The 68575-nt window shown below is 49.7% G+C and overlaps 4 protein-coding genes across 16 annotated transcripts in view; 1 reads left to right on the top strand and 3 right to left on the bottom strand.

The window, feature by feature from the left end:
• Nucleotides 1-7391: 7391 nt before the first annotated feature.
• Nucleotides 7392-27831, top strand: COPZ1 (COPI coat complex subunit zeta 1). Its single transcript, XM_032348477.1, has 9 exons — nt 7392-7498; nt 18291-18359; nt 19719-19800; nt 20420-20511; nt 22501-22556; nt 23862-23939; nt 24100-24151; nt 25562-25600; nt 26417-27831. Exons 1-9 carry the CDS (start codon nt 7481-7483, stop codon nt 26462-26464), a joined length of 534 nt encoding a protein of 177 aa, XP_032204368.1. The 5' UTR covers nt 7392-7480; the 3' UTR covers nt 26465-27831.
• A 9176-nt stretch (nt 27832-37007) lies between these two features.
• GPR84 (G protein-coupled receptor 84) lies at nt 37008-39052 on the bottom strand. The gene is made up of 2 exons (XM_032348476.1): nt 38939-39052; nt 37008-38418 (listed from the first exon to the last, which is right to left on the bottom strand). The coding sequence occupies exon 2, from the start codon at nt 38408-38410 to the stop codon at nt 37190-37192; it is 1221 nt and encodes a 406-aa protein (XP_032204367.1). The 5' UTR covers nt 38411-38418; nt 38939-39052; the 3' UTR covers nt 37008-37189.
• A 3343-nt stretch (nt 39053-42395) lies between these two features.
• ZNF385A (zinc finger protein 385A) lies at nt 42396-62595 on the bottom strand. 12 transcript variants are annotated; one of them, XM_032348472.1, is made up of 8 exons: nt 62506-62595; nt 55838-55974; nt 48563-48673; nt 46842-47004; nt 44710-44952; nt 44192-44361; nt 43890-43985; nt 42396-43742 (listed from the first exon to the last, which is right to left on the bottom strand). In XM_032348472.1, the coding sequence occupies exons 1-8, from the start codon at nt 62513-62515 to the stop codon at nt 43512-43514; spliced, it is 1161 nt and encodes a 386-aa protein (XP_032204363.1). In that variant the 5' UTR covers nt 62516-62595; the 3' UTR covers nt 42396-43511. The 12 variants fall into 12 exon arrangements, with proteins under 12 accessions (XP_032204363.1, XP_032204362.1, XP_032204357.1 ...); XM_032348471.1 differs by having other exon boundaries at nt 42396-43745; XM_032348466.1 differs by having other exon boundaries at nt 42396-43745; nt 55838-55970; nt 62506-62581.
• A 3855-nt stretch (nt 62596-66450) lies between these two features.
• ITGA5 (integrin subunit alpha 5) overlaps nt 66451-68575 on the bottom strand; it is a 21192-nt gene continuing 19067 nt past the window's right edge. For both annotated transcript variants that reach the window (XM_032348479.1, XM_032348480.1), the window contains 2 exons: nt 68202-68324; nt 66451-67556 (listed from right to left, as the gene is read on the bottom strand). In XM_032348479.1, coding sequence (XP_032204370.1) covers nt 67473-67556; nt 68202-68324 — 207 coding nt within the window. In that variant the 3' untranslated portion in view covers nt 66451-67472. The remainder of the gene's footprint in view (nt 67557-68201; nt 68325-68575) is intronic.

Genomic DNA, 68575 nt, shown 5'->3' on the forward strand with positions numbered 1-68575 from the left:
CTCCCCCTGCTTGTGCACTCTCTCTCTCATGAATAAAATCTTAAAATAAATAAAATAAAATGGCAAATCTTTTGTGATATGATTTTTGCTCCAGTTAAAAAAATTGCTTCCAGGGAAGACTGGGTGCCTCAGTCAGTTAAGCACCTGCCTTTGGCTCAGGTTATAATTCCAGGGTTCTGGGATGGAGTCCCGCACTTTGCTCAGCAAGAAGCCTGCTTCTCTCTCTGCCTGCTGCTCCCCCTGCTTATGCTCTCTATCTCTCTGACAAATAAATAAATAAAATCTTTTTTAAAAAGATCTAAAGAATTGCTTCCATAATCTCATGCCTTTGCTCAGAAATATCCAGTGGGTTCCAACTATTTATAAGTAATGAATAACAGTGGTAGAGCATTTAACAGCTTATTTATATTTTTATTATCTCATTTAATCCTTACAACTTTGTCCCCATTTTGATATTCACTTTTTTCTTTATTAGTTTTTTTTAAAAATATTTTATTTATTTATTTAACAGAGAGATCACAAGTAGGCAGAGAGGCAGGCAGAGAGAGAGAGGAGGAAGCAGGCTCCCTGCCAAGCAGAGAGCCAGATGTGGGGCTTGATCCCAGGACGCTGGGATCATAACCTAAGCCAAAGGCAGAGGCTTTAGCCCATTGAGCCACCCAGGCGTCCCTTTATTAGTTTTGGGGTTTTTAAAAATATTTTATTTATTTGATGGAGAGAGAGATCACAAGTAGGCAGAGAGGCAGGCAGAGAGAGAGGCAGAAGCAGGCTCCCCGCCGAGCAGAGAGCCTGATGCGGGGCTCAATCCCAGGACCTTGGGATCATGACCTGAGCTGAAGGCAGAGCCGCCCAGGGGCCCCTCTTTATTAGCTTTTAATTATAAACACATGCTTCTAAAAAAGTCAAAAAATACCAACATATATAAAGGAAAACTATTTAATAATCCACTCTTTTGGGGCACCTGGGTGGCTCAGTGGGTTAAGTGCCCAACTCCTGGTTTCAGCTCAGGTCATGATCTCAGGGTTGTGAGATCAAGCCCCGGATCCAGCTCCATGCTGGGTGTGGAGCCTGCTTGGGATTCTCTTTCTCCCTTTCCCTCTACCATTCACAAATAAATAAAATGCAATCATATTATATAAATTTCTCTGCAACTTACATTTTTGAAAAAGATTTCATTTTTTTATTTTGACAGAGAGAGAGAGCGCACATACATGAGCACAAACAGGGGAAGTGGCAGGCCAGGGAAAGGGAGAAACAGGCTCCCCGCTGACCTAGGAGCCCAATGTGGGGTTTGATCTCAGGACCCAGGGATCGTGACCTGATCTGAAGGCAGACACATAATTGACCGAGTCACCCACATGCCCCTGCAACATTTTTCATTTAACATACAGCCAGAACATATTTTTTTCTAGTTGCATATTTTTCCACGGTCTGGATGTACAATAATAATGTATAAATATTCCCTTATTTATACACAGTAATACTATTTGTTGTCTTTGTAAACAACATTGCAATTAGCATTCTTGTATTATCATTATGTACTGGGGTATATTTTTATTTCTGTAGGTGAAGATGTACTTATGTTTAACTTTAGAGAATATCACCATGATACTTTCCAAGAGACTGTAACAGTTCCAGCTCCCACAATCAACTGGTCCCACTACAGCAGCCACCTAGGTTTGTATTCAAGGCATTTCCAAATCGGCCATAAAGTATCTTTCCAGTTTTATCTTCATCTTCTTCTGTATTTCTTTATTTGAATCTTCTGTGCCATCAGGTCAATCTCTCAAACATTTCTGACACAACCATGAAGTCATTATGTTGAATGAAATAAGTCAAACACAAAAGGACAAATATTATATGATTCTACTTATAGAAGGTACTGGAGTAGTCAAATTCATACAGACAGAAAGTAGAACAGTGGTTACCAAAGACTGCTGGGGGGCAGGGGAGAATGTGGAGTTATTATTTAATGGGTAGAGTTTCAGTTTTAGATGATGAAAAAGTTCTGGAGATGCATAGTGGTGATCATTGCACTTCAGTGCAAATGTACTTAATGTCATAAACTGTACACCTAAAAATGGTTAAAATGGTAAGATGTGTGTTATGTATAAAATAAATTAAACTATTTTACAATTAAAAAGTTAAAAAAAAAAAGCTTTCTTACCCATTCCAACCTCCATATCTTTATTCATACCAAACTCTAAACTCTACCTGGCATTTCAGCAATGCATGAATGAATCAAAGCCTAACTCAACACCTCAGCATCTCCTAGACCTTGACAACCCCTGCCCCCATCCTGAGGGATCACTCCCTTTCAATATCTGTGCTCCTTACTAGTCTTTTAATCCTATGCTTCTCTTTGACACCCACCGTTCATTGCACTTTGTATCTTGCATTTTCACAAATGTTCATTCCATTCAGTAAACACTGAGTGTTACCATTTGAGGGTGAGGTGCTGAGGAAATAAAATGAATAGGACATAGATGGCAAGTCTAGTGAGTTAGATCTATGTGTTACAACACGCTAAAAGTAGAGTCGACGATGGCAACGAAGGGGAAACGTTTGACTTCACCTGGGGACATCAGAGAAGGCTTCATGGAAAGAAGTTGATTTTGTCCTATAAAAAATGCTTCTTTTCCTCCTTTTATTATTTTTATTATTTTTTAAAAGATTTTATTTATTTATTTGACAGAGAGAGGTTACAAGTAGACAGAGATGCGGGCAGAGACAGAGGGGGAAGCAGGCTCCCTGCTGAGCAGAGAGCCCGATGCAGGGCTTGATGCAGGGCTTGATCCCAGGACCATGAAATCATGACCTGAGCCGTAGGCAGAGGCTTAACCCACTGAGCCACCCAGGTGCCCCATTTTTCTCCTTTTAAATAGCACTCACACATTCTAGAACACCCAGAAAATATGGAAACGTTGAAAAAAGTCATAGCACTTAAAAAACAAAGCAAAACAAAACACTGGTTACATTTTGGTATATTTCTTTCCAGGCTTTTTCTCCATTTTCCCTCCATATATATTTTTAAGATTTTATTTTGAAGTATGGGGGACCTGCGTAACTCAGTCAGTTGAGCATCTGACTTTGGCTTAGATCATGATCTCAGGGTCCTGGGGCTGAGTCCCACATTGGGCTCTCTGCTCAGCATGGAGTCTGCTTCTCCCTCTCCCTCTGCTCCTCTCCCTTGCTTGTTCCCTCTCCCTCTCAAATAAATACATCAGATCTTTTTTTTTTTTTTTTTTTAAGATTTGATGTATTTATTTGACGGAGAGAGACACAGTGAGAGAGGGAACACAAGGGGGGAGTGGGAGAGGGAAAACCAGGCCCCCTGCCAATCAGGGAGCCCAACGCAGGGCTAGATCCCAGGACCCCGGGATCACGACCTGAGCCCAAGGCAGACGCTTAATTACTGAGCCACCCAGGAGCCCTTAAATAAATCAAATTTAAAAAAAAAAAAAAAAGGAGGGCGCCTGGGTGGCTCAGTGGGTTAAGCCGCTGCCTTCAGCTCAGGTCATGATCTCAGGGTCCTGGGATCGAGTCCCGCATTAGGCTCTCTGCTCAGCAGGGAGCCTGTTTCCCTCTCTCTCTCTCTCTCTGCCTGCCTCTCCGACTACTTGTGATTTGTCTCTGTCAAATAAATAAATAAAATCTTTAAAAAAAAAAAAAAAGGAATCTCTACACTAGACACGAATTTACAATCCCAAGATCAAGAGTCATAGGCTCTACCAACTGAGCCAGCCAGGCACCCCTCCCATGCATTTTTTATTGTTTGTAACTGTATACACACGGTTTTATATTGTATGCATATATATGAGGGGATCAGGCATATATGCATTTCCCATTTGATTGATTCTTCTATTTTATTTCATTTTTTTTTAAAGATGTTATTTTATTTGAGAGAAAGAGTGAGAGAGAGAGCAGGAGCAGGGGGAAGAGGGAGAAGCAGATGCCCCGCTGAACAGGGAGCCTGATATGGGGCTTGATTCCAAGACCCTGAGATCATGACCCAAGCTGAAGGCAGATGCTTAATGAGCTGAGTCACCCAGGTGCCCCTGAGTATTTTTCTTTTCTTTTAAGATTTTATTTATTTATTAGAGAGAGAGAGAGCGTGCATGTGTATGCATGCTTGTGCTCAAGACGAGGGGCAGAGGGAAAGAATCTCAAGCAGACTCCCCACTGAGCAAGAAGCCCAAACAGGGCTCAGTCTCAGGACTCTCATTCTGAGATCATGACCTGAGCTGAAATTAAGAGTCAGACCCTCAACTGACTGAACCACCTAGGCTTCCCTATTTGATTGATTCTTAAAAGTTTTCTAAGTGAAGGGGCGATGGAAGATAAAATTTTAACTCTAGATAGGGCTTTAGATAGCTCTAGTCTGGGGTTTTTGTTTGTTTGTTTTTGTTTTGTTTTGTTTTTTAATTTTTAAATAATCTCTATCCTGAACATGGGGCTCAAACTCACAACCCCAAGGTCAAGAGCTGAAGACTCTATGACTGAGCCAACCAGGTGCTCCAGAAGGTTCCTGCTTATTAAGTCCAAGTCACAAAAAGAATGTCTCCCATCCAGCCACTTGTCTTCCCCCTACAGCACAGTGACCTCATAGGCTGGAGAGCTAACAATGAGCCATCTTCTGGAACAATGTCTGACTGTTAAAATTTGTCACTCTATCAAAGAAAGAGGACCCCCTTCCTTCACACACTTTTACTCCTCATAGTCCTTACAGAACATAGGGAACTTCAGGTAGGACTGGAATACATAAGAGGCTGTACCACAAGTTAGAAGAGTGGATTGTGGATAAAACATGGTTTAGAACCAGACCTGCTATGTCTGAATGTATGGCTGACAATTAATCTTTGTAAGGTTTTAAATAAATCATGTAGTTGCTCTAAGCTCTAGTTTCCTTATCTATAAAATGGGTGTAATAACCACCTACCTCATAAAGATTTTCTAAAAATATTAAATAATGGGCCTCAGGGCGGCAGGCAGCTGGGGGTGAAGGGGTGGTTTTGAAGTAGGGGCTGTGGTGGTGCATGGGGACCCAGCCAGTGGCTGCAGGGTTGGCGAGAAACTACTACAATTCCTATGGAAGTAAAGTAGAATTTAATAAGAACATAATGGATGGAGAAGAGAAAACCTGTGGTGGCTGTGAAGGCCCTGATACCATGTATACCAAATTGATTATCTTTTGCTGTTCATGAATTTATTGTATAAAGGGAACATGCACTAATATCAGGAACAATAAAAGCTATGTTGAGTGACCCAGGTCAGTTTGCAGAGAACAAAACTAATGAGGGATACCTGGCTGGCTCAGTCGGTTAAGCCTCTGACTCTTGATCTCAGCTCAAGTCTTGATCTCAGGGTTGTGAGTTCAAGCCCTGCATTGGTCTCCACTCTGGGCCTAGAGCCCATTTTAAAAAGGAAAGAAGGTGGGGCTCCTGGGTGGCTCAGTGGGTTAAAGCCTCTGCCTTCGGCTCAGGTCATGATCCCGGGGTCCTGGGATCGAGCCCCGCATCAGGCTTTCTGCTTGGCGGGGAGCTTCCTCCTCTCTCTCTCTCTGCTTATTTGTGATCTCTGTCTTTCAAGTAAATAAATATAACCTTAAAAAAAAGAAGGAAGGACGGAAGGGGGAGAGAGAGGGAGGAAGGAAGAAAGAAAAAGAAAATGAAGTCAATTAGAGAAATCCATTCATATATGCTATCAAAAGCACGCATGCATTTTTACCTACCACGTTTGGTACACTAACAGCTCCACAAGAATTCCTGAATTCCCAGTTACACCTGATGACTGCAAACTTCCCAGATCGTTAAATAAAATAAATTAGAATAAACTGGGTTTTTTTTTTTTTTAGTATTTTAAAAATAAAAATGTTAAATAATCTATTTAAAGATTTAGCATGTGCCTGACATATAGTAGATGGTCATTAAATGTTAGTTTTATTATTAAGCTGTCAAGCCAAGGACAACCTTGTGATGCCAGGCACAATGCTAAATGTTTGAATAACTCCCCATTCAGAACAGATAAAGGCTAAGCCCTTACTTCCTCCAGATATGAGGCTTGTCACCTGGGACTTTACCAGAAAAACATATACCTTCCTTCATACCATATGTTAACTCTAGGTTTGTATTGTTCTATACTTTTCTTTTAGGCCCTCTGGCTCTACTCTGAAATTATTAGAAAAACTCTTTGGTAGGTTTGGATGCTCTTGTTGGAGAGCTCCTGAAGATGCAATTATCAGAAATGGGAAAACAAAACAAAACAAAACACCCTCTCTTTAAAGATAATATAAGGTAATAGGTGTCCCCGACTTAAGAGGAGTCAGGACCAACGAACCTAGGGTAGGGGAAAGCTAAACTTCATCAGAAACCTTCCATATTGTGAAATCCCTGCATTCTGTAAACTTCTCTTTTCTCGTTTTGCAACAGCTTGTCCCTACTGGAAAACCGCAGACCCTGGACCATATACCCTTCCTCATCCTGGACCCTTGACTCCTTTGTCCCTCCTACTCTCTCCTCTCTAGTCTCCAAGGCTCTAACATCCCATTTCATGGTCCGGTCAAAGAAAATCTGCTTTAGAAATTCACTGGCTTCTTGTCTTCCCCTGGGCCCTGGGAGTCCATCTTGGGGAGATGGTGTTACTGTAGCAATTAACTCTGGACGCCTTGGGTTTTTTTTGTTTGTTTGTGTTTTTTTTTAAGATTTTATTTATTTTTTTTACAGTCAGAGATCACAAGTAGACAGAGAGGCAGTCAGAGAGAAAGAAGCAAGCTCCCCGCCGAGCAGAAAGCCCTATGAGGGGCTTGATCCCAGGATGCTGGGATCATGACCTGAGCTGAAGGCAGAGGCTTTAACCCACTGAGCTACCCAGGCGCCCCGGAGGCCTTGTTTTATCTAGTTAATACGCTGTGCATCTCTTGGCTTTACGCTATGGTTGTGCAGACTTTGTGAGGATACTGAAGGAATCTCGGCGAGGGAAGAGCTAGCAGTGTTTGCCAAAGCGACCTTGGATACCCAGTGCCTAAGGTGGGCTCTTGGAATGAGGATTAGGGTAGGATTCCAACAAGAACCGCCAGTGCTCAGGGCTAAGGTGACACAGCGCCCCCTAAAGGGAGTGCGGATTAAAGTTGCTAAATCAGGCCAACGATATCACGTGTTCTTCTTTCTGCCAATTGAAAATTAATAATCGCTTCCTCTGTTCCCCATGGAAACAACCCCGCCCCGCTGGCCCTCCCGCCCCATTCAACCGTGAGGTTTTGGCGTTTTATTGAGTGCTTAAACTGACAATCAAGTGCCTGCGCTTTTTGGCTGGACACCTTGCTTCCGCCAGGCAAGTTAGCACACTGATTGGCCAATAGAGAGAGAGCTCTTACGATATAGCCCAATAATCCTACTTCTGGGCGGGGTCTAATGCGGACGCGGGGCCAATCAGCGGCGGTGTTGCTTTTGCGGCTCCACGTCGGCAGCAGCTGCGGGGCAAGATGGAGGCGCTGATTTTGGTAGGAGCCGGAGGGGCAGCTGAGATGCGGCGGTGTCCAGAGGGGCCGGGAGTTGGGGTTCAACCTGACTGGGCGGGGGTAGCAAGGGGGAATTCCGGGTAATCCTCGCGGACCGAAGCTTTTGCCAGTCCCTGGAATAAGTGTGTGGCCTAGTATAGAAACTGTAGGAACTAATGCCTCGGTTTAGAGTAGGAAGCTCTTCCGGGGAGAGGGAGAATCCGTGGAAAGTTGGAGGGAGCACATGGAGTCCTTAGGAAGTGTAGGATCATAGGCGTACTGGAGCGAGGTCCTTTAGGTTCCCCCTCATTCTGAGCGTTATGGATGATAACCTGGTTTGACTTTTCTCCAAACCTTCAAACTAGCCCCAAATTCTAAGAATAGACTGCAGGTGTTTATCATCACAGGGTTCTCCTCCTGGTTGTCACAGCTTGACTCTCCTTTGATAATAACGTTACATTTCTTCCAAAAACGGGTTTCCTTTTACTTTAGTCTTCTGTTAATCCCCCTTGTGTAGTTTTGTCATGGTAAATGTATTCTGTCAGAGTTCTGGAATACCTCATAGAGTTAGCGTGGATTATAGAATATTTTTCCAGACGCCTTATTTTGTTCTTTTTTTCCTCCCCACTAAGACTTTAGGAATTCTTAGTGCAGGATCTGGGATGCTAACTCTTCCTTGGTTATATGAGAATTTTGATGGCCAAAGGGTGTTATAGATTCCTTGCCCATAGGATCCATTTTGCTTGTTGAAACAAATAAAATACTGTTACTCCTTTAGAACTGGACTAGAGGATTTCTCTCTAAAGTTCTCTGTTTTGCAGTTTGGGATGTTAGTATTAGCTCCCAGTCTCCTTTATTGAGTTGAATTCCAGGCTCTTTCCAAAGACAAGTTTTCTTGTATCTTTTCCTTCAGCTCTAATATATGTGCACATTCAGATTTTCATCAGGTAAAAGAGAATAACAGGTTTGATTTCTTTCAAAATGGCAAAGATAGGGATAAGTCCTTCTCATTGTATGGATGGTCAAGTTGAGGCAGCAAGCTTAAAATCTGAGATTTTTTTTAATTTTTAAATTTTTATTTTTGTAAGTAATCTTTACACCGAGTGTGGGGCTTAGACTTGTGACTCAGAGATTAAAAGTCACAGGCTCCACAGCTGAGCCAGCCAGGCACCCCCTAAGTAGGTTTGGTTTTTTTAAAGATTTTATTATTTATTTGTCAGAGAGAGAGAAAGCACAAACAGGGAGAGTGGCAGGTAGAGGGAAAAGCAGGCTCCTGGCTGAGCAAGGAGCCCAGTGTGGGACTCGATTCCAGGACCCTGGGATCATGACCTGAGCCAAAGGTAAATGGCTAACTGACTGAGCCACCCAGGTGTCCCAAGCCCTGAGTAGTTTTTAATAAGATATTTTCTGTATCAGGCAGTTAGCCAGTATTCTTAACCAGTTAAAAGACACAGATAAATTCCAGGGAGTTGGTTTCTTTGGAAGTTTTTAGAAAAAAATTTTTAAATGCTCCCTACATCTGTTTACAAGGTAACTTGCTTAGAGGTATAGGGCTGAGGGACATGAGACCTGGGGAGCCCTCTTAAGGAATCTGTGTATAGTGGTGAGTTGAAGGAGGTATATGTGAAAGTCTCACATTTTCTCTTACCTCATTTTTCAGTCTCTGCTTTCTCAGTGAAGTCTGTTTCAGTCTGCATCTTATATCCATTTTGATCTGTACCTAAGATGCCACTTTCACAGATTCTTGCTAAACTGGTCACATACCCCTGAACTTTGCTTTTAAAACCATACTGATTCTTTGTCATAAGAAATCTATGTAATGGGGTTGGGGGAGCCAAATTACAGGGAAAAGGGATTGCTCAGGGAGGCACATGTCAAAACAAGGATTAAATTTTGATTCCTCATCCTCCCAGACTAAGTCTCTTTCGTATTATTATAGATTTTCTTATCATGGACTTTGTACCTCTTCAGTATGCAGAATTGTACTGTTAAACATCAGTTATATAGGGACACCTGGGTGGCTCAGTGGGTTGAGCCGCTGCCTTCGGCTCGGGTCATGGTCTCAGGGTCCTGGGATCGAGTCCCGCATCGGGCTCTCTGCTCGGCAGGGAGCCTGCTTACTCCTCTCTCTCTGCCTGCCTCTCTGTCCGCTTGTGATCTCTGTCTGTCAAATAAATAAATAAAATCTTAAAAAAAAATCAGTTATATAAAGCTTTTGTTGGGGACAAAGTACTAGTAGGTATCAGTATGTTTGCTGGTCTCCAGAGTTCTTATGATATTAAACTAGTATTTTCCTTCCTCTATGTCAGCTGTTTCCAACATTTTTTTTTTTCTTTTTACAGTTTCATTATATTTGGGTCTCACTTAAGAATTTTATATTTCTTTTTTTTTTTTAAGATTTTATTTATTTATTTGACAGAGATAGAGATCACAAGTAGGCAGAGAAGCAGGCTGAGAGAGAGGAGGAAGCAGGCTCCCCGCTCAGCAGAGAGCCTGATGTGGGTGGGGCTCAATCCCAGGACCCTGAGATCATGACCTGAACCAAAGGCAGAGGCTTAACCCATTGAGCCACCCAGGCACCCCAAGAATTTGATATTTCTCACCATTCCATCCTTTTCTCAACCAGAGTTCTAGGAGAGAATTAAGCCCTAAGGCTTTCATTAATATAATGAGTCAACTTCTCTGTATCCACAATAGTACTAGTTTGTACCATCCTTGGGATAATTTTAAAAAAAAAAAAAAAAAAAAAAAAGCTGTCATTTAAGTAGTTTTCAGTATTCAGTGCTTCAGATGAGGAGCCGTAGTTGAGAATCTAGGTGATACTTGCTAAATTTTTATTTCTCTCTACCCTCACAAACTGGCCCACAAAATTTAGCCCCAGCAGATTCAGAATCACCTTTCAGCTTTGGTCCTTTTTAACCTCATCCCCTCCTCTTGTTTACTCAGCAGCATCTGATTACTTAAATTGCCATCTTTTTTGTGAAAAGTATGAGGAGTACCTGGATTTTTCCTTAGCTTTCTACTGAACTAGGTTTACTGTACCGTGATAATACTAAATAGACTCCTCCTTAAAGAGGGTAGACACCTTGTGAAGTTCTTGTTGGCTTTCTCCTTTCACATTTCTTTTTCCTGGTTTGTCTGGACCTCTGGAGAAATCTGATCAAAGTACATTATCTTTCCATCCTCACCTCTACAAGGCACACAGCCATAGGATACTGAGAAGGGAAGGGTAATCTAGAGGGGGTCATGAAGAAAATCTACTGAAATTTGATCTGATTATGGGAATTTCTAAATACCAGTAGTTTCCCTTCATTTAGGTACTTTACAGTGGGTGTCATTTCTTTCTTGAATTAAGTAATCTGGCTCTAGGTTTTGAGCAGATTTGTCTTACTTTTCTCAGGTCCTCTTGTAGTCTCTAAGGAAAGAGACCCTTTCATCACCTTCTCTTCCCAGTGCTTTATAATGCTTCCAGCCTGTATCTTTGGACTTGGCTTCCTCTCTCCTGCTGTTTTCTGCTGTTCTCCCTTTCTTAGCTGTGAATGGAGAAGGATCTCTGCAGGTCACCATTCTCCATTAATAACCAATGAAATCTTAGAGATAATGACTTATCCTTTTCCTCCCTTCCCCCTATACCTTTTTTCCTCAAAGCTGAATTACTTTAGCAGTCTAGATCCTTAAATATTTCCTCATAGGTTTCATTTTTCCTGATCCTCCATAGATTCACTTTGTTTTTCCAGTGTTCTTCCAACTAAATTCTATCCTTTCTCTCCCCTTAGTAATGTTTTTTATTCTTAAACAATGGCCAAATCCCGAATTCTAAGCCTCGTTCAAAAATCAGGGCATCCAGAGTGCATAAGAGTGTGCACTTGGAGGAGGAAACTATGCAGAATACATCAATGACTTAAAGGTTGATATTGCTCTGTGGCCTTCGCTTCCTGAATCATCTTAATGGGGCTTTTGTTAAATTCCTTTGGCACTAACTGTAGAGGTACTTGGCCTAAATGCCCCCTCCCCCTGCTCTGGGCAAAGGTATCAATTACATTAAGCCCCCAAAGCACTCCCATCTCGATCCTGGCAGTCCCCTGTGCCCCTCTCCCAGCTGCGTCCTTGCTGGTGCCTGGCCCCTCCATTTCGTTAGGAGAAGCAATCTCCTCCTTCCTGCACTGTGGAGATATATTTCTCAGCTAGGGCGCGAGCAGTGCCAGCACTGCCCCCGGTGAGGTCCCTGGCAGCCATAAAAATTTTTATTGTGATTATGTTGGTGTCGGGGTGTCCATCTGGGTTATTGCACACCTAGTTTAATTGATTGAAGTTTAATTTATTGACACTTCAAATTAAATGATCAGAATAAACTGTGCTGTTACTCTGGCCGGCTTGTTTTAATGGTTGATTGCTGGAAGCAGACCTTGGCTTGAACTAAAACCCCCAAAGAGCAATTGACGCTGCTTCTAACTCTCTCCATGTCTTGCCCTCCAAGAAGACCTCGTTATAGATTTCCGACGTATTTATATATATTTTTTCCCTCTCCTTCACAGTGGTGGGAAAGAGTTGGTCCCTGGCAAGGTATAAATTATATCAAAGGTCTAGGGGAGCTGTCACATGGTCAAAAGAGGAGGAGGGGGTCTCCATATGAAGAAGGCCAGATCTTTGAGAAGCCAGGTCTTCCCTGTGAGGCAGAGGATGAATGCAATTATCCAGATATTTGAAGGAGCCTAGTGGCAGATTTAGGGTCTTTTTCATCTAGATATTTGCTACTGTTTTTTACTCCATTGACATGACTTGGTTAGAGTTAGGATACTGACAAGAGGACTAGTTATGGAACAGAAAACTTGAGAAGCAAATAAAGGATAGAACAGGAGTAAAGAATCAGTGCCTACCTATCCACTTATGGTAGAGTAATTAGAAAGACGGAGGGCAGAGTGCCCTCAAGCAGCTGACGAAGATGGATTGGGAGGTCAAGTCCATGCACTTTATAAGATGCTGGTACTGGCAGAGGCCCTCTCCCATTCTGTCTTGCCTTTCTCTCAGATCGGATTATTAGAGGAGTTCTGTTATCCTTAAATTTCCTAGCTTTCGTTTTCTGCTGTTGACCACATCCATCTCTTCAGAAGTTTTTCCTACTGTGTCCTCTAAGTCTCAGGCGGCAGGTGAAGCACATGTCTCCCATGTGGCTCTTTAATTCTCCCACTGTCAAGGCAGATATCTCCACCTACAGCCATGCATTTGGATATCTCTACCAATTTTCTTCAACTCCTTTTCTATTATTTGTGGACTTAGTAGAGGGAGACAAACTGGGGCAGAGGATCGCAGTTATTCCTTGGGGTGTGATTCTGAATTTTGGGTTGATAGACTGAAAGATGAACACAGAGGCTGTCAACTCATTCTCTTAGACTAGCAGATGTTGGGCAGGGTTTGGGGGTGGGCAGAGATAACATGAAACATCATAACCAAGAACTCAGCAGAAAGGGATCTAGTTCCATTTGATATTTCCCTTTACCGAGTGGTATTTAAATGAGAGCTCTTGGATTACCGAACTGGGAAGGCAGGAAGTTCTAATGTTGCTCTCAGGCCTAGGGTGTGGAATACTCTGATTTCTGCTTGTTTAACTCCACTTTCCAGTGCTGCTTGCTTTGTCCTGCATTTCTGTAATTCTTTCACTTTCATAACAGTTGGAGAATTGACTGTGTGGCCCCTGGGGAAAAATTCTACAGATAGCCTTTCTGAAAAAAATTTTTTTTTTTTTTTTTTTTTTTTAAATAAGTTCTAGGCCCATTGTGGGGCTCAGACTCCTAACCCTGAAACCAAGAGTTGCATGCTCAGTCCACTGAGCCAGCCAGGCATCTGGCTTTCTGAATGTTGAGAGGACCTGAGATTTTGCATTCCTGAAGGCTTGGGCTTGGTTACCTTTGCCCTTCCTATCTCACAGCCACCAAATTTAGTCATTGAAAGGTGCTGACCTTTGCTCCCCCTGCTGGCTGCATTAGTTTTCTCAATCATATTCATTAATTTATGAAGACCAAACATATTTATTGAAATCACTATTTGGTATCAGGCAGAGGAGAGGGGGTGATTTACAAAAGTATCATTCATTTCCCCCTTTTTTCCCTCCCCCTCCACACCATCTTATTATCCTCACAACGTATATTTAATTCTGAGCTCCTTGAAACCATAAAAAATTTGTGAATGAGTATTTTTCCGGGAATGGGGTCCCTATATTTCATCAGCTTATCAAAGAGGTCTTCTGTAACTTAAGGTATTAACTTTAACTGATCCAGGTCAGGCCTCTCATTTCTTTGATGAAGAAGCAGAGTCCCACAGAAAGGTAGGATTTGTATTAATGGCTGATCCAGATTATAATAAAGGGGTTTTGGAGTTTATTTATTTATTTATTTATTTATTTGACAGGTGGAGATCACAAGTAGGCAGAGAAGCAGGCAGAGAGAGGAAGCAGGCTCCCCCACCAAGCAGAGAGCCCGATGCGGGGGCTCAATCCCAGGACCCTGGGATCATGACCTGAGCCAAAGGCAGAGGCTTTAACCCACTGAGCCACCCAGGCGCCCCAAGGGGTTTTGGAGTTTAGAGATATTTTCTCCTGTAGCGTATGAGTTCTTTGTAGTGACTGCGCTTTCACATTTTTATCTATGCCAGATAGGAAGATTCTTCCTGCCGGTCACTCCTGACATCACTTCTTTCTTCCTAAGACTTGTGTTCAGTTTGCTCTTTATAGCCAGTATTCGGTCTCATTGCATCTGGGATATGCTCTGCGGTACCTATGGCTTAGTCTTTCCTGAATTGTGCTTGAATCTAAGCAAACCTTGGGTAATGTATAAAAACTATGCTTCCTTGTCAAATCGTTGAGTTAATTCTTTTCATTTGAGGTGGCAAATTGGAGCCCTCAACCCCAGAGGAGCTTTTCATTTTAAAGAAGTTGGCACAGAATCAGGGAGCAAAATACCTGCTTAGCTACGTGGACCTGGGAGTCGTATCTAGGAATTTTTCCTTCTAGTTTATACTGTTTTGGTTTTACTTTATAAATAGGGTTGAGGGAAGGGCATCTTGTTTCTTCTTGTTCAAAACCTATTGCCAAGCAGGGTACTACTTTTGGCATAGCCATAAAGATTTCTTTATAAGTGGAAAATGAAGAACTTTCTAGGAATCTCAACCGTATTCTTAGTTGTGTCCTTTCAGCTCTGTGAGTGGCATCCTCCAACTCCACAAAGCCTTCTTGGCTGTGTTCCCTGCCCCCACCCCCGTGAATTAAATAAAGTAACCAGTCTTAGCCCTCAAATACCCTGTCTGCCTGCTGCAAAGTCTTACCATCCCCACCCCCATCCTCTTCTGGTGACATTCCATGATCTTATCCCAGAGTGCCCTCTTACTGTATACATTGTGAACTGACTTCATTCAGTGCTTTTTTCAGAGCCCATCTCCCCTAGTTTGACTTAGAAGACACAAAAATAGCTTTTATCCAGAGCTGCCTTTTTAATATTTTTGCCGGCTATAATCCTGAGGAAGCCTTGCAGGTCATTCGAAGGCCCACAGGGGGCAGCACTAGGAATGACTTCCCCCTCTAGTCCCCTCCGTGCTGGGGGTGGGGTACTTGATTGAGATCAAAGACTCCTTTGCAGCAGGCTAGTTGCTTGTTCCGCGTTGTTTCAACTCTCCTGAGGAGCCCAGTCTCGTTTTCTTGATAATGAAAACATACAAGAAAATCTGTCTGAGCCACCCAACCTCCCACAAACCAGTCTGCCTACATATCATTTCCAGGCACTATTAGCATTTGAGGTGAAGTTCTGTTATACACTCAGGCTGTGGCTCTCTGAAAGTCAGTGCATCACAGAACTTTGTCTCGAAAGCTTTCTAGCAGCTACACATTCGGGAGCGGGAGGGAAGAATAGACCTTTTAAATCCTTTGAACATGGCCCTAAGCTTGTAGGGTCTTTTTCAGTAATCAGCATTTAATGTGTTACAAGGTCAAGCCTAGTCCATTGTCCAGGAGGCCCATTTCTCAATAGCTGGGAGTTATTTATAAACTTACCCTTTGCAAAAACTTAAGATGAAATTACATTATCAGTAATGGCTTCTGGGGCCTTTAAACTGGCTGGTTTTATGGTAGGAGAGGAATTCTTGGCCTCTGCACTCCGGTGAGGTAAAGGTCCCCGGCTGAAGTGGAACCGGCAATAGTCAGGAGGTGGCAGGAGAAATAAAGGAGAAGCTGCCGGCTCCAGCTATAGCAGAGTGGAGAATTAAAGCAGCATTTAGACTCATGCTGCTTTAATTCTTGGATTTGTTTAGGGTGGTTATCCCTTTGGAAGTTTGAAATGACCAGCCTTTTTCTCTAGTGCCTTCTTACCTCTTTCAGAACTGTAGTAAATCAGATCGTTCTTCTGCCTGCCTGCCTTTGCCTGTCTTTCATCCTTCCCAGTAAGCTCCACTTCCTATTTGGGGGCTTTCCTTGATAGCGTCTCCTAGGAAGCCAGTGAGAAAAGCTAGGAGTGGAACCCAGGGATCTGTTTCTTTGCCAGCAGTTTTTAGGCACTTCTACCCTGTTGGCCACAAAGGACATTGTTTCTCGCCTAATTGGCCGTGGCTATAGGGTTTTGCTTTTCTTTGGGATCCAGCCCATTCTTTCTAGGGATGCTAGACTCAGTGACTGCAAGAACCAGTTACCTATGGCCAGATCAATGCCCAGTTTAAACCATTAGGAATCTCCAAGGTTCCTATGAATGTGGAGAGAAGAACAGAGCCAAAGATTTCCAGGGAAAAGGTTGTGGGAAAAATGATCTCTTCTAAATTTCCTTCCCTGTGGGCTTCTTTTCCTCATTAAGGAAACTCATTCCTATGGGTGCATCCCTTTTGGTGAGTTGAGGATCCAGTGGCTATAGAATTATGCCTGCTTTATGGGAAGATCTTTCTGTGGGGTATAGAAGTTAGGAAAGCTACTCTGTGACCTTTTAGATGATATTCTAGGGGACTTCCCTCTGCTAGACACAGTTCCTTAGTTTGAGACAGAGTATTTATTTCAGGGAGTAATGTGTATAGGGTGAGCATCTCTAAGGAGTGTTTATCAGAGGAGAGATAAGTTGGTAGTAAGATCACTCAGAATGGCCACACCAGAATGTCTCCCTGTATTTGGAAGTCTCATTATAAGAGGGTCCCTTAGATGCTTACTACTTCAGTAAATTTTACTTTATCCTCAAACTTCATTAATTCTCATAATCATTTAACAAATACCGAAAGTTTAGTGTGTATCACACAATCTTTAGAACACTTGGAATAAATCAGTGAACAAAACACAAAATTTGCTGTTCTCAAGAATTCAGGTGGGGGAAAGCTTACATTCTTCATCACCCTGTTGTCAAAAGACTGGGTTCCCTCTACTCTCATTTTTAACTCCCTGAGTGTAGGGTTGGTTCTTTGCATGGAACCGTAAACCTCCTGAAACCTCATGGGACAGTTTACCTTTGTAGACTTTGCAATTTCTGGATCCTTGGCAATAATTCTTTTATCCTCACTCTTGGGTCTTTATTAAACTTATGCTTGGAGATTATATTTAGCTCCTGTGAGGACTGTGGGTTTCCTAAGTAAGGCCAGGAAGCGGAGGCAGCAAAGCAACAGCCCTTTCTCATAGCACAAGGGAAGGATATCAGTGGTAGGTAATGTTGATTAGAAATTCAGGGAATGTGAGGGACACCCAACTGGCTCAGTTGGTAGAACATGGAACTCTTAATCTTGGGGTTGTAAGTACCTTGGGCGTGGAGACTGCTAAAAATATATAAAAGAAAGAAAGAGAGAGAGAGAGAGAAAGAAAGAAAGAAACTTGAGCCTGCAGACACCTTCCATATACATAACACTGCCTCCCTTTCCTTCCTCTTCATCTCCTGGTTAGCTGGTTCCCTAGAAGTTGCAGGAGTAGAGGAGCTTCTGCAAAGTGATATATTTTGCGGTTGTTTGAGTGTAACCATTAAGGCCGAGGCTGTGGTTCCTTTATGAGAGCCATTATCCTCAAAATTTGATTTTGGGTAGTAAAAGAACACTCCCTTCCTGCTCATTATATCTAGGCTCGAGGTTTCTTAGATCCTCTTCTTACTACTTCTTAACTCCCCCCAAAATCAGATTGGTTTATGTCTTGTAAGTTAAGTGGTAGTGGTTGGGGGTGTAGTAGAAGGATTGGGATCATAGGGGAAGTCTTGGAAGATGGATGTCTCACTGGGTTGCATTCAGAACTGGTGTGTCTGTGTGCATGAGTGTGTGCACATGTATACGTGCTCATTTCCTTCTGCCCAGTGTGTGGGTGGTTTAGGGAAGGCTTGCTTTATGCCTCTGCATTGCTACTGCATTGGGACTGCAGAAACTTCTACGTACACTAGGGCATTCAACCCTATTTTCAGATAGGCTCGTGCAGTGCCTATTAATTAATCTGGTCACATTCCATACCTACCTGTGCATGGGAGACCAGGGAGGGAGAGTAATTTGGAAAATAACTGTAGCATAATATTTGGAAATAACAGCATGACCTACCTTGATTAAACTCTCTGTGTGTCTGGCTCAGAGAAACTGCTTCTCTGATGCTGCTTTGGAGTCCTTTGTTGAAATGCCCCCTCCCTCAATTCAGTTCATGCACCACTTGATCATTCTCAGTGAGAATTGCCTAAATCTAACCAGGTTGGGATAGGGGACATACAGAGGCACCTCTGCATCCCCTTACAGCCCCAGTGGGATGAGGGGAAGGTATCTGGTTTGTCAGTGGTGGCAGGAGCCTTTAGGACTGAAGGTTATGTTCATATCTCTTCAGGAACCTTCCCTGTATACTGTCAAAGCCATCCTGATTCTGGACAATGATGGAGATCGACTTTTTGCCAAGGTGAGATTCCCTTTGAAATTCATTTAGGAGCAAGACAAAGACTTACTCTGAAATTTGGATCTAGGGACTGCTCCTATTATCTCATATTCCTTGATACTTTAATTTTGAGAATCCTTCCATTTTCCTGTGCCTACTCCAGATAAAACCCAAACTGCTTCTGTGTCTTAGTTGCCCTGCTTCCATACTTGCGTCCCACAGATTTTGACCTCCTTTGTTGTCAGCATCAGATCAGAGAAAAGCTTGGGGACCTTGGTTTCTGAACAGTACAGTGCCTGGGTGTGAGAAGCAGACTGCCTGTGCCCATCACTGCTGTCCCTTTTCCTTCTGCCTTTTTGCCCTCCCTGGGCTTTTCCAGGGAATTCTCTTGTAGTTCCAGGGTTCCACCCCTAGGTCTGCAGTCCCCGCCAAGCTTATTACCTCCTGACATCCCTGTGTGGTGTTTCTAACTTTGGATCTATTGAAAGAGAGGAGAAAGGACACCCCTCTCCTCTCCCTCCATATCCCCCCCCTCCTGTGGAAATTTTTTCTGTCCCTGGTGTATTAACTCCGGGCGAGCACAGCATAAATCAATCAGCAGGTAGAGATTAGTTTAGAATTCACCAGCTGTTCCTCCCTGTAATTGGATGTAACTATGCAGGACACCTTTTGAAACAGTTATCCAGTTACTAAATGCCAGACCTGTCATAGGTCTTCAGCTGACTGCGACGGATTAGCCCCTAAAGAGCAGAGCGATTTAGCAGCCTGTATCTCCACCCTGTGCCAGGGCGGGCTTGGGAGTGGGCTCAGCAATGTGCTAGATTGTCTCCTGCTTCTTGCAGTTTGCAGAAAGAGAGCTAAGATAGAGGGATTGGGTAGGCTTTGCCTTGGTTTCTGCAGCCTTTCCCCATTCCTCAGCTTCATACTGTGAGTGAGGGTCTGAAAGAAACATTCTGTGCTTCTAGTGCTTTTTGTGTTCCCTAGCACTTCTCCCTAACATGGGTAGCTCTTAGGGCGCACTTGATGAGCTTCATCTAGAGATTACTATCCTGGAATGCAGACAGGGGCAGGACTTCATCACAGAGCTTGCAAGCCTCTGCCCTATAGTCTTAGAAATGTGAGGTGGGCATGCTTACAGCAAGGTCTTTAAAAGGGTTTTGGTTTTTTTCTTTCTTCTTCTTCTTCTTCTTTTTTTTTTTTTTAATATTTGCGTACTCACCAGCCATTCCCCACCTCCATAGTTCTTCCTTCTTCATGTCAGTATTTTTCCCTCACCCCATGCCTTGAAGGAGAGAAATCCAAGATCCAGGGCAAAAAACAGACACTAATCATTCTGGGCTCCCAACTCTAATGACCCAACCCATCTCCTTTCTCTCTGACCAGTACTATGACGACACGTACCCCAGTGTCAAGGAGCAAAAGGCCTTTGAGAAGAACATTTTCAACAAGACCCATCGGACTGACAGTAGGTCATTTTCCTTTCACTGCTCCCCGTGTTGGGGGAACCATGGCACGCAGGGGGTGGCAGCAGGGCTGCAGAGAAAGGATAAAATGACTGCCTCCTTTTTCTTTGTCTTCCTCCTCCCCTCATATAATAAACTCTTCGGAATGTAATGGGGAGGTGAGTGTACCTCACGCGGGAATACCGTGCTGGAAGGTTGGCTGTTAGCTACCTGTCTAGTCCGTGGATTTATGAGCCTCACTTGACAAATTTAACTGCAGCTCTGCTTATTGTACCGCATCCATTAGGGCAGGTAAATGGAAGTCTGTAAAGGTGACCGCTCTGCATTTTCACCTCCGAAGGATCGACTAGTATCCTGTCTCATACAAGGAGGGAAATAAGGGTAGTTGGTAGGGAGGTGGTTAGAGGAGAAGATACACTTCAATTTCCCCAAGTTTGTACTTCCCTTCTTCTGCTACCATGGGGAAGAAAAAAGCAGGTCAACTTTGGTCTTTGGGCATTATTATGACCTACCTTACTTCAGCCCAAACAGCTGGATGCCAGAGTTCATGGTAACTCCTTCTATCCTACTTTCTTATCTCAGGCTATCCACTGTTTCCACCTTTCCTTCTCCCACCCCCAGGTGAAATCGCCCTCCTGGAAGGCCTGACAGTGGTATACAAAAGCAGTATTGATCTCTATTTCTATGTGATTGGCAGCTCCTATGAAAATGAGGTGAGAATTCCACCCCTCTTTGCTATCTCTGATCCCACTTTCTAAACCATAAGCAGGGCATAGTATGGCATCAGGACCCTAGAAGTGTCACTCTGGCTTCTGACTGGGCTAATGAAGTTGTCAGAGATCTCTGCTGACCTCACAAACATGGCCTAGCAAATAAATCAACCTAGAGGGGAAATTTTCACCAATTGCTTTTTTCTTTTGTCTTTTTTTTTTTTTAAAGATGTTATTTATTTATTTGACAGAGATCACAAGTAGGCAGAGAGGCAGGCAGAGAGAGAGAGAGAGAGGAGGAAGCAGGCTCCCTGCTAGCAGAGAGCCCGATATAGGGCTCAATCCCAGACCCTGGGATCATGACCCGAGCTGAAGGCAGAGGCTTTAACCCACTGAGCCACGCAGGTGCCCCTCCTTTGTCTTTTTTTAAGTTTTATTTATTTGAGTGATCTCTATACGCAACATGGGGCTTGAACTCACAACCCTGAGATCAGGAGTTGCATGGTCCTCGGACTGAGCTAGTCAGGTGCCCCCTGAAATTGCTCTTGCTCTTTTATCTCCATGTAGGAGACACCATATGTATTTTAATACATACTAACATGTATCAGTGGCCTTCACTGTATAGTGTTTTTAAAGATGGATTTCTTTGTTCTGTCTTTCTTTCTTTTTTTTTAAGATTTTATTAAGAGAGGGGCGCCTGGGTGGCTCAGTGGGTTTGGCTCAGTGCCTTTGGCTCAGGACATCATCCCAGGGTACTGGGATCGAGCCCCACATCCGGCTCTCTGCTCAGCAGGGAACCTGCTTCCTCCTCTCTCTCTGCTTGCCTTTCTGCCCACTTGTGATCTCTGTCTGTCAAATAAGTAAATAAAATCTTAAAAAAAAAAAGATTTTATTGAGAGAGAATATGCATGCGTGCACACACGATGGGGGGCGGTGGGGTAGGGTCGGGGCAGAGGGAAAGGGAGAGAGAATCTCCAGTAGACCCTGAGCTGAGTGTGGAGCCTGACACAGGGCTTGATCTCACGACCCTGAGATCATGACCTGAGCCAAAACTGAGTCGAACACTGAGCCACCTAGGCATCCCTTATAGATGGATTCCTGAGGTTTGGTCAGGGTTGGGGGGATGCTTCCTCCTGCTATGAAGGGTCCATACCTGATTGAATTTGGGTCAGTTAGGCAACATTTGGGGTCATGTTGAAGCCACACATTCTGAATGGATCAGCCTGAGAAGCCTGTGGGTATAGTCCTAACCTGTTTCCTACGCACAGGAAAAGCTACTTACCTCAAGTAGCAACGTCTAGGAGAAAAGATAAGTAAAAATAAGCCCCCACATAACTTGAAGCCAAAGAAACGTTTGAGAGAACCAGTTCTTTTGAAGCTCTTATTACTTTAAATCTTTTGTAAGGTGCATTGTTACCTAAATCTTACAGCACTTCTGTACTTCTGTGGGCATTAGTGCCCTTGTTTTGTATTTGAGGAAACCAAACCGTGAGGAACGATATGAAATTACTTGCATATGACCACTGTTGAACTACAGAAGTGGCAGTTTCTTATGGTTCAGCCTAATAACTTTTCCAGGGTCACACATCTAGAAATGGCCCAGCTGGGATTTAGCCCAGATCTGTCTGATGCCAAAGGCCATGCTCTTTCCACTAACCCTCTGGCCTTAGCTATTGTTTGGCTAATGATTTCTTTACCTAAGATACCAAGTAACACATATACAGTTGGCAAAGACATGTAGAGGACTGTGATGGGAAAGTTTGAACAGTCTGGTCAAAGAGAGACCTCGAATTGTGGGATTGTGTAGCCGAATTTATTTCTGTGAGAAACCACAGGTCCTCTTCCTGTTTTGCTCTCACTTTCACCTTATGCTTTTGGTCTTTTGTGAAAGCCTGTGTATTTTGATGCTTAATGAATTAGTGGGTTTTGTGTTCAGGTAACAGTTTTCAGGGCCTTGAACCTTATCCTTCTGCTTCTTCTGTTTCCCAACAGCTGATGCTCATGGCTGTTCTGAATTGCCTCTTTGACTCATTGAGCCAGATGCTGAGGTGAGCAGGCCATTCTTGACATCTGTTTGGGAGATAAAGTCACTATTCATCAGGCCCAGGGGTTTGTGGGGAGAATTAGCAGAGGCTCCAGGGAATTGATTTACCTTGAGAAGTTAGGCTTATTATTTCAGAGTAATTCGCACTGATAGGGGAGACTGGATGGAAAGTACTTCCCTCCTGTGGGATAATTCTCCTAAGAAAGGGGACTGGACAGGAGCAGTGTCTCTCTACTCTGTTATTATCCAGTGGCTCTTTCAGAGTTCTGAGCACTGGTAAGCACTAGACTTCATTAGAAGGTAGGAAAGGGCAAACATAGGAAAATGTCCCAGATGTAACATTAGTGCCTTGGGAATGGAGGTAACATTCTCAGTTTTTAACTTTAACCCATAGGTTTTCCCTTCTTTAGAACAGAAAGAATATGCCATTTTCCCTCTCCTCCCTTTCCACCTCCGTAGCAGCCCTCTGTTTCCCACATAGATGGGCAACAGAAGAGATATAAGATACTTTTCCTGAAAACATCCAGGAGTCTGAACTTCATTCCCCCAGCAGCTCCCAAGTGAACCCAGTACAGACAGCCATCCGCCATCCGGAGCAGAACAGCAGGCGCTCTCAGCCCCACAAAATCAGCAGGGCGAATGGCTCAGATTTCCTCAGGAAGGGGATGATTTATTTCTTAGCCAGGTGAATGAATAGACTTCATTTCGGTGATCTAGTGAAAGAGTCAAACTGACGGATGTGACTGGCCACGTGCACAACCACCGGATCTAAGTCTGGTGGATGAGGGCCCTGACTGTTCCCAGCCCCCTACTTGGGCTTCTTTTCAAGGCCTGAGAAGAGCTGATGAGGGAGGGGGAGAAGGGGGAAGCGGAGAGAGGCTTAGAAGGTTTGTCAGAGTTTAAGTGCAAAGAGAATTTGCATTCAGCTCTTCTCCATGTCCTGCCACCTCCAGATTGAGTTTAGCTGTTTGTTTTCTTTTTTCCACTCACTGATGTCCGTGTTCATGAGCAGTGTCAATAGCCGCATTACGGTAGGTAGGGAAGAAACTAGCTCTGGATAATCAACCCTTGAATAGTCAGAAATTGCCTGTATTTTTTTAATCTCTTTCCTGACATTCCTGATACTTATTCATTAACCGAGAGTAAGAAGAGGTTTAGAGTGGATAAGCCAAGAAGTACTTATTTACTTTTCAGTGTGTGTGGCTGGTGCAGATATTTTATTGGTCTAGTTTTGGATCTCCAACTCAGACAATGTCCTAGGATTCCTTTTATACACTGGCTGGTTTTTTCTCTTCTCTTGGGGACTCAGGAAAAATGTAGAAAAGCGAGCTCTGCTGGAGAACATGGAAGGGCTCTTCTTGGCTGTGGATGAAATCGTAGATGGAGGGTGAGTTTTCTGACCTGCCTGGACCTCCTTGGATTTCGGGTAAGGGAGTGGGATAATTGCTTCTGTCCTAAGGCGAGTGGCCTGAGTGACCAGAGTATCCCCACAATGAAGGAGTTTGTCTTTGAGGACAGAGTGAATGATGGTTTCTTCTTTGTCTTAGGGTGATCCTAGAGAGTGATCCCCAGCAAGTGGTACACCGGGTGGCATTAAGGGTAAGCAGAAGTGTGCTCCCCTACATCCCCCATCTACTCACCCTCCAGGGCCATACCTGCTAAATGCATCTAAAGGTCAGGGCTTACAGAATACGCAGATCCTTCCCCTTCCCTTTCAAATTCTCGTTGTCTCAAAGAGGGGCAGCAGAAGGAGCATACTTTTGCCCTTTACCTGGTACCTAGCATCCCATATAGTCTTTGCACAGAGGGGACATTTAATACATACTTAATTGAATCCAAGATGAATAAAAGGGGTGCCTGGGTGGCTTGAGGCGCCTGGGTGGCTCAGTGTGTTAAAGCCTCTGCCTTCAGCTCAGGTCATGATGCCAGGGTCCTGGGATCGAGCCCCACATCAGGCTCTCTGCTCAGCAGGGAGCTTGTTTCCCCGGCTCTCTCTCTGCCTGCCTCTCTGCCTACTTGTCATCTGTCAAATAAATAAATAAAATCTTAAAAAAAAAAAAAGATGAATAAAAGAAACTTTAATGGTTCTGAAACTATAAAGGAACTTGAGGTTGATTAATACTTCCTTTGGGGATGGATCCCAGTCTGGTGAGTCAGGGGAGTGTCTTCCTTGTCTTAAAGTCTGACGACACCACCTCTTTCTCAGGAAGCATTAATTTGCGAGAACCTCAGTCCTCTCTTGATGGTAGTAATATCAGAAAGGGGCCTCTGAGTTAACCATAGATGCCTCCAAGTCTGCTAGGGAGATAATGGTGGGTATAGAGAGAACCCATCGGCAAATTGTGGGGTGCAGAGATGTTTAAGCGAAGCAAATCTCCCCATTTATAGAATGTCCCAGCTCTGACCTCCACAGAGTGAAGGCTGACAGTGTCGGGTAATGGAAAATCTTCTCCCTTAACTGCCTTGGGCTCCATTTGCATAGTTTAATCTTCTCCTCTAACATATGTCTCTATGTGGCAAGAGAGAGGGTTCCCCCCCACCACCCACTCCCGCCTTCCCCTTCTCAGGCTGCTGTTGCAGCAGTTTATTTCTTCAAATTAACATGCTGTCGTTACCCATCAGGCCTTGCGGGATCCATTAAATTACCCCTGGCTCCCCCTCATCCTTTCCCTAGTGATATTGATATTCAGGGAAGGTCTTCTCTGACTAGGGAATCAGGTCCCCTACCCCCAAGTTGAGGATCAGATAACCTGCTGATTACTTGGAATGGAATAAATCTTTTAAGAAGTCCAACTGCCTTAAAACAGAGGATGGATGAAATGACCCTTTTCTGCTCACAGTCTCTCTGGCCAAGAAAATTGTGACTATACTACCTAGAAGGGACTGAGAAGTCAGGCATCTGCCTTTTGCTTCAGTTTAAAGGACCACTTTTTCCATCGCACTACTGACTTCAGTCCGGTCTTACCCCACCTTCCTCTCACGCTAAATGTTTGTCTCTCTGTGTCATAGGGCGAAGATGTCCCCCTTACGGAGCAGACCGTGTCTCAGGTATGTCTTTCTCTCCACATGGACTGGACCAGTAAAGAGGCTAGACTAGCATTCCACCCCAGCCCAAGTTTGAATGAGTTTAGAGACTGAAGGCACATTTTTCTTGGCTCTAGTCCCCAGAGAACTGGGGACTCATACAGCCAAATACTCCCTACCCACCCAACTCCTATCCCATGTTCCTTTGAGCAGTGGCTGTCAGCCTTGCTCTGTACCCTTCAAACCCTCCCTGTTTGATGCCTCATTCAATGATTTACTCCCCAGCAGAGGCTTGCCTTAAGCAGATGGTCTGTGTGTGTGCACGCACATGCGTGCACACACACACACACACACTCTCTCTCTCTCTCTCTCCCTCTCTCTCATTATTCAAATGAGGGCTAGGCTGGAAATGCATATTCTAGAGTAAAGCAGGTTTTACAGATCTATCCTGCTACTTTGTGGATAGCTTGTCTACCTGATGTGGGAGGCAAGGGAGGGATTCTGTTTTCTGTCTACTTGGAATTCTCACCAAGAAGTCCATCTGGATGCGGTAACTCCTCCTTTCTAACATATGGCCAGTAACCCCCAGTTTTTTTCTCTCCTCCCAGGTATATCTCTTCTCTCTTCATCCCCCCAGTGGATTTGAATTTTTTTGGAATTTCCCAAACTGACAATCCTCTAGGGCCCTAGAGAGCTTCTTCCCATCCCTCTACCCTTGGGGATTTTGTATTTGCCATTCTTCTAAGGACAGGGAAGGCAAGTGAGGGGAAGGAGAGCCCCAATCTCTGTCATTGCCCTGCCCCCCAGCAAGCCCCTCAACTGCCGCCCTTGTCCCTGCAGGTGCTGCAGTCAGCCAAAGAACAGATCAAGTGGTCACTCCTTCGGTGAAGACCTCACTGTTCCTGGCTCCTCACCCTCTCAAAAAATCCACACGTCTGCTGTGACTTCTCATCCAGTCCCCCAACTGATGCTCTCAGGGTCATCTCGGGGATTACAAGGGACCCTTAAATCTCCATTCTGTTCGGTTGCTTCCCCAAACTCCAATGTATGCTTCCTATCCTTTCTCACTTTTTTGTAGTCTGGGAGTAAAACTCCCAGCAGATTCTAAACGCAGGGTAGGGGAAGCAGCCTTTTCCTTTTTACACTGGATTATGCTCTCATACTCTCCTACCCCACATATTTTCTTCTCAACTTTTGTGCCCTTTGCTGCAGTTACACTTGAGATCAAAGCAGGAGAAAGAATGTGCTGAGCGTTTTCCTCCCTTTGCCTTTACTGGGCCTTCATCCCAACAGCCCATATGTTAGCAAGGGGAGGGAGAGAGAGAATTCTTTTCCATAGGATGAGTGGGGGTGGCATATCCAGTCTGAAGCTACAGCCCCACTTAATTGGCCTCAGCATTTCCTCCCATCCCTTCTTACTGCCCTGTCCTCCAGCCTTGGAAAAAGGATTGGGAACAGCTCATGGGCTGGGGACAGAATGGAAGAAGCAGGGATTTAAGTTTTATTGGATAGGGCTTATAAAATTCTGTTTTTCAGTCACAGCTGCATTCTTTAGCCTGATCCTGGCTTATAGCTTCAAAACCACTGTGGTTTGTGAGTGTTCATTTTAGGAGCGTCTGTCTCCTGGTCCACTACCTTGACTCTCCACCTTCCCTACTCATGGGATCTTGGCCTGGCTTGTCCTTGCTGTGCCCTGGAGCAGAGCCAGTCCCCGAACTAAAACTCCATTTTAGTCTTGGGAAGAAGAGTTTTTGCTCAGAACTGGGGAGGGGTGGGATTTATGACTTGGGCCTCTGGGCTGTGTCCCCTTCACTCCCCCACATGCATTTCACTCCTCTGCCCTGGGTTTGCAATCTCTGCGGCTTAACCCTATCTTCTCTCTGCCTCAGCCTTACATCCAGGCAGTAGGTCTGCGCTCCTTCCCTCCCTAGGTCGCTGAGAGAGGTCCCTTCCCTCAGAAAACCTTTGGGATTTGGACTTCCCCAGGAAGATGGAGGTTGGAACACCCACTCATGGGTCTAATCTTTCCCCTTGACCGGAAACTTCCCACAAAAATGTCTCAGAAAAACCTTCCTGAGACTTAAGCCTTCTGTCCCACCCACTAACTGCCAGTTCTCCAAGACTGAAGTGGGGTGAATAACTGAGCATATTTGAGGGAGCATTTTTGTGTCGGAGATGTATGGAGTCAGGAGATCGCCACCTTCATATACTGCTCTGTGCAAAGAGGAATAAAACAGATTTCTTTTTCCAAACTGCCTTTGTGTGATGTTTCTGTTCTTCTTCCTCTCTTTTTGGCAGCTGCTTCTATTCCTCCAGCACCCCCCCATCGCTCCCCATCTTATAATATTTCTTCCCTCCTACCTCAGAGACTCCCCAGCATTCCACCCCCCCCCATCTCTAATTTACGGGGCTGTTTGCCTCCTTGGCATCCCTCCGTCCCCTCGCCTGGAAATTGGCGCCAGGGGTGGGGTGGGGGTGGTATTTTCTCAGTGGGAGTCCCAGGGAACTGAGTGCTCTCCCCCACCACCCCAAAGCCAGCTGCCTGCTCCCGCCTCAGCCATTAGTAACCCGGAGACGCGCACCTGCGTGGGGGCTCTCCTCAGCCCCTGCTCCCTTCCCGCACCTCCCACTCCTGCTCTGAAATGGCGCTGAGCGGGTTATTTATCGGAGCCAGCGCTGCTCCAGAAGGTCAGGACGGTGGTGTAAATAACCTCTTCTCGCCATTTCCCCGTCCCTCCAGAGCCTGCTCCCCTCCCCCTCCTCCACCTTTATTCGCACAAATGAATGTGGCTGGGCTGGCGCGGAGCCTGGCCCTGCATCTTAATGGGGCGGTGAGCTCACAAGATGGATTTAGCTGGGGGTTTTATGGTTGCCGCGGCGACAGGAGAATGCTTTGGTTTTCTTTCCCCCTTCCTCTGCAGGATTTTCAGGAGGGGGGAGCATGGGGAGCCCTCCTCTGCACTGCAGTTTTGAAGGGTCTCCTCAGTCACCTCCACAGCTCCTAAGATGGGCCTGCAATTCCAGGTGTAAGCAGGAGACCACATTAGGACCTCAGGAAAGGATGAGGGAAGGAAGGTAAAAGGAGTGGGAAGAGACTCTCCAGCATTGAGACATGAAACCGAGTTGTCCAGTCTTGCCTGCTGTATGAGAACCTGGCAATTACAGCTTATCAGCTGTGGGGCACCTTGGCCCAGAATCCCCCCTCAGCAGGTAGAAAACAAAGAAAATGCTTGGGTTATCAGCCCTGTAGTACTGCCTTGAAAGTTGGGGTACAGGGGGCTGGATGAGGGCTAGGGATCTTTGTTTTTGCCTGTCCGAGATGGGGAAGAGGCAGTGTCCAGCCTTACCGTCTACTTAATACCCCATACAGACCCTGGCTGGGGAGGGCATGTCAGTGTGAGAGCTGGGATAGAGGAGGGCAGTGGTGGCTGATCAGTGGTGACCAGGTGGAGAATAGAGTTCTACCCAGTTCTCAAACTTGAAATTCTCTGAATTTGTTTCCCCAGCCTGCCTGGTTTGAACTTTTCCTGTCTTCTCTGTTTCCCACGAGGAATGCAACTCTGGTGGCCTGTCCTATCCAGACCTTTGGCCAGCAATTTTCTTTCACAACTATGAGCAAACCCTTCTCCAGCACTGACTAAAGCAGAGACTGGGGAGCAGGGTCTGATTATCTCCCTCCATTGGTCTCTGTCTGATTCTGGGCCTCTGGGTCTCTGTAAGCTTTTCCCTTCTCCCCAGAGGACCCTGGGAAGCCCCCTCCTCCCCTCTCCCCCTTCTTCCCCTTTGGCTGGGAAAGTGACTGGAGCCTGAACAGTGCCAGACACCTGCCTGCCAGATGTGGCGATTCCCCATTCTTCTTTCCCCCTCCCCAAATGTCTATCCTTTACCCACCCCACTGAGCTCAGGCAGAGAGAGCCCCCCACAGAGTGATTTAGTGCTGCAGCCCCTCTTCCTCAAGTGCCCCCCTCCAGCTCCTCTCCCTCCTCCTGGTGCCCAGGCCCCCCCCCCCTTTTTTTTCCACTGTGTCCTGCAGATGGCTTCCTGGTACAGGCCCCCCCCTACTCCACCTGGGGGTGCCGGCATGTATAAGCCCCAGCTCCTGGGCTGGAGAATGAATGGGTGGAACAGAGGTGACTGGCCTCTCTTTCACCCATGGGAGAGTACATCAGCAAGGCTGAGGACAGTGGCAGCCAGAGCTGATGTCATTTGCATTGGTGGCTAGGGGAGGTGTTAGGGGAGGAGGAGGCAAGTGGGGACGGAACCAGCACTCTAAGACTGTCTGCAGAGAAGAAAGAGGTCTGTGAGACCTCACGTAGGCAAGAGAGCCCAGAACCGTGGCTGCCTGGTGGACATCACATCTTAGTTTCTCTGGCTGGGTCTGCAGATCCTGTTGCTGGTTCTGTGTCTCGCTATGACTCAGGAGATGCCCCTCAGCTCCTCCCATTCAGACTGACCCAAAATACACTTAAAGGGAACCCTTAGTTCTTACCCTCCTCTCCTTAGTGTTTGCTCTTCTGTATCTTTTCTGTCTTCCATTCTTTCATCTTTTCTCCCTTAGTTGAGCTTCTCTGCTGGTCATCTGGCTTCCCTGTACCCCCTTCCATCCCATAACGTAACACAGTATGGTCCAAGACCTGCCACCGAAGTAGGACCTCGTTCAGAGCCTCTTTTCTCCTTCTCATCTCTCTGAGGCTCTGGGGTGGCAGTTGAGGTACCGGGGAATTGTTGGTCTGAAGAGCAGCAGAGGCAGGATAGGTGGAGAGTTCAAGGAAATAGGAGAGGGGGGAGTAAGATAGAAGCGGAGTGAGAGAGAAAAAGTGACTGAGAGACAAAGAAGCAGAGATTGGGAGTTAGCAGAAAAGCCAGCCTAATGAACTGGGAGAGTAGAGAAGCTGACACAAGAAAGAACAGCAAACCTGGGAACAGAAAATAATGGAAAGATGGAGATGGGAAAGTCACAGCAAGAGGAGGCAGCTGGGGATGGCCAGCCCAGGGGGCAGGCTGGCTCTCCTGGGCTCCCTCATGCTGATGGGCCATAAATCTTAGATGTATGCATGCATGTGTGTCTGTCTGTCTGTCTCCGTGTGTGCATGCACAGCACATTGTGTATGGGTCTGGTGGGGATAAGTTTGATTCTCACAATATTCTCATTCCTTCCTTGAAGCACCACCCCACACCAACCCCCACCTCCCATTATTTCTGATTTCCCGGGGGGTCATTCCCAAGGTACTTCTACATCGTAAGAATCCTGACTTGCTTACTCGTAATGCTGGCCTGCTGGAATGTGCAGTCAGGATCTGTAGAATCAAGAGAAGAGGCCCCATCCCCTCGCTGCCCACCCTCAGTGCCTGCTCACCAGCTGCTCCTGTCCATCTTCTCCTCCCACTTTCCTTGTGTCTCTCCTCCCTCCACGCTGACCCCTCCCCCAGCCTCTGACCCCCAGCGCCTGGGGCCCAGGGTTGGAGGGGGAGACAAAGACAGGATTTATCATCAGGACAGAGAAGCAGCCAGAGACCAGGGCTGAGGGCAATGGCTGACCTCCTTGGGATGGGAGGGAGTGCTTGGCCAGATGCTGGGAGGCTGGGAGCCTGGGTTCTAATGGCTCTGGCTCACAAACCCCAACTCTTCTCACCCCGGCCTTGTTCTCTCTCTGGTCCCTGAAGACTTAAGAAACAGAGAGAATGGCCTTGAGGTGATTTTAGGCCTCTGAACGAAAACCTGGGAAGAGGGAAGAGAGGGTCTTTCTCTTACGGATACTGAGGAGGACTGGGAAACCCGGGAGCAATCAGGCAGCAGTTGTTTCCAGGACTAGCAAGGAGTTCAGGTTTTGCATGGCAACAGATGAGACAAAGAGAGGATTCCTTTAATATAAAAGGACTTGTCCAGAATAGGCCCTGACTGCCAGTAGAGAGAGAGAAATGTCATTATGGGTCCTGAAAGACTTACTTGAACCTAAGGAAGACACAGAATTCCCCAAGGGTTGCTAGTTCCAATGCTACTGAGAAGGCCTTCGTCCCTGAGATCCCCAACTGCCTCCTGAGAGGTATGAGGAGCAGCTGGACCCTGCCTTTACAATAAATAGACTATTGGCCCGAAATTGTCTCTACTCAGCAGGCGGGGTATGTGGTCAAGGAGAAGGAACAGTATGATCCAGGAGTTTCCGAGAAACCAAACCGTATATCTTTCTGCGGATAGCTCCTGCAGCTTCCCTAGCTGCCCTTGAAGGCCCACTAGCCCCTCTAGCATCTCGGTGTGTCAGAGGGCTCCACAAACCCAACTTTGAAGCTCTCACACTCATTCCAGCTCCTGGTACCCAGCATCCTACTTCCTACCTTTACTGTCCTGGGAGGAGGCTGCTGGAGTTACCTCTAAGTGAAAAGAGGGTGGAAGGAAGAGAAACTGAGGCAAATGGGAGCTTCCAGCCTATTGGCTTCACACCACAATCCCACCAACCCATTCCCATCCAGTATTTGGTAAAGGAGACCTTCTTGTGGTTTCCTTCTACAAACTGAAACTATTACCTCAATTCCTGATGGAAAAGTCAAAAATTGGAAATCTTAGGGGAAAAGGGTCATGGGTTGGGAGAGGACAAAGGAATTGGGGTGGGGATGGCGCAGGTTAAGGAAAAAAACAGGAAAAGGGAAAAGAGAGCATCTCGTTTTTCCTCGCTCCCCCTTCCCCCAATTGAGAAGACAGATTTACAGCCTTGGTTCGGTGTGTGGGGGGGTGAGCATAAGGAAGACAGATCTGCAGTTCTGCCCTCTGAGTGTCTGGGTACTTAGCTTTAACTCCCCCATTAGCATCAATCCCCATCTTGCTGCCCATCCGTCTTCTGACATCAGCTCCTTCCCCTCTCTGTAGCCCAGGCTTTCTGACCCTAAGTGGCTCTTAAAGGGCCAGTCTAGACCCTTCTCTCCCTCCCTTCTCCCACTCCAGGCAGCAGAGTCCAGTGTGTGTACTTGCATGCATACACTGTGGCCATCCTTGCTAAAGCCATAGTGAATGGATTGCACAGTGTGTGGGGAGGGGGGCAGCTCTTCTCCAGCTCTCTCTGTTCTCTTTAGACAGCCCCCCACCCCCGCCATCCCACTGACTCCTATCTTTGTTCACTACCTAGCCAAGCCCAGAACAAACCCTCTGACTGAGGTGGGGGTCACAAACACATGGTTCTGGGAGTTTAGGGCTGGAGAAGGCATGTGGATCACAGGATAGATCCTCTCCCTCCCTCATTTCCTGGAGGCCCAGGGCTGGGAGTATCAAGAACTACTGGCTGTTTTTAATTCGCAGCCAGCAGTGGGGGTGGAGGCTGAGACTCCTAGGAGATGCCCTGAGCCCCACATTCCTAGCCTCCTTTCCCAGGGACCCAGGTTGTGGTCTGTGGGGGGTGGGGGATTTCAAATCTTCCTCTCTCTTTGAGGGAGGTGACATGCCAGAGAAACCTGCCTTTGAATTTCCTGGCTCCTTTCCCCTATTTCTCAGCAACTGACCTTAGGGGGGCAGAGGGAAAACTGGCTTCTCCCCATTTCTCTCCATCTTCTGCAGAAATGCTGTAACTGCACTCCAGGGGCTATAAGAATGCCAGGATACTCTGAAAGTTCCTCCCCCATCTGCCTTCAATACTTTCTGTTGCAAAGATCTGCAGTCCTCTGAGGGGCTCTCCAGGGTAGTCAAACCCCCTTCCTGATATCTGAAACCCATTCCCCACCTCCCTCAGTGCTCCCTACTCTGGCTCAGGATGAGAGGGAACTGGTGTGTGTGTGGGGGGGGGGGGGGTCTTGGGAAAGTGGCCACACTAAAAATAGGAGCCCCCAGCTGCACCCCCCCCACTATGGTCCCTTATTTATCACCTTCCAAATCTCACTCTCAAAGAAGCATAAATATTCCTAATTCCTGAAGGCCTGCCCTGAACTCATAAATTTAACAGGGGAGGTGGGCAAGGGGGAGGAGTGAGGTGTAGGGATAAGGGAGCCCACTGCAGCCTTGAAGTAGAACATCCCAGCATCCCAGGGGTGGGGGTTGGGGTGGGGGGTAGAGCGCCAGACTTGTCCCCATGCGGGCGCCTATGGGTCTTCTTAGAGAGGAGGAGGGCATTATTTCACTCAGTAGTTCCTCTAGAGATTAGTCTTTTCTCACTATAGCCCCCCACCCCCGAACCCGCTTTAGTTCTGTCTTCTCTAGTTCTCCATCCTTCTCCCCCTTTCCTTCGCCATTACTTTCCAGTTCTCCTTCCCTGCCCCTCTCTCTCTCACTTCTCTATTGCTCTTTTGTTCCTCTAAACCTCCTCCTCTTCAAAGCCATTATCTGAAGGGAAATTTCAGTCCCTTACTCTGTCTGGATAGTGAGGTTTGAAAAGAAGTCTCCCAGTTCCCGGATTCCCGCCGCCTCCCAACCTTCAGCCCATTTGCCCCTTCAAATGTGTCCTGTCTTTTCAGTCTCTCCTTTCTTCTCAGATTCCCTTCTTCCTGTCCCTCAGTCTCCCTTTTCTCTTCAGCCTTCCTTTTTTACTATCACCCCTTTGATCCCCTCAGTTTCCCCTTTGCTCTTCAGTTCATTCTCTCACCATCTTCAATCTTCTCTCCCTACTCCACTGGCACCCTACCCCTACCCCCTCAGATCTCCCCTGCCCATGTTTACACCTCCAGTTCCCATCCTCGACTTCGGATTTCCCCCCACCCCTACCCCAATTCTCCTCCCAGGGTTGAAAGAGAAGGGAGGAGGGGACTGGAGGAACAGGTACAGTGAGTGCGGTTCCTTGAGGGGAGGGCGAGAAAGAGGAGAAAGCAGGGGAGACTAAGAAGGAAGGGGTGGTGAGGGGAGGGGCATCCTCCTTCCCCAGCTGCGCCCCCCCCTTTCCCGCAGCCACTGAGCCATAAATCAGGGCCAAGGCTGTTTGGCCAATGGTAGAGTGACTCGTAAATCGGCCTGTCAAGCTCAGCCAATGAGAGGAGGCGTTAAATCAAGGCCTGTCAGCGTTTGGCCAATGAGAAGCCCTGGGCTGACCATAAATCTGCCTGTGAGAGACAGCGAAAGAGAGAGAGCGTGCGAGCGAGCAAGAACGGCCAGGGGCGGGGGACTGGGGAGGAGGTGCGGGGAGAGCGGGGTGGGAAGGGAGGAGGGAGAGTGGAGTTTAGGAGAAAAAAGGCGATAACAGAGGTACAAGAGATGAAGACAGCCTACTGGAGAGACGGACAGATGGAGAGAGACAAAGAGAAGCTGTGAGAGATAGCGTCAGAAAGTCAGCGATAGAGCTCGGGGCTTGCGCTGGAGACTGACAGAGATAAAGAGACAAAGAGACAGACTCACACTCACAAGGGCCCCCAAATACAGACACTTCCCCGAGATACGCGTGAGCGCCACACCGTGAGGGACCTCGTGCGTGGACACAGACGCGCCATGCCATGCACACCCACTGGAGAGAGAAAGACTGAGAGAGAACCTTGCTTTTTCTTCCGCCCCTTTATCCTAGGTTTTTTTTTTTTTTTTTTTTTGTTTTAATCAAAATTAGAGGCAGGTGTGTTTGCGTGGGCCGTGGAGGGTGAGTGGGGAGAGGGTTGTTTTCTTGCTAAGAACTGGCCCCTCTGGTCTCAGGCTCCAGAGTTTCCTCCTGTGTCCCGTGAGTCATTTTTCCCAGCGACCGATACTTGGGAAGTCCCTCCTTAGGTCTGACTTCAATCTCTATTGCTGCTTCTTTCTACTTGCCAAAACTTTTGAATTGCCTTCAAGGAACATAAAAAGTGAACCCTTTTACAGCCCTTCAGAGAATTGTCAACTTTCAGAATGTAAGAAGGGCTGAGCAGGAAGGACTTTGAAGGGATTATCTGTTAACTTGATTCCTGTCCTATAGTGGTTAGACATGTGGGCTGAAGTGCGACTCTACCACCCTCAAATCATGGTCATACCACTTTATAGTTCTTCTGCTTTGGACAAATTGCTTAACCTCTTTGTGCTTCCATTATTTTCATTGGTAAGAATGAGATTATAATAAATACTTCATGGTAAATTTTATAAGAATTACATGAAATGATATATTTGCAGGGTTTCGGACAGTACTGGGCACAGGGTAAGATGATTTCCCACCCCGAACTTTATACACAAGATAAAACCTGAGGCCCAGATGGTCCAGGATGCTGCTCAGATTCACAGAGCTAATCACTGGAAAGCCTGGACTGGAACCCTTGTCTCTACACACTGTAGCTATTGTTCTTTATTGGTCCTGCTGTTCACCCCTCCTGCCTGCACCCCTGCCTCAGCAGTCTGAGCTTGACTCAGTTTAGGCTGTTGTGATTTTTGTGGAAGAAGAACTCTCAGAAATACATGTTTTGGATTAGGATACAGGATTCCTGGGGCTTGGAAGTGTGTTGAAGGTGAAGACATTGATCTGTCCACCCTGACTCTCGTTGTTTCAGTCCTTATCTGAATCTCTCTGGTCTTCACTTTGTTTCCCTCAAACCATGGACTCAGGAGGAGGGAGGGGACAGCATGTGGCCAGAGCAGCATCACTGTAAACATGACTGTCATATTCCAGTGCCTGTACAGTGCCCACCCTGCTCCCCCTCACCGCAACTAAATAGACAATAAATATCTCATGAATAAGAAATGTCTAATTCGTTACTTTCTGCCCTTAGCTTTGGGGAAAAGAGAGAAGATGCAGGTCATCACTGTTGCTGGCTGGGTGGGAGGTGGTTTGTGGGCTCACAGTCCCTCTGACACTTTCGGTCCTCAACAGGGACGCCAAAAAGGAAACACAGAGAACCAGCGTCACCTAGTGGCCACAGGTACTCTCTTTTAAGTTCACACGTGTGCCTGGCAGGGGTGACAGGATGTAGGTCATGCTCGAGGAAGGGCATGGTATGGTCTCCCCTCAGGTGGACCCCCGAACTCTCTTAACTAGAGTCTCTGTTCTGTTCTCATAACCCAGGATGGCAAGAGCAAGTCTGGGGAAGTGAGGGGTCAGGTCATCAGCTGATTTAGCTCTGACCACGGTGACTACTAGGGTAGCTGGGACACCTTCCTATCTGCCCATTGCTTCAGCTTAGCTCAGTTCATTTCCACAGAGCAAGGAGTCCTCTTCCACAACCATTCTCTTTGGATAGGGCAAGGGCCAGGGGGCTCAACTCACTGGAGTGGCTATCAAAGCTGGATTACAAGACTATTCTGAGCTGAATAAACCTGTTTGCAGGGATGGAGATGGTGGGTCCTGGCAGCAGTAGTTAGGGGCAGGGGCCATTTCTGGCAAGTTAAACAAAAACACAGGGATGTGTCCTCTTAAACCAACTCATGTTTTATACATGGAAATCCCTCTGTTGAAGGCTGTGTCCTAGGCCTACTGCTTCCTAACCCTACTGGGACCTAAGTCCCCCCTAACTCTCAACGATTAGGTTCCAGCTGCAACCAATCCTGGCCTATTCCCCTCAAAGACCACAACTGAGCATTAAAAGAATAGAATTCATTTATTAATTATAATGCACCTTGCGCAGCCTAGAGATGAAGCATTCATTCATCAAGGGATGGAGAAGCCTGGTTTGCAGGTGCGAGGAAAACTGTCTGTGAAAAAGCCCACAGGTCTTACTTTCATCCACTCCCTACCAGTTGGCCACTTTAGTTCTGGAGCAGTCAGTCTTGGATTCTGGTGACTGGGGACAAGGTTCTAATGGAGCAGAGCCTACGGAAGCTCTGGGGCCCTCGTTTTAGGAGGGAGCCATAGGCTTGGCGGAACTGACGGTTCATGGCTGCATAGAGCACAGGATTGATGCAACCATTGAGCCAGGTGAGATTGGCAGTGAGCATGTGGACGACCGGAGGAGCGTGAGCTTTGGCATCCAGGATGTTGAGCAGCAAGAAGGGGATGTAGCTCAGGGCAAAGCAGAGGAACACAGCAAAACACATCCGAGTAACCTTCCCAAATTCTGATGGAGAGTCCTGAGTTCTTTGGGTTCTTTTAGTTGGCCTGGTCTTGGCTGGTGCTTCTAGATGGCTTTTCTCTGCCATCTGCTTAGCTACCTCCCTGCTGTGCTGGTTCCTCACTTCTGATGAGTCCCATTCCACGGTCTGAGTGGTGGTGGAACTGACTGGCTCAGATGAAATCCCCTCACTGGGCTTTTCTGATGCCAGCCTGCTGTCCAGCTCCTGGAAACGACCGGGTATAGCCTCCGTCCCAGCCACATGGCTGGAGTGGACACTCGACTGCTTGTACTGGTCCAGTGCCTGTGCTGCTCGCTTCACCTGGCGGTGGATGAGGCAGTAGAAGATGCCAACACTGCTGAGCCCCAGCACGAAGTAGATGCCCATGAGGATGGTGGTGTAGGGCCGGCCTTTTATGCGGTCAAAACTGCAGGTGCAGACTACAGGCACCAAGGTATAGATGGACCAGAGAGGGGCAAAGCTGGCCACGCCCACTACCCAGGTGCTCACCAGCGCTAGCAGCATCCCCTTGGCACTGAAAACTTGGGGAAAGAGCATAGGGTGGGCAATAAGGAGGTAGCGTGCTAGGGCAATAAGGCAGAGGGTGAGGATGGAGACGGCATTGGATGCAAAGAGGAGAAACCCAAAAACCCTGCAGAAGGTGTCGCCAGTGCGCCACTGCAGGTGGAGGTAGGTGTCCACAGAAAAGGGCTGGAGAAGGGTGCAGTACAACAAATCAGCCACCGTGAGGTTGGCGATGAGCAGGTTGAAGCGGGTCCGGAGCTTGGGCTGGATGGCCAAGGCCAGCAGGGTGAGCATGTTGCCCACGGTGCCCGTCACAGCTACCACCACCCCCCAACTAACTGCAACATAACGATAGCCCAGTACAGATGCATGGTAGCAGGAGAACCTGGTGACGGAGTTGTTCTGCATGATGGAGGCTAAAGAGGCGGAAGGAGTAAGGGGAAGAAGGAGTCAGCACCTCGCTTTGGACTTAGAGCTCTTGAACAGCTATGGGCCGCTGGACACCTGAACCGTTTTGGAAACTCACCAGCCTCTTAAGCCATTGCCAGGCCTCTGTATCCTCAACCCTCCTGAGATTCCCAACCTTCTCCTTAGGCTCTCTTAGTCCTTTCCCATTCTCAAAGATTCTCTCTAATTTCCCCAAATTCTTATCTAAATATCTCTCTGTATCTGTCCACACCAAACTCCAGGTCTCTTCAATATCCATCCAGATATTCTCAGTAACCCTAACACCTTCTGACTTTCTAATCTTTTTCCTTTCCCCTAAGACCACCCAGGAGTCCCTCTCTATATTCAAGGTGCTACTACAGTTTCCCCTGCCCTTGTCTGCTACACACACACAGGCCTCAGCTGTTTTGTTTTGTTTTTCTATTTTTCTCACCTGGGAGATGAGGAGACAGAGAAAGTAGAAGGACACCCACCACAGAAAGTACTCACCTGAGTCTCCCTGCCTTCAATTCTCACTCCAGTGGAAAGAAGTCCAACTCACTCGAAGGGCAGTTTTTTCTGGTGGGCAGTCAGGCTTCAAGACATGGTCTTATACTAGACTGAATGAATAAGAAATTCCCCAGTTACCCAACCTCAGCCACTTCCTTCCTTACCTCCCTTGGCTTTGGCTAGCGCAATCTGGGCCTCTCTGTTGAAAATCCCCTGCTACTTACACCAAAGCTGTTTCACTCCTTCCTAAAGACATAAGTTCTGTTTCCTTCCCCTCTTTGCATAGCAGGACACCTCTAAGTTCATTGCCAAGAATTGTCCAGACATGGAGACAGACCATCAGAATATCTGGGCCACTTCTCTAGGGGAAAACCAAGTTTCAAGAATAGCTCTGGACACCCTAGCGGCCTTGAGTTTGTTAGGAGGGAGCACTGCCTTTCTGCTCTCTGGGACTCAGAGGTGGTTCATACTGGGGAGGAGGGTAGTGGGCAGGGTCCCTTGTGGTACCCTAGCACATCTGATAAACGGAGCCAGATGAAGAAAGGTGGGAAAAGAAGCATCCAGGATTCTGGCTTCACTCCACACAGGGGCTCAGCCCACTGTTTGTCTGTTCATTCATTCATTCATTCATTCATTCATCTCTTCATTCAGCTAACACATGTTTCATTCCTACTATGCACTGGACTCTGAGCTAGACACTGGGGATACAAGAAGATATGCATATAGTCTAGCAGGGGACACAGATATGTAAATAAAAGATACGTAAATATGTAAATGTTTAATTGATTCTCTAAAGTAAGGGTTAGCAAACTTTGGCTTATGGACCAAATCTGGGGCTGCCATCAGTTTTGTTTTGTTTTGTTTTTTAAAGTAAGCTCTATACCCAACACGGGGCATCAGCTAACAACCCCTCAGATCAAGAGTTGCCAGGCACCCCCACCCCTTGCCCATCTGTTTTTGTATGGGCCATGAGCCAAGAAGGTTTTTTTCCATTTTTAAATGGTTATATAGTACCTACATAGTGACATCCCTTAGTTTTGCCTCTTGGCCAACACAATCTCAAATAGTTACCATCTGGTCATTTAAGAAAATGTTTGCCGACCCTTACTTTGCAGTGTAACAGGGGCTTGGAGAAAAGGAATGAGACTGCTAAAGAAGAGGTCAGGAAAGAGTTTACAGGGGGATATCTGAGTTGGGTTTTGAGTGATGAACAGGATTCTTTTGGGAGGAAGTAAGAAGAAGGACCTTCTAGGCAAAGGAAACAGAATGCATGGAGTCACAGAGGTAGATAGAGGTGAACGAAGACTGGGAGATAGGGAGCAACAGAGAAGATTCTGGAGAAATGAGGAGGGCAGTGATCGAGGAAGTCCTTGTGCATCATGCTAAGGAGCTGGGGTTTTATTCTGAAGGTCATGGGAAGATTTGTACTCAAGTAGCAAGTGCACTCAAGTAAGAAGTGAAAGTATGCAGGTTTGAAGTGAGAGAGACCTGGGACACTCTGGTGGCTCAGTTGGTTAAGCGTATGCTTTCCTCTTGGGTCATGATCCCAGGGTCCCAAGGTCAGTCCCGAATCTGGCTTCTTGCTCAGCGGGAAATCTGCTTCTCCCTCTGCCTGCCACTCCCCCTGCTTGTGCGCTCTCTCTCTCTCTCCCTGACAAATAAATAAAATCTTAAAAGAAGAACCAGAAGTAGTAATAGTAGTAGTAGTAGTAGTAGTAGTAGTAGTAGTAGTAGTAGTAGTGAGAGAGACCAGTAAAGAGGTACCAGTCCAGATGAGAGTGAGGCCAGGCCTGAGCTGGGGCCAGGACTGGCTTCATGCCATATGTGTAATCACACACGGCCCTGCACTTAATGGGGCTGGAACTGGTTTAACACTCCACATTGTCTTAAGATCCATTTGGAACAAGTGACCCTGCTTTTTCATTTGCACTGGGCCCCCAAACTATGTAGCCAATCCTGGTTAGGGCGGTGGTTATGGGAATAGAGAGAAACGATCAGGATGCATGGGTCATTAAGAGGTCAAATAGGATTTATCTACTGATGCATTGGATGAAGGGTTAGGGAGAGGGAAGACGAGGGTGACTCCCAGTTTTCCTGGTAGATGGTGGTGTTCTCCATCAGTAAGATAGGGAGGGAATGGTCAGAGCAGTAGGCTTAGGGGATGGGGTAAATCATGAATTCATTTTTAAGGTTGGAGGTGTGTAGCCCAGCCCCTTTCACTTCAGTTTCTTCCAGCTGCTCTCTGTCCCTACATGTGACCCAGTCCCCGCTTTTCACTACCTTCTCTCCCAGAAGTCCACTCTTGCCCCTCAGAATTCTGGATCTCTAGTCTCTGCATTTTTTTTTTTTTTTTTGAGCTAGATCTGAAAAAACAAAAAACACAATCCAAACACTCCCAAATTCCTTGTTGGGTTCCATTTCTAAGCCCGCAGTGAACTCCTACCCCCAACTTCATAATTGACAAACCCAGGAGGCCTCTATTTCCCTCCCCTTCCTCTTTAACAATCATCATCTCACCTTCCCTCCCCTCTTTCCTCTGAAAAACTGGGAAGTGGGTGGAGAGGGGGAAGTGAGCAAAGGGGATGTAATTCAGGGGGACCCTTGGGGGAGATGCTGGGTTCTGGTCTGGCCTTTTTTGAATTGCCACCCAGCAGGGCTAGAGAGAAGGGGTCACAGAGTCCATACTGCTCTTGGGAGTGTATGGTTGAACTGAATTCTGTAGATAATGAGGAGCCCCTTGCCCCACATCATGTGGGAGGCAGCTGAACAGCCTGTGCTTCTCCGTCCTGCAGACCATTTAGGGGACCAAAAGAGGAGGTATTCTAGCATATCTGCATATCTGTAAATGGCACAATCCCAGTTCTTTAGTCTTGGAACACGAAGTCTCAATGAACTTTTAAGAGACCCAAATCTGCTCATTTTGCATGTGGGGAAACTGAGATCCAAAGAGGGGAAGGACTAACTCAAGGTCACTGTTTACGAGGCCCAGCAGTGCCTAGAGTTCAGATTCCTAGTCCCTGCCCCGACCTTTTCCCATTCCTTGCGTGTTGCTGGCGTGGGTTTCCCAGCAGAGAGAGGCGCAAAAGCCTGGATTCTTTCCTTTGTCTGAGACTGGATCTAGACCTGTTTCCCAGAATCGCGAGAGACGGGAGCGTCTTAGAGGGGGACTCTTTTTCCACGTCGTTGGCGCCGCCTGGTGGAATTATGGAGAATTCTCAACAGCCGCGGCTACCATCCGAGCCTAGGACTCGGAATGATTCCCCACTGCCAAGTTTACATTTGGGCTGGCGGGAGCGGGTGTGAGTGGGACTGGGATCCTCTGCTCGCTTTTCACAAGCCTCGGATCTTGCCTTCTCCCACCGCCGTCTCTCTGGCCCCCTTTTCACCATACAGATCCATCTCCCGTTGGAATAGCTCCCATACCAGGGAGCCAAGATTGAGAGTCTTGAGTCTGGGGGACGGAGGGCAACGAATCCAGACTTTATTGTCGGGGAGAGGGAAAAGGGAAGACGTGGGTGGGGGGCCGGGGTTGCTACATCGTCAAGCATAAAGAGTTGATGGGGACGGGAAGGCCAGTGGGGGCCCGTCCCCCTCCCGGTCGGCTGCTGTAGGGGCTGACGACACGGAAACCACAGAGAGGGGAGGGAGGTCACGCCCCCGCCCGAGTTGTGCAGTTGGAGGTGTTTGGTGGTAGGGACAGCCATGAGGTCTAGGAGCGAGGACGGGGGAGGCTACAGACTCAGCGAATCCTGCGGAAAGGGGAGGGGCGGGGGCGAGGCTTCTATTGCTTTTTGCTCACAGTTTTGCGGAAGGCGAGGCGGGGGTGGGCTTGGACTGGACACCCCTTGCCCCCCTCGGTACCCCTTGGGCGATGGGTGCTGGTGAAAAGAATGGAATCCAGACTGGGGAGGAAGAAGGTGAGGGAAGGGTCTGTAGGGGCATCTACTTGGTCCCACCCAAGTGCCAGAGATGCCCCCAAGTGCTGCCCCTGCGATGGGCCCAGGTAGACCTGGGGCTGGGGCATGGTGCGGGGCGGGCACAGTGAGGTTGCAGGCGGTAAAACCAAAGTGCTTTTGAGGGACCCAGGATCCCGCCCGCTCCCCTCCCCCTGCGGAGGATGGGGGTGTTCACGGAAGCGCTTCAGTTTGGGGGCAGGGGGCCGGAGTCCCAGAGTCCGCTTATTGCCAGGAAAATCCATTTCTGCCCCCCCGGACTCCGACCATGGCTTGTGAACCCCGTTTTGTGCTAGGTTTGGGGGGGAAGGGCTGAATGGACATGGCTTTTGGGAGGGGGGGTGTCTCCAAGGGGGCTCGGGGGTGAGACGGCCCCCCCTTTTCTAGGGGAGAGGGAAGGGCAGGGGGCGGGGTTCCCTGAGATCTGGGGTGTTCCCCCCCTTCTGAAGCCCCCCTCCCCCGCTACCCCTCCCCTTTCCTGGAACCCCGTACCTCGGGGTGGGGGGGAAGGAGAGAGATCATTCAGGGAGTGCCGAGAGTAGGGGCAGGCTTGGAGCCTGGAAGCCTGGGTCCCGGCTGGAGGTGGGGGGGTTTGAATGGGAGGGGGTTTGGGGTTCAGGTCAGTAGGGGGAGAAGAGGATGGGTCCGTGCGCTGTTCGGATGGGCCCGGGGGCCGGGTGGAGCAAGGGGTGGGTGATGGGCGGTCCCTGGAGAAGAGGTGCGGCTGGGGCCGGACGCAGGGACAGCGGGGAGCCTGCTGCCGCTGCCATCACCGCAGCCACCGCTAGGGGGCTGGGGAGCAGGCCACCCGCCAGGGACTTGGGCAGCTCCTTGGAGAAAGTCAGCGTGCCCTGCAGGGGGGAGAGGGGCGGGGAAAGAGAGAAGTCAGGCAGCGGCTCGCAAACCCCACCTCTCCCCAGGCCTGCCCGCATCGCCTTCTCCCCCCAGTTCCGGCCCTCCCCCTCACAAGGCCGAATTCTCCGGCGCCCAGGCCTCACCGCCAGCTCCCCGGTGCCCCTAGGCTTCTTGTGACGGCTCAGTAGCGGGTTGGGCTTCCCGGCCACGCCATCTCGGTGCCGCCGGCTGGAAATGTGCTGTGGGATTGAGAGGATAGGGGGCTGTGAGCCACCGGGAAAGGAGCAACCGACGCTGGTTGCCACACCCCCAAACACCTGGTTCCGCCCTTTCTGTGGCACCAAGGACAGACCCTGAGAGAAGCGCCCTCACCCAAGCTCCCTGTTCACTTCCCCACTTAGTGAATAGAACTCCGTAGAGTTCCTGGGAAAGGCCTTGGACCCACCTGTTTCAGTTGGACCTCCGAGTTGACCTTGACATTGCAGATCTCACAGTGGAAGGTTCGGTCCTGGGCAGGGGCCTCTGGTTCCCCAGGAGTGGGAGGCCCCAGACGAGGGTAAGCTTTGATGGGGCCCAGCCCACTTCGGGCCTCCAGAATTGTCTTGTGCTTAGTACCTGGAGCCCACAGAGGGCAGAAGGTAAGGGGTGGAGGAAAAAGTTTCCAGGCCTACTAGATGACAAACACATTCCCAATTAAAAGATAGGGGAGCATCAACTGTGGGGTTTTCCCCAGTCCCTTGGATGCCCCCCAAACACAAGGTGAATCAGAGGAGAGTCACAGGTAAAGAAGGCAGGTGGAGGGGGAACCAAGAAAGTCAGTGACTAAGGAGGCGGGGAGATTATTTGGGAGGGAGAGAGACTGGTAAGTCTTAGAGGGTCCAGGATGTTGGGGGAATGAATTAGGAGGTAGGGAACAGGAGGGGGCTGAGGACAGCGGAGTAGGGGTGGAAGGAGAGTCCATACCTTTGTTATGAGCCTCAAGCTGGGACAGGGAGTTCACTGCCACCTTGCACAGAGCACAGTAGAGCAGCCGCTTGGCCTTTTCCTCTTCTTCCTTGCTGCCCCCAGGCAGGGAAGCTGGGGCTGGAGTCCCCCCTTCACCCTTGGTTGTACCCTGACCAGTCTCCGGAATGCTGGGAGGGGATGGGGAGCCAGGCTGTTTCTCTGGGGATCCTGGAGCTGGACCCAGTCCATTCTCCATGGAAACTGTTGTTAGGGGAGAAACATAGGGGTCACCCCAGATGGTTTTTGGAGAAAATTCTTTATGTGGAGGAAACCCACCCCCATTTCCTGGAGGGCACGGGCCCAGGAGTCCCCACCCTGTGACAACATGCATGCTCTCATGCCCTGGGCCAGAGCCAAATGTGGTCTAGCTGCTGCAGGCTGGGTGTGAGGCTCCGAGGCCTGGCTCATTCTCCAGAAGCTGAGAATGGTTGAGGGGTCTGGCCCCACTGGCCCTTCTTCAGGGTGAAGCTGGCACCTGGCCTAGCCATGGGGAGAGGCATGGAACAAGGATTCTGGTCTCAATGGCCTACCAGCCGGCCTAGGCTTCCTGCCTGACCAGCCCCTTCCCAGAGTCCTGCCCAGTCCCCAGGGAGGCATGCCAAAGAGCTCTAGGAAGGGGCAGAGGCAGCATGAGGAGAGGTCAGGAGAAACAGTTACAGACATGGCAAAAGGGAAATAGAAACAGCAGAACCGGAGAAGGAACAGGGATGCAGGCTGCTCTATAATTCATGGCTTGATTAAAGATGCACAGGCCCCAGCCCTCAGCGCTGGGTTCTGGCCTCTGTACAGGGGAAATTCTAGCACTCCCATTCTTGCTCCAGCAGCCGATCCAGTTTCCGGGTCGTGGGGAGGCTGGCAGTGGGAGTGCGGCACCTGTAGGAAGGGACCTCCGGACCCCCACACATGTGCATTTGCTTGTCCATCCTGCGAGCTTTCCCTTTATTTCTCTTGCTCATTTCTGTCATCCGTTACCCTACGTCAATCCAGATAGCACACCCACATCTCAATCTGGACAGGGTTTCATGGTTTACACAAGTAGGGGAGGTATCATGATCTCCTTCGAGATGTACCATCAGATCTAATTCAATGAGGTAGTATACATAAAGCACCTAGAACAGTGATGTTCAGGAAATGTCAGCTACCACTACCACGATCATCATCATTCCCATTTTGCAGATGCTGCCAAGTTAAAAAATGCTCAGACTAAGCAGCCAGAGCACAGTTAGAACTCAGCTCACCTGCCCACCCTGTCTGTGCCTCTCTGCAGGATGTGTGTGTGTGTCTGTGTGTGCATGTGTGTGTGTTGAGAGTGGGGTCCTGGTTCCCAAGCTGGTGAAGCAGATGCCTGATTTTCATTCTGCTTAGGGTGGGGCAGAAAGGACAGGCAAGGATAAGAGGAAATGGGGCTCTTCCAGTCTCTCTGGAGTTGGTCATGAACTGATATCTGATGTGGTAATCCCAGGATGCGGGTGGCTCATATCCTCCTGTCTTGATATTCCTTCCTTCCAATTTCTTGGCTGGGAGTATGATTGAAGATGGCCACCAGCCATGAGGGAGAAAGAATCTCAGAGCTGCTTTTTGTAAACCTGGAAAAGACCTCAAACATCTTAAAGTCTCACTCCCAGGAAAGAAAACTCTGGCCCAGTGAGGTCAAAAGATCAACCAAGATCATCCAGGGAGTGGCCTGAGTTTCCTGAGCTCTCAGTACCCCCAGGCAGGCCCCGAGGTGTCCTAATCCCTCCCTGCCCCTCTCCCCAAGATGAAGGAGCCTCTGCCTGGATTTGATGGTTCCTTTTTTCTTAAGGAAGTTTGCCAGGTGGCCTCACCCTAGCCCCTCTCTGAGTCACTGGGCGGTGGGGAGGACAGACAGTGGGGACTCTGTCGAGAGGAGCTGGGGCGGGAGTGAGGGTGACAGGATGGAAATTCTGTATCACTGTGCTTGGCTCTAGGACTCACCTTGGGTCAGGGTGGGGTAGGGGCTGAGGAAGAGGGAGATGAAAGCACAGAATTCGAGGAAGTGGGGAAAGAACAGAGACAAGATCGGTTGAACAATGCGGGGAGAGGGTAGGGTGAGCGGGATTCAGACACACCTGGACGGGGAGCTACACCATCCCCGTTTGGGGGGGTGCTGCCAGGGGGAGCTGGGTCTCCAGGTTCCCGGACGCCAGGCTCCCTTCCTCGGGTCTTGGCAGCCTCGATGCCTTTGACTCTTCGGGCGTGGCGATTACCTTTGTAGTGTGCCTCTGCCTGGCTCTTTAGGGATGAAGGAAGAAAATGGAATCTGAGATCACCTTTCATCTGACCATTCTCCCCACAGAGCTCCTTCAGGTCCTGGGGTGGTCTCAGCAGGCTGCAGTGACTCTCTCACTGTACCAGTGAGATGTAAAGCCCCATGCCAAGGAGGGCTGGTTATTCCTGGGGTTCAGACTAGCTTCTCAAGCTTGAGTAGGTGGAAACCTGGATCCTTACCTAGCCCAGGCTCCACCCTACCACCACACCCAGGGCCTGGCTGCTCCCTCCGGCTCCTTACCTAGTTCTGGGTGAGGGAGGGTTACCCCAACCTATAACAGAATCCTAAATGGGATGGTCCTAGCAATCCAGCCAGCCAGCCAGCAATCTCTTGGCCCCCTGGCCCTCTTTGCCTATGTCTCCTGGTCCTGGGAGGCAGCCTTCACTGCTTCTATACTCAGGCTGGGAGTCCCAAAGAGCCCTGAGGTCTGGGCTCTCTCCTGACTACTTCCCCCTGGTTCTCATTTTTCCTGAAGCCTCTGTGGACACCCTGGAGGACCCTGGCCCCAAGCCCAGCTCTAGAGATAGAGACAGCAGTAGAGACAGCTGTCAAAACAGAGCCACTTGGTGGGGGAGGGAAAGGGAGGGCAAAAGAGGGGAAGGCTGCCTACTATTGGCCCCCTGCCCCTCTAGTTCTCTGCCCTCCACCAGGGAGTGGAGCCAGGGTTGGGAGAGGGGATGCCTGGGATTAAGGTAAAGGAAAGACCTAAAGTGGGGTTGGTCCTGGTTCTATCCTGACTCCTATGTGCACCTCCTGCTAAGAACATACAGTCCTGGAGCCCCAAGGTCACCCAGACAGGGACAGAGTAGAAATAAAAACGTGTGGATGAATCAAGAAGATTGACGGCCCAGGGGTGGGGCAGTGATGTGTGGAGCCTGGCATCATGGTGTGTGTGTGTGGACTGGGTAGAGAAACAGAATGTGCTTTATTTCCCCCTACTCAGCAGAATGAGGCTCTGCTGTTTTTCTCCAAAATCTCTGAGAACTTGTACCCCACAAAGTCCCCTCCAGACCCACACAGAAGTCCCAGGGGAGCCTCAGAGGGAGGACGGCTGGAAGGCCTGACACCTAGGTTCTGCATTTTGGGTGGTTTCTCTCCATGGGAAAGTCTGTCATGGGAAAGGGTAGAGAGAGGAGGAAGCTGGGAGGTTAGAGTGAAGTGGGTGGGTGAGGGGAGGAGTTTAGCAGAGGTCATGGAGGCACAGGTTCTGCAGGGGACTCAGTGTCCTAACTCAGACCAGTGCCCAAGGACTAGCGCGCCAGAGGCCACTCTCCCATGCAGACATGATGGCTACCTGTGTTGTAAGAAGTTCTGAACCAGGGAAGCCTCAGTCGTCAAGCGAGGGAGAGGTCAACCATAGAGGACTGGCCTACTTCGTGTTGAAATATACAGCCACCTCTTGTACCTCTCAAGTGCCTTCCATCCACCCCTGCCCCTCCTGCAGTATCCCCATTCTTTGTTCCTCCCCTGACACCCCCTGGCTATTGCTGCCCCACCCCCTTGAGCAGTTACGCTTCTTACCTGAGAATTGAAGCGGATCTGACAGACGTTACAGGAAATGATGGGCCGCTTGGTCTTGAGTAAGGGTCCCCCAAAAGTGTGGGAGAGTACAGCCTTCTGCACAGGGTCCATCTGTGGAGGCAGGCTGGGGTGAGCCAGGAACCCCAGCACAAGCTTATGTCCATCATCCCCTACATTTGTAGCAGCTGGGTTGAACCAAAATCCCCAGAAACTCCTCTCTAGCTCTCAGTTGGCCTGAGGGCTCTGAGCCTCAGTCCCCTGATTCCCTCCTAGCCCAATCTTCAACGCACAGGAAGGGACGTGAGGGATCAACTGGCCCCTTGCTCCCATCTGATAGAAAGTAGAAGTGGTTTGCCCAAGGTCCTATCACGCGTTAACGGCTGAGCTGGTACTCGAACATGGACTGCTGTCTCAGTTCATCACACCACGACAATCCAACTCTCTTTCTGGCCTCTATATAGGCGAATCCACCAGAAGCTCAACTGATGGGAAGTCCCAAAGCACCCCAGATCCTAGGGCCTTCAGCTGAGCCCTTTGAACTCTTTTGGCCCCACTCTGGTGGGAGATGTCTACTAAGGCAAGCTTCTAGTCCCAGGAGACAGATATTCCCAGCTTCCCATCTGGCCCCAGTTGCCCTAACACACTTCCTAGACCTCTTGAAGGCAGCAGATCTAAAGGGAGTAAAAGAACTCTGGTGAGAACACGTGGCTGTAGCGAATAAAGGGGAATTAGTGGTGGTGGTGGTGGTGGCGGGGGACTAAGAAGCTGGGCTGGTCTGGCAGCAGAAAGATCTTCTGAACTCTTTCTTTGGGGCAGGGCTGTGGGACTGGGCGTGATTGGGAACCGTCTCTGCCCCCACCCTGGGTCAGCAGATGTCTTCGCAGTCTCCTGCCAAGAGTTCACAAGAGGAGGGGAGAGGATGGGAGTTTCTCTCTGAGGCCTTCAGCTATCAGGGGATGAAGCCAGGGGACTAGAGGCATGAAAACTGCCTCCCTGCACAGTCCTCCTCCCTTCTGGCCCCTAGGCAGCCAGGGAGAGGCGAGACTGGAATGTAGCCGAGACTGAGGATTGAGTGATGGCTGGGACCTTTCCTAAGGACGGGATGAAATTAGAGTTGAAGTTTTTGTCTTCTAGGTGGAAGAATCAAGTGGAAAATAGTGGCTGGGACTTGGGGTTCCTTAGCTCCTCAGCTGAGCCCCTTCCCTGTTCCCAGGTCTTCATGGTTCCCATAAGATATTGGTGAGAGACGGAAACATGAGGCAGGGGGACAAAGGTGGTTGGAATCTGAAAAGTCCCTATATCCTGACTCTCCCCAGTAGCCTCACTGGCTGGTTGGGGGTAATGTCAGGAAGGGGGCTTTAGATCCCTGTGAAATGGGCTGCCTGATTTAGTAGTAGTAGAGGCAGGAGCCATGACCAATTTCAGATGACTGGTCTGACTGGTAAGTGTCCCATCACTGGGTCTGTCCTTGGCTGGAAGCAGCCCCTTGCAGTAGCTCACTTTTCACCTCCTGGAAACCCAGGTCCTATTCAAAGAGAAGCCAAACAAGGGAAGAATGGGTGTGACTGTGTGTGTCTAGGCAGGCTGTGATCAATCTGTGCATGGGTGGAGTGTGAAGGAGTGTCATGTGCTGTGTGTACATCATTTATGTATCAACATTTCTGTGTCGGGGGCTTTGCCGACGCCATGAATGGTCAGGTTGTGTAATCTTCAGCTGTGTGTTTATCTGTGTGAATGTATGATGTGTTTGGCAGAAAGAAAGACAGACCAAGTTGGAGACAGGCTTTAATCGGAAAGGGGAGGCAGACAACTGCTCTCAGCTCCCAGTCCCCAGGCGTCAGTCCTCCCTACCCAGAGACACCCCCTGCCCCCCACCAGCCCCCTGCCCCAGGGCTTCCTCACAAGCTGGGTGGGGAATGGAATTCAGCCCAAACAGAAACCCAATCTGGGCCAGGAAACCTAAGTCGATGACAGCAGTAGGGAGAGAGGTGGGATGGAGAGGGGACAGCAGAGGTCCCAGTTCTGTCTCTGCCCCAGCCTGCTCCCCAGAGTGCCCTGAGGCTGACCTGTGGGCTGACTGTCCCAACAACCATCCTGGAAGAATGGGTCTCTGCCCCACTTGGGTCCTTCCTGTCGGGCTGAGAGCCTTTTCTTTTGCACACACCCTTCCTCAGTTTTAAGACCATAAACAACAGCCAGGGATGGGGGTGGATGGGTTAGAGGGCACCAACCCAGGGTGGTGGGTCCTTCCTACCTTCTCCTCCAGGAACTGAGGAGACACCAGGCTGAAGGTGAGGGCTCCTGGGCCCAATCCCTGCGCAGGTGGAATGTGAGCCACTGAAGTGCCGCTCCAGGCCAAGGTCAAGAGGCCCTGGTGACCTAGATGACGGCTCTCTGGGGAGGGGTGGAGGCCAACATCTCCCACAGCCCATTCCCCTCCAGAGCCCCTTCCTTGGGATTTTGGCCTAGACACTGCCTGGAAAGGTCCACAAAAACATTCCTTTCCCACCTGCCCTCCAACAGCACACATGAAGGGGAATGGCTCCCTGAAGCTGGGGCAAAATGAATCAGGAAGGGCAAGGGGGAGGGAAGGGAGGAAACCAGATCAGGAACACGAAGGGGGGGCACGATTATATTTCCTTCCATTGCCCTTTATCTGATGGAAACCGCTGCCCCTTGTTTGACCACCCCACTTCCCCATCCTCTCCCCTCCCCCCCATAAAGGTGAAAAGGGAATGAGGGTGGAATCTCAGGGATGGGAAGAATTGAGGGATTGGAAGAATTGAAATAGGAAAGAAAGAGAGCTAGGGGGTGTCTAAAGAGCAGGTGGAAGCTGGTGGGGGAGGGATGCTGGGAAGGGGAGAGATGCCGGGATGGGATAAGAGGGCTGTAAACGGCGTGGTAATTTGAGGGTACATGTAAGACCTGATGGGAAGTCTGAAGATTTGGGGGACTCCAAGGATCTGAGAAGCAGAGGTGGGGGTATCCAGTACGGTGGCAACAGTCTGGGGGTGCCAGCTGGGATCCAGAGATTGGTTGGGACCGCGCCAGCTATGGGGGATGGGCCAGATAACCCGAGGACCAAGCGAAAGGAGAGGTAGCCCGCCCGCCAGGGGCGGGCGGGGATGGGGGGGTGCGCTGCGGCAGCGTCGGGAGTCAGGGAGAGAAGAGGGGCCGGGTGGCTTACCCTGCGGGACCCCGGGGGCCGCGATTCCATGGCCCGGGGCGGCGGACCCGGGCGGGGCACCCGAGCCTGGCCGGGCCTGGCAGGCCGGGGACGCGGCGCTCGTTGCCCGGGTGGCTCGGGGCTGTGCGGCCGGCCGGGCCGGAGAAGGGGAGGCGGTGCCGGCCGAGACCGGAGCCCGCCCCAGAGGCGGGGCCGAGGGCGGGCCACGGACGGGGGTGGGGCTAGGGAGCCAGCGAGGGATGAAGCGGGGCTGGGGTGAAAAGAGGAGAGGAAGGGGTGTCCGTATCCAGATACACGTTCCAGGGTAGACCTTGCCCTGGAGAGGGGCCGCTCGGCCCAGCGACCGTGTATTGACCAGGTGACCTCGGCTTCCTCCACTCTTCCCAGGAAGAGTCCTGGGTCCAGTGTCTCCACTGGACCCACCAATCCTTTGGACGACTCTGTTTCTCTAACTCGGACGCTTCTCCTTTCTTCCATCCCCTCTGCCATGGCCCTCGCTTCTTTGCTAACAACCTCTCTTCCAGGTCCCCAAACGACCCTTCTCTTCCCTCTAAGCACTGCCCCTTTGTCCTTTTTACACGTCGCTTCTACTAAGGAGGGAAAATTGAGCCCAGGTACCTAGGTGTCAGGCACTGCGCTCTCAGCGACTCCTCTGAACGGTGGAGCTCGGGGGCGTCCAGAGCAGAAGCGACCTCAGACTGGGGACATCAGTCCCTAACCTCTTCCCACCTCGTCGCGACGCCCGCCACCTGCTGGACAACCAGGTTCCCAAAGAGCTTATGCTTCGTGTACTTGCTGCCCTCTGGTGGTCAAGTAGGGGCAGCACTGGTGGCTGAGGGACAGGAGGGCAGAGCAACCCACTCCCCCAGACACCTGCTCATCCTCTCTGGACAAGTCCTAGGTTTCCCCCTCTCTCATCTCTGGATCTCACCCTCTCCCATTCTACATAGGACAGAGAGAAGAGTGAAGCGGTGGGGGGGCGCTGGAGGTAGAGAGAGGTTGTCTTTGGGAGACAAAGAGGGACATCCAAGGGCAGAGGAAAACATAATGTGGCAAGAGGTCTAAGAGGTAGGAACTGCCCCAGTAGGAGAGAGATCTGGAGGTCTTAGTCCAGGGAGGGAGAGACTCTGCGATGAAAATAAAACCACGGCCACCCCACCACCATCACCAGCTAATGTTGACTGAGCCCTTGCAATGTACCAGCCTCTGTACTGAGCTCTTTGCATGGATTATCTAATTTAATCTTCACAACCACTATTCAGAATAAGTACTATCATTATCTTCATTTTATAGATGAGGGAACTGAGGTTTAGAGAGGTTAAATAATTTGCCCAAGGTCATAAGCTAGTAAGTGGCTGAACTGGGATTTGAATTTAAAGCTGGGCTGCCTGACTCCAAAGCCATGTACTTAACTGCTGCACAATATTGCCAATGGGCTGTCTGCAGCTTTTCTGCAGTCCTCATTCCCCTGCAGAATTTGACACTATTGATGCAGCCCGCCACACTCTCTCCCTTGGCTTCTCCAACTCTACAGGAACCAGGTTGCCTCCCCACCCCCTCCAGTGGCTCTTCCATTTCCTTTGCTGGAGCCTCCTCCTGTTCCTGCTGCCTAAGTCTACTTCTTCTAAAACGCTGAAGCCTTGGCCATACTACCTTTCTCTCTCTGATCCTCTCTTAAATGAAAATAATAGCAATAACATACTAATCCTAGTGGCTAACACAGAACACTTACTTTGGGCCAGGCATTACGACTATGTGATACAATTCTCCCAACAGCCTTGTGTGTTGATACTATTACTATCTAGTTTTTACAGCTGGTAAAATTCAGGTTCAGAGTGGTGAAGCGATTTGCCTAAGGTCACACAGCCAGTACTTTTGGAATGTCAATTCAAATCCTGCCGGCCAGATGCCAAAGTTGGTGCTGCTTCAACGCTCCGCGGCACCCTCTGAGCTTATCAGCACTCATGGCTTTAAATAGCTAGTCCCTGCTAGAGGCAGTGGGGCCTGAGCCCTGTGGGAGTCAGAAAGCCTGAACTATCCATGCGAACTGACTAGCTTTGTGACCTTGGGCAAGTCACTTACTTGGTCACTCTGGTCTGTGTTTCCTCATCTAATAAAATGGGGGAAATGATATTGGAGACCTAAGGGTAAATGTAAATAAGGTGTGCAGACCAGGGGGTGGGGGGTGGGGGGACAGGGATGACAGTGGGAGGGTAGGGGATGGAAGGAAATATTCTCAGCCCCTTTTGGTCCAGCCAAACTGAATCAATTGCTCTTCTTCAAGTGCTCTTTTCTAGCCCTTGTTCATGCTGTTTCTTCAGTCTGGAATGTTCTCTAAGGTCCCTTTTAAAATCCTGCTAATAATTCTTCAAAGCCCAAATCATGTCACCTCCGGGTTCAATCTCTTTTCCTCTGTTCTCTTTCTCCTGTTCAGCTCTGGTTGGTCCCTTAGGCACTGCCTCATTCAGCAAGTCTTTCCTGACACCCTGCTTGGGCTCCCATACAAGCTAAATGCCTCTGACACAGCTCTTTTCACACTATAGGGTAGCTGTTCACTTGTTATCATTCCTACTGAGCATGAGCTCCCCAAGGGCACAGACAGTCCTGTACCCATGACACCTGGTACGGTACCCAGCACCTAGTAGGTGCTCAAAATCTTTTTTTGTTCACTTGAACCATTGTGTCTCTGTCACAATATTTGGAACTCTTGCTCTGTTTTGTGTTATAGATCACTGCATAGATGTCAATATTTCTCCCCTGAATATAAGGTCTTTCAAGATTGGACCTTGTCACTTTTCCCCCTCATGTCTCCATTGTATCTAGAATAGTGCCTTGCTTATAGTTAGAACTCAATTTCCTCATCTGTGAAACAGCGATAAAACAACAGCTTCCCTATGGAGTTGAATCATACCTTTGGCACATACCATGTCAAGTGCGGTAAATTACTAAACCCTTCTGAGCTTTAGTTTCTGCCTTGTTTTATGTGAAACAGGAATCCTAATGTCTATGTTGTTGCGTTGTGGTGAAGATGAAGTACGATCAGGTATAGAAACACCTACTATAGTGCCTGGTGCGTCATTGAAACTCAGTCAACGTTTGTAGCTGAATATGGTTTGATGATGGGTTATCTGAGCTGAATGAAACTGACTTCCCCCAAACCTTTAGCTCGAGCCCACTTGCCAGGACCCAAATTCCAACTGTCTGCTGGACATTTCTGGCTCAACATCCCACTTGTACACCAGCTCACCATGTCCTAAAGTGAGCTCAATTGCCCACCCTGGACCAGCTTCCTCCTCCAAACCCCTGCCCCTGTCAAGGTGACTTCCAGTCACAGAGATTTGAGTCCTGAAGTCAGTCTTTACTCATCCTCTCCCTTTTCCCCAAACCCCCAAATACCAGTTGGTCACCATGGCCTAGGAATATTTCCTTGGAAACACCTTGCCGCTCCCCTTCCTATACACTCACATGGCTCTACCACTGGCCCAGTCTGGACTTCCAGGTTTCCCTGCAGGCCCGGCTTTGCTCCTCTAGCCTCTGCTCCTTTTCAACCAGCTGTCCCACCCACCTTGCCCAAATGCTGCTCTTATCAAGTCACTTTCCTGCTCAGGAATAGATGATGGCTCCCTATTTCATACTGTATTCAATCTAGACAACTTTGTTAGCCCTCTAAGCCCTAACCCACTGACCCTCCCCATCCAGCTGTGGATGCGAAAGAGTTAGAATTTACAAATAGGCAGGCTTGTTCCCTCCTTCTGGGCTTAGCACCTGTCCCCCCGTCCACCTCTCTGGAGTCACAGTCACCTCTCTAAGTCTCATTTCTCCTCTAGATGTTGGACTCAGTGAGAGGATTCATATAAAACACGTAGCACAGGATCTGGCTCAGAGTGAGGCCTCAGCAAAAATTAACTATTGTTGTTATTGTTGTTAGTAGTGTACCAAATAGCCAACAATGTTTGTAGAAGTCAGGGAGACGGGGTCCTAAGAGGAGATAAGGAATTAGATACAAGAGAAGAGGGCAGGGGTGAGTTGGAGGGAAAGAAGGAGCCAGGGGGAGGGTAGGGCAGGCAAGCAGGCAGGCTGCTACTCACAGTGTTGTAGTTGCTGAAGAGGCCCAGGGTGGGGGCCGGCTCCAGTGGGAAGGGCAGGATCTGCTTGAGGTCCAGTGGGGGCTGCATGATGGGGGGCTGCCGAAGCAGAGGGAGGGGCCCTGCCCGGCTCAGGCTGCCTGAAGGACAGAGAAAGCATTACATGGGGCAGGAACGTTGAGGCTTGGGAGCCCCGCCCAAACCCGTCCATCCCACTCCCCAGCTGGGGCCCCCACACTCAGAAGTGTGACCCCCGTGGTGCACACACACTTCCCCTGCTTGCTGTGTCCGGAGCAATGGAGCACAGTGCCCTGTGGGCCCAGGGGAGGGTGCAGACCAGTCCTTCCCTTCTGGGTGGTTTTCACTTCCCCCTTCTCCAGCCTCCCTCCCTCCCCCAAGACCTTTAGGCATCTTACAGACCCAGGAAGAGCACAGACCTTCTCTGTAGACCTTCTCTGCTAGATCAGCAGGACTCGGGAGGCCCATGGCTCAGGTCACTCCCTTCTTCTGGTTTGGTTTTCCCCCAAGGAATCCCAAAGGCTAAGTCTCACCCCAGGGAGGACAGAGTCAGGTGGGTGATTCATGCCACTGCTCAGAGGGGAATACTGAGGCATAGATTTGGAGGAGGGCTAATAAGTCAGGCTGCCCAAAGAGCTGTGATTTGTGCCGGTCAGAAATCTTGGTTAATTGTGGACATCTCTGGGGGTCGGTCATAGGTGGGTGGCATTTGCTCTGGAAGGTGGACTGCCTGGGCCCATTCTCAGAGCACCACTCCCCCAACCTTCCAGTCTTCCTGCAGGCCCCTTTGTCTTACTGTGAGTGTTCAGCTCCAGCTTTTGGCAGGAGGAACTGCCAGCCTGGCCTCTGGGAGGGGAATGCCTGGGTCTGACCCCAAGGGGAAATGAAAGTCCAGGCTAGCCACTCCGCTACCCACCCACCCTGGAAACCTTTTTCTCCTCCCCCCAGAGCCATGGGAGGACACTTGCCAGGATCCAAAGGGGGTGGGCCAAAGGCCCTCAGGACCCCTCTGGGCTTCCACTAGCCCAGCTCCCTTCTGTGACCTCGTAGTCCACCAGTCAGGGAATTTCGGCTGCCCTTTACTGCTCTAGCAACCCCCTGCCTACAACAGGGGCTTCCCAGGAACAAAGGCAAAGCAAGGAGGCTGCAAGCTTGGCCCCGTCCTCCCTTGACCTTACTGGGGCAGAGGGTACCCCAGGGTTCTTTCTTGCTCCCTCCATAGAGACTGCCCCTTTGCATACCTTCAGTTTCTGGTGACTGCTGCCCCCAGGCAGTGGCCTGGCCCTGGCCCCCCAGGGGCCTGGGCCTGAGAGCGTCCCCTTCCCTTGGTTCTGCCCCCTGCCCCCTCTCTTGCCAGCCCCCTCCCCCCAGTCTAGTCAGTAGAATCAACCAATCAGAGTCCTGGAAAAGTGGGGCAGAGGGGAGGGCGGGGGAGCAGGGATTAGGGAATCAGAGGCGAGAGGGAGGGGGTGGGGAGGGCTCAGGCACAGCTGGGGGCAGGGAGCTGATCCAGAAAGGTCTGGAGGGGTCTGTCCCTTCTGCCAGGGTGGGTGGCCAGGGTACCTGAGGTCAAGGCTGCAGGGAGCTTGGGGTTTAGATGGCTAAGGGTCGAAGGAAATGGCAGGATGCTTGGCTTTAGCCCTTGGGCAGCTGGGGGTCTGTAAACCCTGTGTGGGTTCCCTCCTCGGCTACCTCAGAGTTGGGATGAGATAGGGGGAGAGGAGAGACAGACAGACAGACAAAAGTGAATGAGAGAGAACAGGAAAGAATGACAGAAGCAGGAGTAAGTGATTGAGAAAAAAGACATAGATACTGAGAAAGAAAAGGATAGTGAACAACAGAGAGATGGAAGAGAGTGAAATGAGAGAGAAAAAAAGAGACTCTGCTGAAAAGCTGGACACAGAGCTAGAGACCAGGGAAGAAAGACAGAAAGAAAGCAAGAAAGGGAGAGAGAAGCGAGGAACCGACAGTCTGAGGGGCAGTCTGACCACCTCTCCTTCCTGGTCTGTCCCCTCAGGGCTTCTCCCCTCTGCGTGCACCACCACCCCCCCACCCCACCCCAAGCCTGGCACACCAGACCAGGGCAGCCTTAACGAGCCCTGGGCAGCATCAGGAATGGTGAGAGAAACCTGAGCGCTCCCAAAGTCCCAGGCACACAGCACCCACCCCTAGCAGCTGGTTTGGGCTGGCACTTGCCCCGCCCCAGAGCAGCTCAGCTCCTTGACCCCTTTCCCCAACTCCAGACTCTCTGAAGCCCCAACACTCACACACCCATTTCAGAAGATGAGATGAGGGCGCCTGGATGGCTCAGTAGGTGGAACATCTGCCTTTAGCTTGGGTCATAATCTTAGGGTCCTGGGACTGAGCCCTGCATGGGGCTCCCTGCTCAGCAAGGAGTCTGCTTCTCCCTCTCCCTCTCGCCCAGCTTATGTTCTCTTTCTCTCTCAAACAGATAAATAAAATCTTAAAAAAAAAGAAAGAAAGAAAGAAAGAAAGAAAGAAAGAAAGAAAGAAAAAGAAAAAAGAAGACAGAGATGAGTTCTAGAAAAGGCAGTAGAAAATAAAAAGTATTGTGGAGCCGCTATGTGCCAGGCAATGAGTTCTGAGTATTATCACATTTAATCTCTGAGGCAGTTATGATTCTATGGAGGTAGCTGATACTATTTCCCCCATCAGACATATGAGGAAACTGAGGCTCAGGGAACTTAAAAACCTTAGCTGATATTACATAGCCTATAAGTATCAGGACTGGGATTTTAAATCAAGATTGTCACGCTCTGTAGCAAATGTTTTCGCGGCTACATAACCCCCGAAGGACTCTAATCTCACTTGGAAGGCATGGAGATGAGATCCAAGCACAGGATTCCATCTTGTTCAAGGAGAGAAAGGGGAGAGCAAGGTCCCTGCACTTCCTGGGGTTGGAGGAAAATAAATAGCAGCGATTCAGTTCCCTGTGGCCAGCACCTCATCTCTTCCACTGACAGGAGCCCTGGAGGGAAGGAGGAAGGGGAGGGAAGTGGGGGCGGGGGCTGAAATGAGGATGGAGTTAGGCAAGGAAGCAAGGTGGGCAAGCAGAGATTCACCTGTCTCCCTCCTGATTTTTGGGTCTACTGTGCTATGAGATGGGAAGAGGGGCTGATGGCAGCTCATGGGCAGAGTGGGCAGAAGCAGGGGTCCCGTTTCAGGCGGGCTCTCCTATTCCCTGAGAATAACAGTTGCCCCTTTTTGAGGGCTTCCTATATGCCAGGCACTGGACATACACGGTCTCCCTGAGGATGGCCCCAAGGCTCAGGAGCTAGGTGATGAGTTCATTCGGCAAAAGAGAACAACAGGGAGCTCAATAAATGTTTGCTAGATAAACGAGTCCTCACCTTATCGATGACAACAATCAGCTCTGAGAAGGGGAGTTACTTGACCAAGGTCACACAGCTAGTGAGGGACTTGAACCTGTCTATCTGGCTCCAGAGACAGGGTTTTCAAGCATTACACTTTTGTAGGTAGACTAGAGATGGGGTATGGGGGTGGGGAAGGGCAGAAACATAGTGAGGACTGGGGAAGCAGGAAATGAGGTAGGGCTTCAGGTGGGTTTGGAGGGCTTCTGACATCAGGCTAGGTGAGGGCTTCAGGTGGGTTTGGAGGGGGTAGGAGATCGAAATGCAGTCAGGCAGGGCAGGGAGGAGTTGGGACCTGGCTGGGGCCTGGCTGGGGCAAGCCTCTCCAGAGGGAAGCTCATTAGAGTAATTACCTCCAACAGATAGAGCCCCACCCAGCTCTGTGGGGAATTGCCAAATGCTTTATTAAAGACAGTTCCCAATGCACTTTAGAGGGGATGAACTCTCAGACCCTTGGCTGGATGTCCATCTGTCCCTTTCTTTGGCCTACCTAGCCCTAGGCACTTTGATCCTGCTAGGGTTCCCCCCCAGCACTGAGCCACAACCAAGCCACATCTAACTCCTTCTATCCCACTGATGTCTGGTCTTTTCCTTCCTCCCTTCTCCAGAAATTTTGGCCAGGTCAGAGTCCCAGACCCTTGGCTGTCTTAGGTCAGGCCTGGGGCCTCAAGCCCTTGTGGTAAAGAATGGGAATGTCTGCCATGAGCTGGCTCAGGGAGTGGTCCTGTGTGAAAGGCATAGGGGTCAGGAAAGGTGTAAGGGTAGGGTGTGAGTTAGTGCTGGTCTTGAAGGTTGCGCCAGGTGAGAGTGGGATCGGAGAGAGGTATTGGGATTAGGATTGCAAGTAGTATTAGGGCCCCAACTTAAGGTGGTGAGAAGCATGGGGTCAGCACTGGGTTAAGATGGGAATTGAACTCTGGGGCCAAGGAAGGAACTGAATTGGGGTCTGGACTGGGCTCTCATCTCTAACCCTTCTTTTTCTTCAGGCCTTTGGGCCTCTTCTGCCTCTCCAGCAATGCCTAAAATTGGGGACTGGGGGGAGAGCCTCAAATCCCTGCATCTTGACATCTTGACCAAATCCCATGTATCTGTTCCCTTCTGCCTCAACTTCCCCGATCTGGACAGGAGGCAGGTTGAGGGCTGGAAAAGCTTTGAAGTAAAAGATTAAAGCAACAAGGGGATGATTATGAACAACTACTTAAAATATCATCCTTAATAACCTTAGGGTGGTTGTAGGCAGGGCAGGGCTAAAGGGAGGAGGTGGCCAGGAAGAGGAGAGAGAGATGATCCCTGGGAAATCTTCACAATCTGACAGGAAAGGGCCTCCTTCAATGCCCCCTCCCCCTAAAGGCCTAGTTGGAGAGGACAGTAAGAAAGGCCCAGAACCACCATCTGCTTAAACTCAGGCCCATGGTCTAGATCTTGAGCAGGTAGGCGGGGCCCCACCATTTGGTCAGGGCCACCAATGGACTCAGTAGACCTCAGCATTTGGAACAGAAAACCTTACTATGGGCTCTGGGGGTGGGGCCTGAGCCCAGTGGGCAGGCTTCCCACCCTTCTGTAGGCAGGCAGAAGGAGGGAATTAACTACAGGGTCCTCTAGGAGATGTGATAGGGGTCCAACTGGTGGACCTAGGTATGGAGTCTTGGTCAGGTCTGAGCAGGTTCCTGAGTTCGTCTTTTGAGTCCACTGACCAAGGGAAGTGCTGCTGTCACTGGCCTGTTCTGGGTAAGCACGAAGCTGCCTCTGGGGCCCCTGCCCAGGGTGGGGCACATAGGCTCTGCAGGGATTGCAAAGGTTGGAGGAATGTGGAGTCCATGTTTTGGGGACCTGAGTCCAAGATGTGTTGGTGAGGGTCACTTTAGGGCGGGGACAGTCTCCAGAGTTGGGTGAGGAATCTCTTCTTTGCTGGAGATATTTTCGGGAAAAAGGCAGGCAGCCAGTCATTCATGCCTCCGTTCCCTCGTTCGCAGAGTAGGTATGATGGAGTGCGTAACATGGTGAGAGAGGGAAGAGACACAGCACGGGGAGAGAAAGAGATGGAGGAAGGAGGGCAGAAGGGGAGAAAGCCCACAAGTGGGAAGTTAACAGAGGTGGAAAGAAAGAAGGGAAGCAAAAGAGCCAGGGAGGCAAACAGCAGAGGGACCCAGCAGAGGGACCCAGCAGAGGGCTGAGGCAGGAGCCAGGAAGCCCTGGGGCGCCAGCATGGAGCCAGGTGTCCCCAGTGGGAGGCAGGGAGTGTGTGGGCCTGCTGAGAGGGAGGGGTGTCTCCCACCATAAACAGGGCCCAGGGACTGGCCTAACCAGGGCAGAGGTCAGAGGTCAGAGGACATAACAGGCCAGTGACTATGAGACCGGGGGAGCTAAGAAGTCCAGGCGCACAGCTAGTCCCTCTCCTCCCCCACCCTGGGGCTCCCTTCCGATGTAGGTCATGAGGATGGGGTGGCTGTGGCTGAAGGGTTGTCAGAGCCCCGCAGGGGCTCCCCTCCCCCATCCTTACTCTCTCCGTTGCTCCTTGTCCCCTGGTGCCCCCGGCCCAAGGGAGGGGTGGGGGTGGGGGGAGAAGGAAGAAAAAGGAAGCCGGGAAGGAAGGGCCCAGGCAGCCAGAGCAAGGAGAGAGAGGGGCAGGTCCCGGCGTGTTGGGGCAGGATGGCTGCGGAGGCAGGATTGGAGCCGCAGGGGCCCTGGGATGGACAGTTTCCCACCCCTGCTTCTCCCCAGCCCCCTTATCTCCGACCCTCAGGTTCCCACCTCCCACCACACACACCTCGAAGCTACACCCACCATCTTTTCCCCGCCCGCCCCCCACTTCCTCCTTTCCCTCTTATCCTGGGCCCAGAAGGATGTCGGAGTGTCTGAGCAAAGGGTGGGGGAGGGCGTGTGTGTGTGGCGGGGTTGGTGGGGGAACCGGTCAGAACCTTTTCCTCAACTCCACCAGGCCAAGACCAGCCCTCTCCCCCAGCCTCTCGTAGACCGTCATATAATATTCATGAGCCTCATGAATACGCAATGTCCTCATTATGGGGCGGGGGTCTCACTCGGCTCGGCTTTCCCCTTCACCACTCCCTAAATCACCCAGAGAAGCGGCAGCTTGGGGAAAAGGGGAAGAGGGGACCCCCAGATGTGGAGCCAGAAGAAGGGGGAGGGGGAACCGGTTGCTGACGGGCGGCCGCAGTCACCGCGGTGCTGGGAGGTTGTGGGGGGTGACCTACTGAGAGGGACCCAGGAGCCCCGGAGCCCAGAGCCGCAGAGCCCACTCACCGAGGATCATGTTGGGGACCCAGGCGCCCGGGGTTCCGCGTCGCTCTGTCCCGGGGGCCGTTCTGGCCGGGCTGGGGGTACGGGGGGAGGAGTCGGGGGAGGAGCAGAGGCCGGCCCAGGCGGAGCGGGGGCGGAGCCCGCAGCAGGTGAAGACGGGAGGAGGGGGAACCCGGGCACCCTGGGCTCCAGGAGGGGGCGTCTCGGCCGCTCCTTGCCCCTCCCGCTTTCTCTCCCACTTGCTGCCCCCCGTCTCCTGGATTTACTGTGTCACTGCAGCCAGGACTGGGGGAACACGGCATCTACAAGGCGGTGTGAGGTGATGGAGGAAGCCTGGAACTAAGATGCCTGGGTTCCCGGGAAGGGCTGAGTCTGAGGGCAGGAAGTCCGGTCATGAGCTGCTATGGGGTGAGGGAATGCTTGAGGACTCTGGGGAGGGATGGGGCCTGGGTTGGGTGGGACACCTGGGTCCTCTTCAGAGTGATAGGCTGGGCAGGGTCAGCTGTGGAGGAGGGCAGGGAATGCTAAGGTCCTTTGTTTCTTTGACTTTGTTTCTCTGAGCAGGATGTTTGGGCTGGGTTTCAGAGGTGAAATGTGGAGCTGAAGACGGATCCCAGGTTGATTTCTGGCTGGGGTTCAAATGCCCAGGTCCTTAGGGAAGGTCTGAGTGAAGAGATTGCAATCAATGGACTCAAAAAGAGGTGGAAAAAGAAGCTTGCAACGGTGATCACTAGGGTTCCCAGAAGATGATACAAAGCCCAGAACTGAGGTTCTGCCCTGTACAGATGACCTGAATTGGGGTGGGGATAGGAGCATCCATCAGGCATCCGGACCTAAACCCGGGGCCTTCTCCATTAAGGTGAGCTCCAATTGAAGAGGACTAGTGGGGTGTTTGGTGAGGTGGAGGGGAGGATGGGGAATAGGACAGAATGTACGGGCTGGGGAGAATGTCAGGAGGCTGTGCAGGACATGGGATGTATTTTAAGGACTAACAGGGGGACTTGATTAGAGATGAGCAACTGGGACCCCAGCATGAGGCAGGAGTCTGGGTCTGGGAGTCTGTGAAGTGTCTGTGGAAGATGCAGCTGCTATGGCCTGGACTTGTCTATACCTGCCCTCAGAGAAGGAAGGTAGGAGGACTTCCCAGAATGCCATGCGGCCAGCTTCAGGCCAGTCTCAGCCAGAGGGAAAGGAGGTGTGACTGGGAATTAGAACGCTTGGGATTTAAGAAGGGTGGAGGCAGGGAGGAAGAGGTTGCTGCTGGAAGGGTGGCAGGACTGGAGTCTTGGAACAATGGAGGAAGGGGAAGGGGGATTGGAGACTGGCATTCCTGGGTTCAGCATGGAAGTGAGACTAGATGAGAAGTTCAAGTTCTTGGTTCTGGACTTCAGCAGTCTCTTACCTTAACCCCCACTGATCTGGTTTCAAGAAAGGTTGTTCCAGCTCAAGGGCAAGAGAATGCTGGGGGTTTCAATGCCTTGGTCTTCTGATCCAGAGGCCCAGAGATCTCAGGGGACTCAGGTCTTGCTGCCCAAATCTGACCTTGGGGGAGAATGTAGGGTCTCCTAGCCAATCAGAGGAGGTCCTCTTACTCTAGCTCCAACCTACCACCATGTTGTTCGACCCTAGTATCACAAAGACTGCTTCTCCCCAGGCCCTGTTATTCATCCTACTTCCTGCTCCCCTGCCCCCATTTCTTGCCTCTTGCCATTTTCTCACCTCCTTGGTAGAATCAGAACAAATAGGAGTCAAAAAGTAGGTGTGGTTGATTGTTCATAGAGACCTCTTAGCCCTCTGCCTTGTCAGCTCTCCCACACTGCCCCCAGGGACTCTGAGTTAGGGAGGTCTCAGAAGAGGGGCTGCTCGGGGCGCCAGGGTGGCTCAGTCGGTTGAGCCGCTGCCTTCAGCTCAGGTCATGATCCCAGGGTCCTCACATCAGCCTCGCATCAGGCTCTCTGCTCAGCAGGGAGCCTGCTTCCCCCTCTCTCTCTGCCTTCCTCTCTGCCTACTTGTGATCTCTGTCAAATAAATAAAATCTTAAAAAGAAGAGGGGTTGCTTAACTTACCAAGGTAAGGCAGCTGGCTGGAGGGCGGGGTGACCTTGCAGGCAGGCGGGGGTGGAGGGGGGTGGTGGGGGGGTGCAGTGGTGGGGATGGCGGGCAGTGTGCGGAGTTAATTCATTATTGATGAGCCCTGCACCCGGGGCTACTAATGAGCCCAGGCCGGTTGCTCTAATTGATGTCAAGAAACTTGAGACCCCCAGATCAGCTTCCCGCCTGCCAGCTGCCTCTCCTGAGCCCCCTCCCCCTCTCTGCACCCCCAGCTGCTCTGTTCCCTACCCAGGGCCTCTTTCCCATCTCTGCACAAAGAGAGGGAGAGGGCTCAGGCCTCCTAGCCTCCCCTCCTGTCCCCGGATGGCTCAAGTCTCAGGATGAGTGGCAGACATCCTCTGGAGGGGCGGGGAGATGTGGAAGGGGAAACAGACCAGAGCCTGAGAAGTATAGTTCAGAGGCAGGAAGGCAGGTGCTAGATGCAACTCTGGACTTTCTGAACCCACAAAATTCCTTTCTCATATTGTGTACCCTTGGGAGAGACCCTGTCACTCTCTGATAATCAAAGGTACAGGCACTACACAGACACACCCATGACACCAGCCCAATACCCCACAAAGCTCACTTCCTTTCCTCATTTCCTCCTGCACATACTGTAAGAAATCTCAAATCTGGCCCCTGGAGTTGGACTGAAGCCAATTCCATGCCTCCCCCAAGCAGGGGAATACAAGATTTCCTTCCTTGAGAATTCCCAGTGCCTTGTTATGCATCAGCTGCCATCCTGGGAAATATTGGGTGGCTTTTGGCCTTTCTAGGTCTCTTCCTCCTTATCAGTCCCTCTTCATTTATAGGTTCTGGAAAGAAGTTCTGAGGTACAGTTATCAAGAAGTCACAGATGGGAGCATGCACAGCCTTGACCTCCCAGGACAGATACGTTTAATGTGACGTAAGCACTGCTAGGCAGAAGCCTAAGTTAACAAGAATAGGGTGATGGGGGAAAGAGGAATTGGACTTTAGGCACTCCCTGCCCAAAATTCCCATAAATTTGTGGGTATGCTGCCCTCTAGTGGCCGAATTCTGCTCCAGCATCACATGGCCATCTCTGCCTCCAACAATCCATTAGAATTTCAGCACCCCTCTCCTTCCTCCTGCGGCACATTAGGACTGGCCTTGAAAAGACAGAGGGCGGCGAGGGGTTCCCTCATTTCGATTTCTCTTCTAAGACCTAAACCTTAGGGGATGTTGTTAAGAATGAGGGCTTTCTCAGTCAGACAAGGCTGAATTCGACTCTGCTCTGGCACTCACTTGGTGACCTTGGGCAAGTTATATAACCTCCAGGGACCTCAATTTTCCCTGGTGTAAATGGGGTTAGTGTATCTACTCGACAGGATTACCGCTAGAGAAACTAAAGTATGTTAACAATTTAACACCCTCTCTACCTACCAGCATATACTGAGCAATCAAAACAAAACAAAAACCTAACTGGCTTTCTTCTGATTGCATTTTGTGGCTTTTTCTCTCAAGCCATTTCATTATTTTGATTTAGAGAAACCCAGTGAGTCTTCTGGATCATCTTCCCCCATCTTCAACTTGGACCTCCCGTTCTGTATTCTTCCCTTAGCGCTTAAACCCAAGGAGAAAGGATTCTTTTTCTTCTCTCTGGGAGGTGCCGGGAACTAGATCTTGTGGGGCTGGTGATGGGCAGGAGTCAAGCCCTCCTTTCACCCCTTCCATCATCTCTTTCACTTAAGAGAAGGGAACCCAGAAAGTAGTTCCATAGTTCCTGGGGGTCATACTTCTGCCTCCCAAGGAAAGAAACTGTGAAAAATAGACATTTCCTACGCATCAAGCCATCTGATTCCAGGTTGGGTTTGGAAAGAGTAGGAAAGGACACAAATTCCAGCTCTGGTCAGTGGGGGCACCGGGCCGGGTTTATTGCACTTGCAACATAGTTTAAATAAGTCCCGGATGTCCGGAGCTGAACGGGGGCGGGGTGGGCAGGGAGAAAGGGGCAGCGTCAGTGCAGCTAGTGGGCAGAACCCAAATCCTGCAGGCCCAGGACAGTGGGCTCCCCTTTTCCTGGGGGACTGTGAGAGCCTGTGCCTGGCCAGGCTGAGGTTCCAGATCTGTTACCATCATGGCCCCTTCAGGGTTCTGGGCGATTCCTGACTTTTCCCAAGTCAGAGGTGGATTGGGCCTCCAGGCCCAGGTCTGGAACAGGCTCAAATGTAATCCTGGATCTGCCTGGTTAGGTTACCAACGTCTGAGTCTGGGTCCCAGATCAACCCCAGGCCCCAGGTTCGATCTGGCCCCATTAGAGTTCTGAGTCCTCTTGGAGCTGGTTCTGAGCCAGCATGATCCTTGTTTGGGATCTGTCCTGAGCTGGGCCTGGGGCACCATCCACTGTTAGTGTTCTTGCTGGCCCACCAGGGTGGGGCTGTCCAGAGCTTCCAAGTCTCACTCCCCAGATTCCAGGTTCTTAGCTGGGGGCTTCCTGTGATCTCTGGCAAGACTGAGGATAGATCTTTGCAGTCTGGAGCTGGACAGGAAGTCCTGGTGGCACATCTGGCCCAGAGAACTGGGATCGGATTCCCCAGGGCTGCTTCCAAGTTGTTTTCAGGAAACGTTCTCCAAAATGCAAAGGCTACAGGGAGGCTGGGGCCTCTATCCCTGGATCTGAGTTCCCCTATCCATGAGGAGGGCATGTGTAAACGAGGGTCCTTCACAGTGCATGGGGGGAGGGGATCCTCAGCTCCTCACCTCCCGGCTCTGGCCCTTCAAGTATGTCTCTAGGCTGGGGAGAGGAGCTTCTCCCTGGCCCTCAGCACCTTCAGGAAAGTGCCCAGCCCCCTCCCAGTCAGTAAACTGAGGGTGGGGGGGACTGGGCCTTGAGGATTGGGAGTCTGGGACTGGGAGGAGTCAGGCATCAGAGGTGGCCGGTGGCTTGAGTTGAGCTTTTTCCATGGCGGTGCCATACGGGAGGGAGCGTTTGAAGAATCCGAGCTAGTGAGGGAGTAAGGAGGGAGAGTTTAGATATTCAAGCTTCCAATTTCTCCCCAGAGCTAATCCCAAGAGGAAATGAAGAGGATTCTAGCACTTCCAGTCTCCCCATTTTGCAAAACTGGCCTAAATCCTGGCTGCTAAGGCTACTTCTACAATAGGTCCAATGGGCCAGGAGGGTTAAAGCCAGGATTGCTTTTGGGGTTCTTTTATCAGCGCTGTAAAACTGCCCCCAGTTAGGCTAGGGATAGTAAACAGGTTTGATTCAAGTTCTACGTCTGAATGCTTAGTAGTGGCTACCTCTTGAGAAGGATTCTGAGGCCACTTACAGGGTCTGGCCAATTAGTGATGACTGCCATTAGCTTTTGGGGGATGGGATGGCACAAATGCCACATATGTGCCATGGCATTGATTTTGCAAGTTTAGGCAAACTTAATAGCTCAAGTCAAGAGACTCCTTCTAAGCTGGGGGCTGTGGAAGGATCCTACGGGCAGGATAAGGATAGTGCGAGTGTGGCTAGGGTGGGGATGGGGTTGTGGGGGGTATTTGGCTGGAAAACTGGTCTGGAGATAGATGCTTGGGACTCTGTGGGGTTCAGGGCAGAACCTGATGAGGGAGTGGCCAAGTCCCAGGTAGGGCATGACTGACCTTATAGAGGATATAGATGAGCAGCCCCAGGAGCAGGAGGCCAACGAGAATGGCTAGGATAATGATCCACAGTGGGACGCCATGGCTGCCTTCTGCCTTGGTCCACTGCATGGCCGTGGCCACCTAGGGAGCAAGTCAGAAGAAGTCACTAGAAAGCCCTTAGTTCTCCCCAACCTACACTTGGCTCCCACTTGTGATCAGATCCAGCTCACCTCTCACCTCCCAGGTTGGGCTACCCAGGTTGGGCTAACAGAATTCTGAATTCAAAATTTAAATTCCCAAGGTGTGCATTATTGTCTCTTACTTTTGGGTCTTCACACCTGCTAATTTCCTTTCCCAAAGAATATACATTTCCTAACCAATCAGCCTGGTAG

This window comes from Mustela erminea, chromosome 6, assembly GCF_009829155.1.
Source record: "Mustela erminea isolate mMusErm1 chromosome 6, mMusErm1.Pri, whole genome shotgun sequence".
NCBI lineage: Eukaryota > Metazoa > Chordata > Mammalia > Carnivora > Mustelidae > Mustela > Mustela erminea.

Bases quoted from the DNA above. Each gene is read 5' to 3' on its own strand.
- GPR84 (XM_032348476.1), bottom strand. From the start codon at position 38,410: ATGCAGAACAACTCCGTCACCAGGTTCTCCTGCTACCATGCATCTGTA.
- ZNF385A (XM_032348463.1), bottom strand. From the start codon at position 52,238: ATGGCAGAGGGGATGGAAGAAAGGAGAAGCGTCCGAGTTAGAGAAACA. The intron at 47,005-48,562 runs GTAAGAAGCGTA...TCATCCCTAAAG, and splicing joins AGATCCGCTTCAATTCTCAG to AGCCAGGCAGAGGCACACTA. The intron at 44,953-46,841 runs GTGTGTCTGAAT...CCCTAACAACAG, and splicing joins TGGTGTAGCTCCCCGTCCAG to TTTCCATGGAGAATGGACTG.
- COPZ1 (XM_032348477.1), top strand. The intron at 18,360-19,718 runs GTGAGATTCCCT...CTCTCTGACCAG, and splicing joins GAGATCGACTTTTTGCCAAG to TACTATGACGACACGTACCC. The intron at 22,557-23,861 runs GTGAGCAGGCCA...TTGGGGACTCAG, and splicing joins TCATTGAGCCAGATGCTGAG to GAAAAATGTAGAAAAGCGAG.